This window comes from Nuphar pumila, chromosome 12 (assembly GCF_984573655.1).
Source record: "Nuphar pumila chromosome 12, dmNupPumi1.hap1.1, whole genome shotgun sequence".
Lineage (NCBI taxonomy): Eukaryota > Viridiplantae > Streptophyta > Magnoliopsida > Nymphaeales > Nymphaeaceae > Nuphar > Nuphar pumila.
The window spans coordinates 101043660-101115748 of record NC_143260.1 but is presented as its reverse complement, the minus strand read 5'-3'; the positions used below and the strand labels follow the sequence as shown (position 1 = coordinate 101115748).

Sequence of the window (72089 nt, the reverse complement as noted above, 5' to 3'; positions counted from 1 at the left end):
GGGCAACATGATAATTTTGTTGATAACCCGATTGATATAGTAATACATATTGAAAACATTTTCTTGTAGTATGACCTAGTTTATTGCATGCTTGACAGGCAACCTTGTTTAATCAATTTTCATTACCTCTAAAATTTTGTTCACCTCTAGAATGATTGTAGTTTTGAGAATGCTCGCTATTTCTTCCTCTATAACCTCCACAATTGCCACCATTATTCCTGTCTCTATATAGCCACCACGCCAATTCTGGTTTTGATTTTAATTTTGGCATCTAATAAAATTAGGCAACCTTGTTTGATCGATTTTCATTATCACCAAAATTTTGTTTACCTCGAAAATGATTGTAGTTTTGAGAATGCCCACTATTTCTTCTTCTATAACCATCATGGTTGCCACCATTATTTCTACCTCTATAGCCACCATGCCAATTCTGGTTTTGGTTTTTATTTTGGTCTGTAGTAAGATTAGCTACGAGAATGGTCAAATATGTGTCTGGTTCATTCTGATACCATAACAAAGAACATGCTCACACGATACACAAACTCACACACACTATCAAGGCCAAATTTAACCGTGGTTTGATTAAACAACCTACGTCCACGACATTCATTCTATTCAGACGTGAATAGGGACTATTCTCTTCTTCTCATTAGAAAGGTTACAAGGAGGATCATTCTTAGTACATTTGAAAATTTTCAGAATTGCCTTAGAATTAGAGATCAACATCTTGGCTAGAGATCTCTCCTTCTTAGCCTTATCTTTAAGATTTGGAAATGAGGATCTTAATAATAATTTGGACTTTGTTTTCTGCATAGAATTTCTAAATGTGTTGACACCTATGTTTGTTGGTTTTTCTTTCGTATTAGCATTATTGTGAGAGTTCATTTGAGAAGGAGTCTTAATGGATGACCGTTCCAGATTCAATGCTCTAACAATATCAAGGCATGACAAGCTCGAGCTCATGACCATCCAGATCTAAATAAGCCAAGCTTGAGCCGGTTCATTTACTCGAAGTAAGATTCACACTCTAGACCTAGAGAACTGAGCTCAAGCTAGTAGTTTGCTTTTATTAAAAAAAAAGAAAAAAGAAAAAAGAAAAAAGAAAAAAGAAAAAAGAAAAAAGAAAACAGAAAAAAGAAAAAAGTTCATTTCAAAGCTGGAAGCAATAGGATTTAAAACTTTAATCCTATTGATTGCAAGCCAAACACTTTCAACCATTTGTTCTAGTGTACTATGCAATGTAAAATATATCTAAATATATTTGTTACTACTTATAAACAAGGCTATAGTGAAGCTGAAATGAACAGTTGTCTAGGGGTGTCAACAGGTCAGGTTTACCCGAACCTGATCCGTACCAAACCCTATAAGCTCTGGGTATGGTGACAAATAAGAAGACCCGATTAAGACCCGGGTCTGGATCAGGGTATAGTTTGTGAAATTTTATATTAGACCCGGGCCCGACTTGAGTTTCGATTAAGACCCATAAATTTTTAATTTAAAAATGATAAAAAATATTATTTTACTGGGTCTGGTTTATGTAGTTCTTATCGGGTCCGGGTATCGTTTCTCTTATTGTAGACCCGATTAGACTTGGGTCCGGACACAATTCAATACCCAAAAATCTGGTCAAAGTCTGATTCCACCTGGGTTCAAACCAAACCCGACCTGTTGAAACCCCTATTCGCGATAGGCTCACTGAGCATAATGTACGAGTTTGAATGAGCTTTTACAAGCCGAGCATGAGCCAAGCCATGGGTGGCTCATCTCATTTCCCAGCCCTAATCATATTATTTAATCTATTAAAGGGCTGCCTTTTCTTATCCTCCTTCCATGGAAAAGTGATCACACACCTTGAATTGATTTATGTACTTTTTTTATGATTTAGTGGAAGATAATTGATTAGGGTTTAGCTTAGAAAGGAATGAATCAGGTATGGGTTCATAATGCATGTTGGAAGTGGGTCACATGATTAGGCTGAGAGTGCAATTACTTAAGTCGGTTGGCTTGGCATCATGGACTACACATTCCATGTGATAATCTTATGCTGATGACCCATTAGTGGTAGATATGTAGGGTGAGGAATTGACACGCATAAAGAGTATAAGACAAGGGAAGAACAGCTCGATATTTGCAATTATCAAAGGTGGCCCTCTGATATCTCAGGTAGATGCCATTGTTTGAGAGCACTTGCTACTCACCAAAGAAGTAAAGCTTTCAGAACTTTTTCGAGAGAGAGAGAGAGAGAGAGAGAGAGAGAGAGAGAGAGAGAGAGAGAGAGAGAGAGAGAGAGAGAGAGAGACTGGATGATTTCTATGGTTATCCTTAATGAAGATCTTGGAATACAAACATGAAGATCTAATTGGTCTAGGCTATTATGTGCATCAACAATCTTAGAAATCCGAAATATGACAAAATATAGAATTGGATTGTGGGTTGGGGCTAACTAGATTTTGTTGTATTCTTTCATGTCTTCAACAACTTTGTGTTTGTTTCAAATCCATTAAGATTTTAAACGTATAAAAATGGACCTTTACTTTTCCTTTTTCCTTTTAATAAATGGGGAAAGCCACGTCACTCACTCGCTATCTAATTGGTGCAAAAATTCTAGGTATTCCTTGCCTACCAGGGATCATACCAAGCTTTCACTTGCACCAAGGGATGCACACCATCCATGCGTTTTGAACTCATGACAAGCTTTCAACTTGGTGACATTCACAAGTTGCCTCTACCAGATGAGCAAATCCCTTGTGGGAAAAACAAATCTTTTCTTTTTCTTTTTCTTCTTATTTTCTCATCATATTTAAGGGTGGGGATAAAGTTCTTTATAATTAGTGACGGTTTTCCAAGGCATGATTTCACTTTTTCCACTTTAGTGTATTTTCTTCCCTTCTAGACAGTCAAGTTTTCATATTGTTCTACTTTTCACACTTTCTACTACATTTTGAACAACAATGCCTCGCAATTCTTTTCTTCTGACTAGGAGCTGATGTACAATATACGGAATTCCAAAGGATATTAGTGCCTTGTTTTCACAATGTGAATGGTTGCAATCGAGGAAGAGGCTTTATGATTTAATGGGAGGGCCCAAAATCAAGATCTTTTTATTTTCTTTTTCAAAACATCAAGCTTTTCAAGATCTCATTTGCACAACCAATTTTTGTTTATATTTTTAAAGACATTTTAAGCACCATAGCGTGACCACCCATGTCTCCAAAGCAATTATTGTGGGAGATTGTGTTTCCCTGCTTCCTGTGTCACCTTTTTTTTTTTTCAAAGGCAGACCCCTACCAGTTATACAACTATACCATTGGGTTTTGAACCTGCAACGTCCCAACATAAGGTCTATTTTTTACCCGTCCAGGATCAGGTGCCATCACGTGACACACTTTGATTGTGCCTCTGCACCTGGCTGCCGTCCATCTGTTTTTGGGCCTCGCAATGACAGGCTGTCAGCCAAAGACAGAGGGCACCAGGTGCAGCGGCACATTCAAACTAGGGATGGCAGCGGGACGGGGGATAAGGTTTCCACCCCCGCCCCGCCTCAAGATTTTATCCTCCACCCCCGCCTCCATCCCCGGCGGGGATGGATTTTATCCTCCACACCCGCCTTCATCCCCGTTTCATGTCCTCCATCCCCGGTTCAAACGGGGATGAGGCGGGGCGGGGATATTGCGGGGAAAAGTGGTCGGGGTGGGGATGAGGCGGGGAGGGGAAAAGTGCACGTCCATCCCCACCTCCACCTCCGGATGGGAATGGATTTTAACCTTCGTCCACGCCTCCATCCCCGTTTCATACCCTTCATCCCCGGTCCAAATGGGGCGAGGCGGGGCCCCGCTTTCCCCCAGTCCACTGCCATCCCTAATTCAAACGTGTGCTATGTGATAGGCATCTGATCCTGGCTCACTTTTACCTATCATGTTTTTACTACCAAACAATGGATGTAGTCAATGAGCTGAAGCCTTCATCCATGACTGTGACTATAGGCGGAGCCAGAAATCCAAATTAGGGTGGACAAAAATGTGTTGTATATATATATATATATATAGAGAGAGAGAGAGAGAGAGAGAGAGAGAGAGAGAGAGAGAGAGAGAGGCACAACATTAGGGTCAGGGTAGGCAAACAGTATCTGGCTCTGCCAATCTGAACAAATGACATACTGCAGGAAAATCAATAATTTTGGCTTTTTAGAAAGTTGAATCCCTAATCTTTTGACACCAGGAGTTCTAATTTCTACTAATAAACTGAGAGATTGAAAAAAAAAAACCATAAAAAAGTTAACCCTGTCAAAATAATAAGTATAAATACACATAAAAGTAATGTAGCTAACCTCAGTATCTATGTTGCGAAGAGAAAAGATACGGGTACCGGTCACAAGACCGAGTTGGACATGGGTGTCCAAAGTTTAATTAAAAATAGGATATGGTGACATGGCTTTATTTAAAAATTTTAATTAATGAAAATATTTTTCAACATACAAAAAATGCATTTAAATAAAATAATATTAAAAAGTAATAAAATGGTAGTAAAATATTAAATTAATGTTGGTATGTGTCATAGTTGTATCAATTTGTCATAGCGTTGACTTGTGACACCATGAGACACGCGTGTCACTGTGACATAGCTTAATATCATCCCACTGACAAATTCAGGATTTATAAGAAAGCCCCCCCCCCCCCCCCCCATTTTTTGAGAATTTACAACCAATCACACTGCTCTTCGAACCACAAAATGAATTCAAAAAATTGCCTACGTATATAATGCCATGAAGCTATTTTCAAACAAAAAAAGGATCCCATCCTTTGAGAGAGTGTGGGTTCCATCCTATCCATCCAGCTGGACGGCTAGTTTCGGTCCCTCGAGGTGAAAATGTTAACCAATCCCAGCCATCGATTTAATAGCTGGATGAAAACCCATTCAATGTCAAATGATGAGATCGATCCTTACTCATTTTTCAATAAACTCTTCGTGAATTGATGGAGAGGCATGGTTGACATGATACTATGCATGTCATCATCGTTATACCTTATCTTGGCATCAACTTTATAAGTCATATTTTTCCAAGTTATCTAGGGACATAACTTCAATTACTTTACAATCCTAAGTCATTAATGACCGGGTAGCATCATGTCAACGTGTCATGATACATCTCGTGTAATGTGTCCAAACCATCTTAATCGATATCATGAAATTCCATTTTGCGTGTATTATTGAATATTTTAATATAGTCAGAGGTGTGCCCAATTCATATGCATTTTTGGGCATGCCTCATTCTATTCTATGTGGTTTTGAACGTGCCCATTAATGTGATTGTATCCAAACCATATATATATATATATATATATATATATATATATATATATATATATATATATATATATATATATATATATATATATATATATATATATATATATATATTGACATGCTATTATGCATGCCATCATCGTTATAGCTTATCTTGGGATAAACTTTATAAGTCATATTTTTCCAACTTATCTAGGGACATAACTTGAATTACTTTACAATCTTTCGACTACTCCCTAAGTCATTAATGACCGGGTTCTTTTCTTACTTTCCTTCACTTGTAATATTTTAATCGATATCATGAAATTATGAAATTCCATTTTGCGTGTGTTATTGAATATTTTAATATAATCAGAGGTGTGCCCAATTCATAAGCATTTTTCGGCACGCCTCATTCCATGTGGTTTTGCACGTGCCCATTAATGTGATTGATGGAGATGCATGAACTAAGGATCTAGTCATAAAAATCTTAATAAAACCATCTTTTTCACTCTCTCATATATATATATATATATATATATATATATAAAGGTAGGTGGGAAATGATTAGTGCTAAATGAGTTTTTCGGGGATTTTTTCTTTTATGTTCTCATGTGATCTATGTGCTAAATGAGTTTCGGGCATGTTTTTTCTTATAGTGAACTCAATTAGACCCAATTCTGAACCCGATACCGTACCCAAAAATCTGGTCCAAGTTTGGTTCCACTGGGTCCCAACCAAACCCAACATGTTGACACCTCTAGTTATGGGTCCAAAGGCGCCAAGTTTGCGTGTTTGCTGTGTAATATTTCATGAGTACTCTTTATGATGGTTTTTTTAAATATCTAAACAAAGAAACTGCCTTCCGGATCAAAGACCTAACCGCACTGGCTCGGCTTGTCGTAATTGCAATTAAAAACAACAACAACAACAACAACTACACTTTTATCCCAAAACAATTGGGGTCGACGATATGAACCAAAAAAGAAAATCATTCTGGGTCTTCCACATGAATCCTTCTCCTCCAATCATTTCTATCAAATGCCATGTCCTCGGTGAGGTTCAAAGCATTCATATCCTTTCCTATCACCTCCATCCATGTCTTCCTAGGCCTACCCCGACCTCTTTTAACTAATATATTTTCCCATTTCTCTATCCTTCTAACTGGAGCATCATTAGGCCTTCACCGAATATGTCCAAACCACCGTAAACGATTCTCTCTCATCTTATTTTCAATGAGTGCAACGCCTACCTTCTTTCGTATCTCTTCGTTCCGAATCTTATCTTTTATTGTATTTTCACACATCCATCTCAGCATACGCATCTCAGCTACACTCATTTTTTGAATATGATGTCTCTTGGCAGCCCAACATTCTGAACCATATAGTAAAGCGGGCCTAATAGTCGTCCTATAAAACTTTCCCTTCAACCGCAATGGCATTCTACGATCGCACAACACTCCAGTTGCACTTTTCCATTTCATCCACCCAACCTTTATCCTATGATTTACATCTCCATCAATTTCTCCATATTTTTGAATGATAGATCCCAAATATTTGAAACAATCATGCACCGGTATTTCTTGCTCACCAAGCTTCACTACACTCCCATCACTACTTCGTTGCTTACTAAACCGACATTCTATATATTCTGTCTTACTCTTACTCAACTTAAAATCTCTTGCTTCCAATGTCGATTCTGTTCTCCAATCAATATGCAAGTAGGGTTCCCCATTTATTATTATTATTTTTTTTCTATGGTAGATTCTTGCAAAATCAAAAGAATCAGAGATACTTACTCTGACTTCCCGAGAATCAATTCATGTACTAACCAAACTTGACTGTTGAATTATCATCTCAAAAAATGTCCAACATGCTAAAATGGCATTGCATTTGCATCTCAAATGCTGTCTTGTAAAATAGCAAATCAATCCAATCACCCTCTCCCAAAGTTTCATAGTATGACTCATGAGTTTTATACCATGATAGTTTGTGCAATCTTGTATATCACCCTTATTCTTATATAGAGGCACCAAAGTACTCTTCCTTCACTCATTAGGCATCTTATTTGTCCGCCAAATCTTGTTAAAAATATTTGCCAATCATTCTAAAACTTTCTCTCCCAAGCACCAAGCCTCGATAGGTATACCATCTGGGCCAACTGCCCTTCTTGATTTCATTTTCTTCAAAGCCTCTGCAATTTCTTTCTTTTGAATCTTGCGCATGAAGTCACGATTCATCTCATGAAAAGGAATGGAGAAGGCATCTTGTCGTAATTACAATTACTGCGAATATTTTTTTTTTTACTTTGATGGCGACAAACATTCCTCAGGTATCGAACTTACAAAATCCTTCAATTTAAACACTTAAAGCGGACCCACCTAATCAGGTGCAATGAGCCCTTGTGGGCTAGATTTTTTGTAGTTGGTCCAAGTGGAATGCAATGTGGGTCCCATAAACGGGCCATAGGATATCGAGAAAAGGGCTGGCCTCGGATTCCAATCAAGGAAACGTGATTTGGATCTTAATAAAGCTCATATATATATATATATATATATATATATATCCTTTTTTGTCTTTTCTCCCCCTATATGACAATATCGTATGCAGCTAGAATGAGAGTTCTAAATCATATTTACAGTATCTAATGGAATCTGGACAAAGATCACATTGAAAATCATACTTAGTCATTTCATGACCCAAATCCTGCATTTTGACTGTATCTACCTGAAATGAACCAAAATCCTGCAGTTTCACTGTTCTGACTGACATAGTCCTACTCCTTCCACCTGAGAATCATATGAGAGAGAGAGAGAGAGAGAGAGAGAGAGAGAGAGAGAGAGAGAGAGAGAGAGAGAGAGAGAGAGGAAACAGGTCAAACTCAGATAGTTTGGGTCTGAGACGTTTTTAGTTGGTTATTTGGTAGGATTTACATTGTGTTCATATCCAGAACCAGGCCCACTTCCAACCTGGAATTCTCCATTATGAACAATTGGATCCAAAAGTTTTGTCCGGAGGCACCCCAGTACTTGGTTCTTCCTAACCAACTTGGGAATGGACTGGAACGGAGGCATCCTAGCTATTTTCAAACAAAAAAGGATCCCATCCTTTGAGAGAGTGTGGGTTCCATCCTATCCATCCAGCTGGACGGCTAGTTTCGGTCCCTCGAGGTGAAAATGTTAACCAATCCCAGCCATCGATTGAATAGCTAGGATGAAAACCCATTCAATGTCAAATGATAGGATCGATCCTTACTCATTTTTCAATAAACTCTTCTTGAATTGATGGAAAGGCATGGTTGACATGCTACTATGCATGTCATCATCGTTATACCTTATCTTGGGATCAACTTTATAAGTCATATTTTTCCAACTTATCTAGGGACATAACTTCAATTACTTTACAATCTTTCGACTACTCCCTAAGTCATTAATGACCGGGTTCTTTTCTTACTTTCCTTCACTTGTAATATTTTAATCGATATCATGAAATTGTGAAATTCCATTTTGCGTGTGTTATTGAATATTTTAATATAGTCAGAGGTGTTCCCAATTCATATGCATTTTTGGGCATGCCTCATTCTATGTGGTTTTGAACGTGCCCATTAATGTGATTGTGTCCAAACCATCTCACTCATATATATATATATCGATTAAAATATATATATATATATATATATATATATATATATATATATATATAGATAGATAGATAGATAGATAGATAGATGGTTGACATGCTATTATGCATGCCATCATCGTTATAACTTATCTTGGGATCAACTTTATAAGTCATATTTTTCCAACTTATCTAGGGACATAACTTCAATTACTTTACAATCTTTTGACTACTCCCTAAGTCATTAATGACCGGGTTCTTTTCTTACTTTCCTTCACTTGTAATATTTTAATCGATATCATGAAATTATGAAATTCCATTTTGCGTGTGTTATTGAATATTTTAATATAATCAGAGGTGTGCCCAATTCATAAGCATTTTTCGGCACGCCTCATTCCATGTGGTTTTGAACGTGCCCATTAATGTGATTGATGGAGATGCATGAACTAAGGATCTAGTCATAAAAATCTTAATAAAACCATCTTTTTCACTTTCATATATATATATATGGGTAGGTGGGAAATGATAAGGGCTAAATGAGTTTTTCAGGGATTTTTTCTTTTATGTTCTCATGTGTACTTGATTTTATAGGGATTAGCTGTTGAAGTGTTCGATTCGGATACATGGATGAGCTTTTATAAAGTTTGAAAAATCAATGATCCAAAATCTTTGTAAAATTTTGAGGCTCCAAATATCATTTTTTTTCATCGAAAACACATGATCCAGGTGTGAATTTCTCATAAATCGACCATGCCCAACACATTTATGGGGTCAGAATTGCGGAAAAATACAGAAAGAGCAGAAAAGCCTATTTAGCAAGTATCAATTTGGCACCTACCCATCTCTCTCTCTCTCTCTCTCTCTATATATATATATATATATATATATATATATATTGACTGTGCAACCACTACTGAATTAATAATAAGGTTGTTAAAAAACAAACCCTCTAAAAAGCTCTTTATTCTTTGTTGAGCAGTTTAGGTCGCAAGACAAAAACTACAAGAACACTCTATAATGCTAAGTTGAATTACTATATCCAAAACGGTAAGGAAACTTCGTTGCAGTTTGTTGGAGTCCAAAAACAAGTTGGAGGCCAATTAGCAAATAGTAATAAGGGATAAGTGACTTCTAAGAAATGATCATGAGTTGGGCCTTTTTTGTCTTTTGCTTTTTTAGATTGATGGCATTCAAATGCCCACTGGTTTGGTTTTATTTTTGATATTTACACAAAAAAACCACCCTCAAGTTTAAAGACCTAGTAGCGACGGGCTGTACCTGCCATACCTACAGTTAGGGGTGGCAAAATCTGACCCGATCCGCCAACCCGCTTCTTAGCTGGGTTAGGGTTTGGCTTAAATGGGTTCATGTCATAAACGGGTTGACCTGCCTAACCCATTTATTAAACGGGTCATGTTTGTGTTAGGGGTATGCAACCCGCCAACCCGTTTGACCCGTTTAATAAACGGGTTAGGCGAGTGGGTCAACCCATTTACAAGAACCCACAACCCATATATATATATATATTAACTTATCTAACCCTAACTCCTAACTTTACACTTTAGTCACCCACCTAACTCCTTTCTACCCGGCCACAATCCAGAGCCTGAGACCTCTCCTCTCCAGTGGTAGTGTGCGCCTGTTCGATTATCGTGTCTATGTTATTGGGTCAATCCATTTAATAAACGGGTCACCGTGTAGTGTAATCGTGTCATGTCTACCCGACCCGTTTATTAAACGGGTTAACCATGTCATGTCAGGTTACCCGTTTAATAAATGGGTCGCGTTCGTGTTTGCCACATCCGACCCGTTTATTAAACGGGTCGTGTTCATGTTGAGGTATTTTGACCCACCAACCCGACCCGATTGCCACCCCTACCTACGGTCGCTGTCCTGGCAGTGTAAAACTCTAAAACTTGCTAGGCTTCAGCTTGAGAAAGGGATGACACTCATGAGATTTGAACCTAGACTGCCTGCCTATAGCCCCATCCCACTACGCCAAACCCCTTTTGGGGTTGGTTTGTTATTAGTGACTAAACTTAAAATAGAATCAAATCGCCATTTATTGTTTCAAACTGTACTAACACAAAAAGAAAACCAACCACCGGCGAGTTATTGGAATGAACTTGCATTCAATAAAAAAATCATGAATTATGAAAAAAAATTTCTAGTGAAGAATCATGATGTAAAATGTTTTATTTTGTTTAATAAAATAATGTGCATTATCAGTCATTGTTGGCCATTAATAACTGAACTGGCCCATTGTTTTTTGAATTAAACAAAAATATTCTTTCTAAGTATATTGTTAAAGAGGGTATTAACAACCCACCGAAAGAGCTTAAGTGTTCTCTTTCTCAACCTATATATATATATATATATTCATATTTCCTTAGTTTCTAGAGCTGTTTTAACTTTTTCCTCACGATTATTTTCCGTGGTTCAAAGAATGAAGAAAATTCTAATAATTTTACCCCATTTTTATTGACATGCAGTTACATAGCCTTTTAACATTGTTTGGTCCCTGGATAGGGATAACGTGTCTGATTTCCCAATGAAATCATGTAACTCACATTTAGGTAGGGGTGGCAATCGTGTCGGGTTGGCGGGTCTGCATACCTCAACCCGAACCCGACCCGTTTATTAAACGGGTCGGTTGTGGCAAACACGAACCCGACCCGTTTAATAAACGGGTAACTCGACACGACCCACCAACCCATTTAATAAATGAGTTGGGTTGGGTAAACAGGTTCTCAGGTTGGCGGGTCGGCGGGTTGACGGGTCGGGTTGGCAGACGGGTTGGCGGGTTGGCAGGTTGACCCACCCGCCTAACCCGTTTATTAAACGGGTCAGCCGGGTTGGCGGGTTGGCATACCCCCAACCTGAACCCGACCTGTTTAATAAACGGGTTACGCGGGTTGACCCGTTTATTAAACGGGTTGGCTTAAGCCCAACCCGAACCCGCCTAAGAGGTGGGTTGGCGGGTCGTGTCAGGTTTTGCCACCCCTACATTTAGGTCATTAGGTGGCAATCTTGTAATTTTCTTAAGAGAGGTTGAAGAACCACCGTATGAAAATTTTACAAACACATGACTAACTTTTGATCTATTTACAAACACACCTATCTTTTAAAATACTACAGATACACACCTAACTTTTTGAGAATTGTTGTGTTAACTGAGAGTGTATTTGCAATATTTCAAAAGATAGGTGTGTTTGTAAATAGGCTAGAAGTTAGGCGTGTTTTTTATAAATTTTTCTTTATTGTTTGGACGTCCTTGGGTGTCAACGGGCCTGGTTTACCCGGACTCGACCCCAACTAAGCCCTATAATGTCGGGGTATGGTGATAAATAAGAAGACCTGATTAAGACTCGGGTTCGGATCCAAAGGTCTGATTAATACATGGACCTGGGTATAATTTGTGAAATTTTATACCAGACCCAGCCCGAGTTTCAATTAAGACCCTTAATTTTTCAATGTAAAAATAATAAAAAATATGGTTTTAAGGGGTATGGTCCGGGTTTGGTTCGTGTAGTTCTTATCGGTTTCGAGTATGTTTTCTCTTATAGTGAACTCGATTAGACCCAATTCTGGACCCGATACGGTACCCAAAAGTCTGTTCCAAGTATGGTTCCACTGGGTCCCTACCAAACTCGACATGTTGACACCCCTGGTTATGGGTCCAAAGGAGCCAAGTTTGGGTGTTTGTTGTGTAAAATTTCATGAGTAGTCTTTATGATGGTTTTTTAAAATATCTAAACAAAGAAACTGCCTTCAGGATCCTAATAAAGCTCATATATATATATATATATATATATATATATATATATATATATATATATATATATATATTTCTCCTTTTTGTCTTTTCTCCCCCCTATGTGACAATATCGTATAAAGCTAGAATGAGAGTTCTAAATCCTGCAGTTTCACTGTTCTGACTGACATACTCCTGCTCCTTCAACCTGAGAGAGAGAGAGAGAGAGAGAGAGAGAGAGAGAGAGAGAGAGAGAGAGAGAGAGAGAGAGAGAGAGAGAGGTCAAACTCAGATATTTTAGTTGGTTATTTGGTAGGATTTATATTGTATTCATATCCAGAACCAGGCCCACTTCCAACATGGAATTCTCCATTATGAACTGTTGGATCCAAACTTTTGTCGGGAGGCACCCCAGTACTTGGTTCTTCCTAACCAACGAAATGGAATGGAATAGACCATTCAAAAGGTTACAGTTGCAAGTTTTTTGTTTAGTGAGTATCTTAGTGTTTTTCAATTGGTTGTTTATTAGGGAACATAACTTTAGAAGGGATTATTTCAGGAAAAGTATTTTTTTTCATTAAATAAAATAAATTCTTAATTTAATACATGATTTTTACGAAAATAAATAGCAATGATTACATTTATAGTGTGATTTTTTTTTGTTTATTAACCAGGGTTAGGTAATGGTGTAGCGACAACGGAAGCTCTGATACCAAAATGATGTAAAATCGATGTATGAGTCAATTCACGATCCGAGATCCAAATAGATATCCATGCGCAGAAGCTAAGTCTATAACATGTGAGTCTGAATAGGACTCAAACACTCTTGATTCAAATCAGTAGCACTCTGTTTCGACAGGTGGGTTAAACACGAGAAACTTGCACAACATACACACCTTTTCAATGGATATAATATCATAGAATTTGGATTTGTGATATTCGCGTTACGACCAGTTCTATGAGACAGATGGATAGGACACCCAAAACAAATCGGTGACCAATCCGGCAACTTTGATAGGATTTTCGGCCTCTCTATCAACTGAGTTTGGAAAAATGCAAAACAACAAAGTTATTCAGAATTCTCTAACATTTCCAAAAACCTATGTTTGCAACTTTTGAATTTATACTCAGAAAGATATAAGCCAAATACATTGATATATTCTCTCTGTTAACTGTACGAGTTTCAGTTTGGGGATTTCTAGCATATATAAATAAACCAAATTTTTTGATGCAGCAAAAAATTGAATCAGTAAATGTGTAAAACATGAAAGTTGTTTCTTTCAGTGTTAACTTTCCAAAACATCACTCAGATCACTAAAAAAGCAAGCAATGAGCAAGATATGATTCAAATACAGAAACCTATGAGAACTACAAATAACAAAGTCAAACTTAGACTATATGCAACAAAATAACTTTGTCAGGGATTTTTGATGCTCAACAAAAATGAATCAGGCAAAAAGCTAAATAAAAAACTTAAAGAGTCGAACATTAGCTTTCCAACAAGCTATGACTAATAAATTTTTATACAACAGATAAGGAGATATGATGAAAACACGGAGCAGTAGCAGACAAGGCACAAGTCTTGTCAAGATGTTAAAAACTTTTTGAGAATCTTCACAACCAAACAATGATGATTCAAGAGAAATAGTAAACAAAAAAAGTTGTAGGGTATGATCTTATCTTTCCAACAAGTTAAAGATCACTCGATTTGAACCAGTATCTAGGAAGATAAGGTCCAAATATTGAAACTACGTCAGACAAACCTAAGTGAAGAAACAAGTTTTTTTTGCAGAAACATGATTCAATCAAACTAACAAGTATTCACCCAAAATGAGATTTAGAGTAATCAGAAACATGCAAACAATATTACTTTTACTTTATAAATAATCTCATAAACTCCAACAAGCAGTCTAGCATATGATGACAACAAAAATGCAAATGACATAACATAAAAAAATAACAAGGTTTCAAAATTTGTTATCTTGTGCAGTCAAACAAGATTGAAGAAGATAATAGATTCAACAACCTTCCACCAAAGCAAGCAACACCACCACCACATGGATGCTCTCTGGATAGAACCTCAGATTGGTGCACAACCCTTTCCTCACAAAAAATGATGATTTTTCTTTCTTTGATTCAAAAGCAAGTAAGCATAAGAACAACGAAGTCATAAGATACTCAAATTGATGGAGATAGCACCACCGTTTTGATCAAGCACTCCAATAATGTTTTCCCAACAAACACACCACAACAAAGAGGAATCGACTACCACGAAGAGAGCGGGACCTTAAATCCTTCAACGTTCGAATCCACCAAGGCATCTACCATTCACAAGTTACCCCCAAACTCAAATCTCATAATATTTTTTTTTAGCAACAAAGGAGAAGACCCCTTTGCCCCCCCCGCTTGGCCTCTTAAACTCCAAGAATGGAGTGTCATAAAGTGAGGAGGGTGCCATACCAATGAAGCCTCCATTCCAAAATTGGACTTCACTATATTTGGCTGAAGCATTGAATCAAGTCTTCAACAACTCTTTTTTGACTTGGAGTCAAAGATGAAATTTTGAATTATGGTCAAGGATGTCTACTCTAAGTGGCGCCACCCATGGGGTTCAAAAGGGATTTGGATCTTGGGCAAGATTTAAACAATGTTTAAAGATCTAGATCCACAAGCACATTGCATAAAAAATTTAAATGCACAATAAAAAAGAAAAACTACCCTTTTTTTGCATACACCCTATAGTGCTACAAAAGAAATCCCACAAGGCACTAGAACTATCCGGATCCATAGAATTTGATACTTAAAAAAAATATTTAATATGATTCCTTAAATTGACAAAATGAAATCAAAAAATAAAAATACAATCGCTGAGAAGATAAATGCAAAATATCTCAGAAATTGAAACACGACATTCAAAATAGATTTGGGTTCTTGGAGATCCAATTGGACTTAAATAGTCCTGCACGATTGGATCTGCAACGGATCACATCCTGGATCGAGTCTGGTGAGTTGAATTTGGATCCAACTTGTCTTCAATGTTCGAATCTTCAGGATGCTCTGCATCAGGTAAGGAGATCTACCATTAGACATAAAATGGGTTGGATCTGGGATGACAATTTTTGGCTATTCCTGATCTTACGTGATCTTACTCCCCCATGTATTTAGTTGTTTCCAATGTATGTCAGATTTAGATTGGATGTGGCCAATACCATATTTCTACTAATCGGTTGTTGCCTAGATAGATTCAGACTCAGACAATAAAAAGTTCTCACCAAGTATGTTTTTGTACAAGTAATGAAATTTGAATATTCATCAAATCTACATATTCTTTGGAATCAGTAACAAAAAACCAAAACCATCTCAACATCTGACTATAATAAAAAATGGTTTTGGCATACCAAATCTGACTAAACAAAATCAGATTCAATCAGATATCAGATAAAATATGATCCATTGACATCCTTATCTGCAATCGAATTGTTCGCATCCCTACTCACTATGCTGAAAAGTCAGACCGAGCTATGGTTGTGACACCTAATGGCATAAAACCTAGAAACTGCCCCATTGTCGATTAAGGAACTTGTTGCTTCAACCTTTCAGCAGGATCCATATGCCCTTCCAAACCTTTCAGCAAAAGACACACCAGTTACAACTTGAAATTTAGAAGATGGTGCAGATCCAAACTTCAAGATTGACACGTCATTTTCTTCAGGCATTAAGGGCTGTCTAGGTTTAGGTGAGACCCAAGAGAGTGAAGTAGCAGCTGATGTATCCTCCTCACATGTGAAATGGTCAATGGACATGTGTTCATAGTAGGAGGAATGAGAGTCTAACATATGTTTGCATCAGAACCAAGGAAGGCCACCCGACAAGACTCATGAGACATCATTCACTTTCAGAGGCTTACCGATCTTTCTTGAAATTAATTAGTTAGAGTTTTAATTGCTTATCTTTCTTAATTGTTTAAAATTTTCAATTAATATATGAGTCCTAAAAGAAATGGGCCTATAGGAGTCTCTCTCATATTGAGTTTTTTATTCTTGATATGGCTCTTTATGAAATTACAATTAGTTTAATATTAGACTTCTGTCTTTCACTTTATAAATAGAGGGCTGGGGTTTTCTTTTTATGCATAAAATAGAATAGATTAATTTTTGGTATCTCTCTCTCTGTGTCTCTTCTCCTTAACGTTTTTATCTCTCCCCCTCTTCCCTTTCTCTTCCCTCACTTTTCTCCCTCTCTTATATGTGATTTATGTGAGGTGTCTTGTAACGCCCCAACTTTTATAGTAAAAATTTTTGGAGTAAATTTTTTTTTTGAAATAGCGGAAGTGCAAAAAATATAAGTCGGGCGCATTACAGGGTAAAACAGAGAAGTACTAAACATACCATTCATTAATTGAAACATTAATGTCATTAATTACATCTCATAACAGAAATGTAAATCTACTAATCAGAGTTCAAACAGAAAACACTGAAAAACTGAGATCTCTTGGCTTTATCCAAATGCGACGCCACGATGCTCCCTTTATGCATTGCCTGAAAAACATTTAAAGCAGAAGGGTCAGACTCCCCTGTCTGCGTAAGAAGCATTATATTTATATGTGGTGCTCAGTGACCTGTGTACAAATATGTGCAAGTACTGCAGATATAACTAGCATGAAAGTTTATAACATTCTAAAAAGATGATTATGCTTTCTAATTCATGATACAATGCAAAGGATGACTGAACTAGAGGTATATTTATCCACATTTGTACAAGCTGTAGATTCCACAAGTTTTACTAAAGTCAAATCAACAGTATATAATTCTTCAGAGATAAGTTTCTAGTCAACTTAAATTATTTAATTGTTATCTTACTCTTACCCTGTGGGTACGCACAGGCATAGACCTCGTAGCGGACCGAGACCATACGGGGGTCTATTATTTAATAACCCGTATGACTAGCCGTACGGATATCCAAAGGGGACGGTCAGTGACCGAGAGAGAACTCCTCAGTGGCTAGAACAAAAATTAGGATGCACCCTGTACTTCTGCAGAAGACTTGGATCTACCACCTAGGACATACTGGTAGTCCTGGTCCCCTAACTTCGTGGACTGGGGACCGGATGAGACGCCTAGCTCTCACAAGAACAAGAATGTCCACGAAGCTTGTACCACCTACCCTCTCCAAGGTAGACCATGGGTCCAGTAACATACACCATCTTTCAGGTGTACCCAGAGCCCTGGGAAACCAGTAACATATACCATTTTTAGGTATACCCAGTATCCCGGGAAACCAGTAACATATACCATCTTTCAGGTATACCCAGAATCCCATATTTAATTTATATGTGTATAAATTTTCATTCTTGTTTGTTTGGATCCAGCAACATACATCTTCTTTCAGATGTACCTAGAACCCTAGGAAACCAGTAACATATACCATCTTTCAGGTATACCCAGAATCCCATATTTAATGTGTATTTATTCTTATATGCAAGTCTTTGCACCACAGGGGACTTTAAAAACCCCAATTCATACTCAGGTTGATCTTAGTATATGCACCTTACCCATCGAATGCCTCAAAGGCACCAACCACAATTTCTCATAATTCTGGTTCAACTTTGTGTCGAGTACTCAAACATTCGGCATTTTCAGTTTTGTTTATGAGCTCGAGTGTACGTTTCATACCCCCACTGGTTATGCCGCAACCTTGCATTATCCAACTTTATCATGTGTGTTCCATGTATTGGACATAATCCTAAAGTTCATATGTGAATCACATATTTAGTTTACCATCGAAACTATTTCCTTCATAGATATTTCAATTGCATTCCACTTAAAAAGTCTTTAGAAAAACTTTTCTAAAAGAACCCTTCATGAAAATCATTTTAGAAAAACTCTTTACTCAATTTTTCATGTTTATGAGTCAACCAATAGGCTCACCGGTCGACCAACATTTTTGGCTTCAAATCTTCTAAGAAAAATGTTATTTTTTTGTAAAATTAGTCGACTGAAAAATTTATCAGTCGACCGAACAGAATGTCTGTTTTCTGGAAAAGTTTAGCAGCAGTCGACTGAAGGGTTTATCAGTCGACTGATCATAAAATTAGTCGACCGAAAGTTTTATCAGTCGACCTGACAGAATGTCCGTTTTCTGGAAAAATTTAGCAACAGTCGACTGAAGGGTTTATCAGTCGACTGATCAGAATGTCTAATTTTTTGAAATTTTAGCATCAGTCGACTGAAGGTTTTATCAGTCGACTAATCAGAATGTCTGTTTTCTGGAAAATTTTAGCATCGGTCGACTGAAGGTTTTATCAGTTGACTGATCAAAATATCTGTTTTCTGGAAAAATTTTAGCATCAGTCGACTGAACAGAATGTCTGTTTTCTAGAAAATTTTAGCATCAGTCGACTAAAGGTTTTATCAGTCGACTGAACAGAATGTCTGTTTTCTGGAAAATTTTTAGCATAAGTCGACTGAAGGTTTTATCAGTCGACTGAACAGAGTGTCTGTTTCCTGGAAATTTTAGCAGCAGTCGACTGAAGGTTTTATCAGTCGACTGAACATATTATCAGTCGACTAACTATTATTCCAGTCGACTAATTTTGTCATTTTTCTGTAACTTTTTAAAAGGGCGTATCTTTTTATTTTCCAAACATTTTGATCATTCTAAATGGACTGTTTTGCCACCCCTTTCATCCTCAATGTATGGAATCTTTCAACTATAAATATGAGTGCATTCCACACTCAAAAACATCGAATCCAATCGAATTACCCAATAGGAATGATATATCTTTATTTTACCATGATGTGAAATAGCAATCACGTATACATAACTTCAGACTTGATTAAAACCATTAAATCTACAAAGTAGGAAAGGTGTATTGAACAAGAAAATACAATCAAACAATAATTTCATGAATAATAATCCAAGATACTTAAGGTTCCACGCCATTTGCCTACTTTATTTTTGTTTCGATCTTGAATCTGTCATGGCTAACACCCACACCAAAAATATATGCATCTTCCTACATAGATTTGAACTGTAGGTTTTGATATGAGTACTACATATTACCAGGCACACACATAGGAACAAAATGCCTTTACAAAGAACACCACAGTGCCCCAACGTTGGCCAAGGGTGAGAACCATTGGCTGAACCACTACATATTGACCTATTGGCGAGTAGGTGTTTCAACTCATGCCACCTGGGTCTCAAGGCCCTAAACATACCTACATATAGGTGGTGCTTGTCACGTAAACTCCATGATATTGCAACATAGATGTGCAACAAGGCATCAACCACTTATATACAAATAGCAATGCTCCTTACCTCTTTGGAGTCTCACGACGGCAAGGCTGCAACCCCTTCTCTTCGTTAGAGCAGCACCCCACGTCGATAATGGATGTTCACGCGTTCAGCAAGGGAGGTCCACACAGTCCAACAATGGAGGTCGACCACCACCGTGAGAGAGAGAGAGAGAGAGAGAGAGAGAGAGAGAGAGAGAGAGAGAGAGAGAGAGAGAGAGAGAGAGAGAGAGAAACGTCTAATGTAACTCCTTACAAAAAATCTCTCATTTAACTCCTCTATTTAGGGAGAAGTTACCAAATTTTCAAAGGATTAAATCTTCACCCAAATCTCACGTTTTTGGTGGGTGATGTCTATTTCCAACAATGCCCCCTCCTCTCCTTGGCATGATTTCCTCTAACTTCCCTCACTATTTGCTTTATGGGTATCCCTCTTCCATGTCACCTGGGATTCTCCTCAATCCTTGGTAGAGCTAGATGAAAAAGCCAAAAATTTAGGCTTAACTTAATCCCACGTTTTTACCCTTTTCACCAAGGTAGAAATCATCACTTTCTTGTAAAAAAAAATAATTTGTGCACAGGGGGTTTTGAACTTGGGTGGTGGTATCACACACCGTGTGTCCTACCACAACACCACACCATCACTTGGTGTTTACTTTTGCAGAAAATTCTCTTTATGTCACAATGGGACATTTTTTTTCTTGTTGATAGATTTCTTTCGTTTTCACATGGATTTTTCACCCGTTTGGTCTAAACTTGCACTCGCTTACTCTAATTGTGTTTCGGATCTTACGCTATCATCCTGAAACCATCGGGTTTCCTTACTTGGCCTCGTGAACCGGGTCAGATCATTGGATCTCGTCAAGGTCCGGATCCAAGTACCCTTTCCAGTATTCATTATTGGGTTCGCTCGACTGGCCCGCAAGCCTCAAAATCACATTGAATATCTCATAAACCATATTATCTCATGTAAACACACATTTTTATTTCATTGAAAATTCTCTAAAATTCATGGGTTTTACATGTCTTCTTTATGTTGGTCTTTGATCCATTCCAAGGACCCAAATACTTTTTGTACCCTTATCTTACAGTAGCGCGCCTCCTTACTCGCAGAAGCTAACGTTGGAGATTTGCCAGCCATGATTTTGCCGATCAATTATCCTCTCAACTTCATCTTATGTATCTTGAACCTCTATCATACCCTAGAATCAGTCCTTAACATTCTCTAATGCCGCCTAAGTCGTGTAGACCAAGACTACACTCGAAGGAGCAGTATAGTCCGTTCTGCAAGCTGTTTTGCCTTTTCTGAACTCCCTCATATACCTTGATCACACTTGAATGTGTAGACCTATTTTGGACCTCCTTAAACTTGTTACACAATATTTGAAATTGATCTCAACCTTAGTTAAGACTCTACCCATGTTCAGGACCTGAAACACCAAAACTACACTCTCTCTCGATTCGACAAAATGTGTAGTTTTGTCTGTTTAAGCATCCTAACCAACCAATGACCTATTTTAGTGATCTTCAACCTCTATTAGCATATCCTAACCCTGACACACATATTTAGGTGTCCAACAATCCCTTGGTTTAGTCCATGCTAGATTTAAATCAAAATCCTTTCTTGATTAGCCTCTATAGTCATTTTTAACCTACTCTATTTTTCCTATTGCCTTAGTTCTTTTCTCATAACCACCTGAACCCTATACCACAATTACTCTTAGGCCTCTACCTCATCATGTCTAGTAGGGGTCAATACCCTTGACACGTTCATCCTAGTTTTGAAAGTCTAAGAAGCGTAAGCATGATCTTCTTGCTTTCGTTGAGCTCATACTAGAGTACCCGTCTCTTGTTAGACTAGGGCTCCATTTTGGTCTAAGCTCCAAAAAGATTAAACTAGATCTTGAGAAGGGTGTAACAAAGTGGTATAAAAAAGAAGATCTATTTGACAATCATGGATCACGAGACTCATGATCAAATTTTGATGGGACTAAAAGAATTGCAACATGAACTTGCATTCATACGAAAAGGGATGTGTTCACATTATGATCAAAGCATAAAATTCAAGAAAAATCTCAAGAATAAGTGTAGGTCCATGTGCAACTCATATGCACTAGAAACATAGTATCAGAAAGTGTGCATAGTAACTGCATGCACAACAGGGGATCAAAACCTCTGCTATATAGAGATGATTATGCATGCTCAGTTGCACAAGATCCCCATGAAGCACATTCCCTCGATCGATCTTTTGGGTTGTAAAAATTCACATATTATGAAAGGAAAATGATAGTAGTTCAAGCCGAGGAAGAGCAAACACGAAACCATCACGATGAGAATCATCCCTATTTTAAAATACAACCCAATGACACTTACTCGATCTTGGCTTAATTGATCAAAAAACAAAACAATGGTGAGCATGAGGGACATCCACATGAGATAAAAGACCCAAAATTGGTTCCTGCACTGAGCAAGGAGCCATGTAATGGATCAGACAACCATAATGTGTTGTCGCCAGGCAGAGTCAAGCCATCTACGGTGGGCTTGGAGTAGCAAGCAGAACTGTTTATAGACCCACGAAGTTGTCCTTATCTTGAGCTTGTTTTCTTGCAACAAACTCTCAAACTCCTTTGCTTGGACTCAGCTAAATTTGAGAGTTGGGTAGTGGTTAGGAAATAATGAACAAGCTACTGTGGAGTCACTATAATGCATGGGGTTGATAAAAGTCTCATGTTTAATTTGGGTGGAACTACCAATTAGTTGGATTGTGGCCTCTCTCACTTTTGGGGTAAAGTGGTGCAGAGTATGATGGTCTGTTACAACCCAAATTTTAGAAGATGGTGCAAATCAAAGCTTAAGGATTCACACACCCTTTCCTACAAGTATTAAGAGTCGTCTAGGCCTAGGTAAGCCAAAAAGAGTGATGTGACAATTGATATATCATCCTCACATGAGGAAAAGTCAATAGACATGCGTTCATACAAGGAAGAATGAAAGCGTGACACAGGTCTGCATCAAAATCAAAGAGGGCCACTTAATGGGACACATATAGAAGGCATGGACTGGGAGACCGTCATCGGACATCCCTTACTTCCAAAGGCTTCCTGATCCTTCTTAAAATTAATTAATCATTAATTAGTTAGAGTCTTAATTATTTACCTTTTTTAATTGTTTAAGAGTTTTAATTAATATAAAAGTCTTGATAGAGATGAGTCTATAGAAGCCTCGCTCTTATTAAGTTTCTTATTCTTGGTAGGACTCTTTATGAAGTTACAATTAGTTTAGGATTGGAGTCCAAGCCTCCACTCTATAAATAAAAGGCTAGAGTTCTCCTTTATGCATGAAATATAATTGATTGGTTTTTGACAACTCTCTCTAAGCATTCCTTTCCTCCGATGTTTTTTTCTCTCCTTCTTTCTACCCCCCCTCATGTTTCTCCCTCTTTTTTATGTGATTTACGTAAGACCAAACTTTCCTAGGTTAGTCCTTCAACAATTCCAAGGGCCCAAGCCCTTCTTGTACCCTTGTTTTACAACGAAGCATTCCTTACCTACAAAGCTAACATTGGAGCTTCGTCAGTCATGATTTTGCTGATCAGTCATCCTCCTAGCTTTGTTTCAGATATTTATACACTCTCTAGACCTCTATCATACCCTATGATTAGTTCCTAACCTTTCTTAAAGTCGCCTAAACCATCTAAATCAAGATTGTACCCAAAGAAACAACGTGGTCTTGTTATACGAGTTATTTTACCTTTTTTGATCTTCTGTATATACTCTCATCACAACTGAACATGTAGACCCCTTTAGGACCTCTTTAGACCTGTTACAAAACACTTGAAACTGATCACAACCTTAGTTAAGACTCAATCCATGTTTGGGACCCAAAAAATTGCACTTTATCGATTTGACATAATATTTAATTTTACCCATTTGATCATCCTAGCCAACCAATGACCTATTTTAGTGATCTCTAACCTTCAGTATCATATCCTAACTTTGACACACGTCCTTATGTGTTCAACAAACCCTTGGTTCAGTTCATGCCAGATTTGAACCAAAATTCTTTTTCGATTAGCCTTTAGAGTCATTTTTAGTCTACATAATTTTTCTATTTTCTTAGGTCATTTCTCATAACTACTTAAACCTTACACCACAGTTACCCTTAAACCTTTACCCCATATTGTCTAGCTAAGGTTGATATCCTCGGCACGTCCATCCCAACCTCAAAAGTCTAAGAACTACATATACGATCCTCTCGCTTCCATCAGACTCAGACTAGAGTACATGTTTATTGTTAGCCTGAGACTCTATTTTGGTCCAAGCTTCAAATCGATTAAACTAGATCTTGGGGAGGATGTAACCAAGTTATCAAACTCATGGCATACAACTTGAATGTCTTAAGGTGACCTGTCTAAACTAGGTGTGTAAAGCCCTTTTGTGCTAACATTTGAAAATTAAACCATTTCATCTTATAACTTGGTTAGGATGGATCAATTAGTTGTACATAACCAATTCCAACATTGAGTTCAATAGAACCGACTGTGCCATGTGAAAGTTGAAGATGAATGCAATGCTCGTGAATGATGATTTTGTCGTAGCAATCAAAGGTATTGCAAAAAAACCAATAGAGATGATGTTCATTTTAATAAGAAAAATCAAATAGCAATAGTAGATTTACTTATTGCACTTGATGATTCGATGTTGCTCAATGTGTTCGATCAAACTACTACTAAGGGTTTGCGGGACAAATTGAGAAACATCTATCAAAGAAAGTCTATGTCCAACAAGATTTTTCTCCATTGCCAAATCTATAACTTGAGGATGAAAGAGAGCTCCTCGTTGACTTGATTAGTCATTTGATCACCATAGAGGCTAAGATCGGAGAAGATGGAAATGTTGCATTGTTGTGTGATCAATGCCTAATTCATGGGATGGATTGATTATGAATATCGAAAATACTAAGGATCTCAACATGGATTTAGTTATATCCACATTGCTTCATTGCTTGCTGAAGAAAGTCACTGTAAATCAAGTACAAATTCATTTGCTTATGCGATGGTGGCAAGAGATAGATATATGGAACAAAATAGTGTGAGCGACCAATTCATGTCCAAATCGAATGATCACAAAAGCGCAAGGTGTTTGAAGAGTCAAAGGAAAGATCATATGAGTAGAGATTGTAAAACCCAAAAGAGAAGCTTGCCAAATCAAGAAAATCTCAATCCTAGTTCTAAAGATGCAAAATCAAGTTTGAAAGATTTTCAAGAAAATATAGCAGAGGAGAATGCTTCATCTAAAGATGAGTACCTCTTCATCATCATCGGTGATAGCCTAGAGCATGAGTGGATTATGGATTTTTGGTGCATCCTTCCATATGATTCAATGCATAGACTACTTCTACACATATCCACCATGCAACAAAAGCACCGTTTAGATGAAAAATCATAACTTGTATAAACTTATTGAAATTAGAGATGTCAGAATTAGGGATGGAGGCGGGGATGGGGCGGGGTGGGGAAAAGGGTACGTCCATCCCCGAACGGGGATAGATTTTATTAACCTTCGTCCCCGCCTCCATCCCCGTTTCATACCCTTCATCCCCAGTCCAAACGGGGCGAGGCGGGGCACCCGCTTTCCCCCGGTCCACTGCCATCCCTAGTCAGAATCAAGATGTTCAATAGCATTATAAGAATTCTTTAATGTGAGACATGTTTTCATGTTTACCGAAAAGTTTGTTGTATTTAGGAAAGCTTGAGGGAGGTGATTTTAGATTTTTTAGAGAAAGGAGCCAATTAAATATTGTCAAAGGAGCATTCATGGTTGCAAAAGGAGAGCTACATGGCAATCTGTATAGGTTGATAGATGATACTTTGATCAGTGACACTATTGTTGACAACACAGTGATGACATGACACAAACATTTGAATCACATGAGCGACTAAGGACTAAAGGTACTTCTTGATCAAAATTTTGATAAAGAAATTTATATGGGTAAACCTGAAGGCTTCCTCTTGTATTCTCTTTGACATAGTAAAAAAGTTCTCATTGTTGTCCCACGGACGTAGGCATGCATGCTGAACCACGTTAAACCTCGGTGTGTTTTCTTTGCCTTGTGTGATCGATCTCGATGTGCGTGTTTGTATTTATTTTCAACATTGTATCCAATTAATTATTAGATGGTTTCTACCCAATCTCTTCCCCTTGTTTTCTTTCTCCACAATCTTTTTCTTCCTTGTGTTTTCAATCGAACAACCTAATCACTCCACCAACCACATAACCAGGACAGCCATTTTTCCTAAGAAAAGAAACAAACAAGAACTAGGGCAGCCATTTCACACCTCTGCCAGGTAATTTTCTTACTTTATGCTTATTGATAATGGGCATCCTTTATTCGATTCATAAATGATTTCTTCTCTTCCCTCCTTCCTCGTGCAAAGAATTCATTTTTATTAATTTCATATTCAATTATTAACTACCTGCTAAGTAGATTACCACAAAATTATCCTTATTAAAAAAGCTGACTAAATAAACCAAGTCAACTATAGTGATGGTAAAGAAGGTCCTTTGGGCTATAATAAAAACCCCTTTCATATGGCACAATACTTATTCTTACTTTTTGGCATTGTCATGTGCAGTAATAAGCATAATTTAATTAGAATAGTTTACATAAAACTGCCTAGCATCTCGGCTATTTATAAAAAGCTGCTTCAAATTTTGGTTATTACATTTAACTGCTCACTGTATTCTGCTACATGCCACATGCCCCCACCTGACTTATTTTTATGTCATCTTAATTATGGTATTTTGTTAAACAAATCAATAATATTGAGACACCTTATCAAGCGAAGATCAACTAACCCTTTTTTTTTTTTTTATTAGGCCAAGAAAAAACTCCTCATCATCGACTACATATTGGCAGACACCTTATTGACAAAATCCTTGAGGTCCTCCCTACTTCATCTTGAGTATACCCACCTTCGATCTTACAGCAATCGACGCATAAAACTTCAAGGCTAGGAGCCCTGCCCCGAAGTCTATGCTACGCATTGGCTTGTGCATAAGGGCGGGGCGGGGGCCCGTTTCCCCTTAGTCTCTATAGTCATCCCTTAAAGGATTGGGGACGGGGACGGGGACGGGGAAAAGCTTAAGTTCATCCCCGCATGGGGATAGATTTTAACCTTCATTCCCGCCTCCATTCCCGTTTCATGCCCTTCATCCCCGGTCCAAACAAGGCAAGGCGGGGGAGGAGCCCCGTTGTCCCCCGGTCCACCGCCATCCCTAGTGGCAGCTAGGTCTGCCAGCATTGGCTTAAAAAGCTTTTTTTACCTCACTCACACGAAAAACAACCCTAAGGAGCTGTATCACAAGGACACGGGTATCAATCAACTTATGACACGAGTTTGAGATGTGAGTTCACAGATTTTTTTTGAAAAACAAGTCACAAAGATGCACATAGGTTGTCACCAGGTCGGGTTTGACCTGAACACGATCTGAACCAAAGCCTATAGAGTCTTGGTTTGATGATAAAAGGATGATGTCCAATTAGTAACCGGGCAGGGCCGGCTGGCCTCTTTAATATTTGAGGCCACCGCCTAGGGCCTCCCTTTTCCTTTCAAAATTTGCCATAAAATAATAAAAAATGAGAGAAAATGAAATAAAAATATTGAGTGCTCTAAATTTTGTAATGTTTTAATATTTAAAAAATAAAATAAAATGCATGGCTGTGAAAGGATCCTCCCCCAAGCAACCGAAAGTCCAAGTTGGACAAAACTACTTTCTTTCCATTTTTTTTTTATAAAAAAAATTGCACGGTCTTCAAGTTCATTGCCTCAAATTATTTAATGAAACAATATTTGTTTAGGCGTTAGCGTGCAAGTTTGTAGTCTTATGTTGCCAACCAGAGCAGATTTGACATCTTCACCGTTCATTGCATCATCCTACGACTTTATGCAATTTGTGGACGATGAGGATGTCAAATCACTTTCCTTAAAGTGATTTGGCATATCACTGATCTACTCTCATTGCCAAAGGTTTGGATTGAATCTCAAACCGACCCTGTCTGTTTAGCATTTACCCGGTAAAGAAAGCCATATCTTAATCTGACTACCAATAGGACCGATTAATTTCATTTCAATATTCTTGCATCAAAAAATGCAATCCATTATTTACTTGTAGTTGTGTATCCAAGTAGGGTATATACGTTAGTAGGATCAAGATTGGGATGCAAACAGTTTCGGATCCTATTTTTAATGGGCCTCCTATATATGAACCCAATTAGTAAATACGAAGGATATTAAGAATTTAAGAAAAAAAAAGTAGAACCCTTTTTAATAAATAATAAATTTTTTATGCACAATGAAAACAAAAAATTAGGGCTTCATTTGGAGTCTTTGCCTATAGCCTCAACTTCTCTTGAGCCACCCTTGTAACCGAGTCGGACACAAAGGTTCAGATTAGTATACGGATCTGGGTATAGTTTTTGAAATCTCATACCTGACCCGAGTTTTGATTAAGATCCATGTTTTTATCAATATAAAAAATAAAAAATATTATTTTACCAAGTATGTGCCGGTCTGGTTGGTGTAATCTTTATAGGACCCGCGCGCATATGGTTTTTCTTATAGCAAACCTCATAGGGCACGGAAACAGTACCTCAAAGTAAGATCTGGGTTTGGACTCACCTGAGTCGGAACCAGATCCAACCCGTCCGCACACCTAAATACACATCTTTTTAGTTTTTTTTCACTAATAAAAATCTTTCTTATTACTCAATTTGATGATATTGAAGTAGTGTATATACCTACATATTGTTGTCATGTTAACGTGTCATCGTGTCTGGCTTGTGACACCAGGGATACAGAGCATGTCCTTATGACATATCCAAGGAGGTGTAAATAAGAAGGGGATTCCTGGTGTGAGTGTGGAACATTCCTTCTAGCCCCAAAAGATGGTGTGTGTGTGTGTGTGGGTGGGGTGGGGGGGGGGGGGGGGGGTGGAAAAACCTGACACGACCCGCCAACCCGACCTGCCAACATGGGTTCGGGTTGGGCTTAAGCCAACCCGTTTAATAAACGGGTCGACCCACCTAACCCGTTTATTAAACGCGTTGGGTTCGGGTTGGGGGTATGCTAACCGGCCAACCCGGCTGACCCGTTTAATAAACGGGTTAGGCGGGCGGGTCAACCCGCCAACCTGACCCACGAACCTGAGAACCCGTTTACCTGAGCCAACCCATTTATTAAATGGGTTGGCGGGTCGTGTCGTGTTACCCGTTTATTAAACGGGCTGGGTTCGTGTTTGCCACAACCGACCCGTTTAATAAACGGGTCGGGTTTGGGTTGAGGTATGCTGACCCGCCAACCCGTCGGGTCGACCCGCCAACCCGTCGGGTCGACCCGCCAACCCGACAAGATTGCCACCCCTAGAGTGTGTGTGTGGGGGGAGGGAGAGGGGGGTGTCTTGTCAAAGGGAATAAGCAGGCAAAGTGTAATTATTAAAATTGGAAGCAATGGTTGGGATGAGGTTAACTCAAAGGAGGTGAAAGAATAAATAAAAGAAGGGTGCTAAGAAAAATAGAACACATACCCCTTTTTTAAAGGAGGAAAGATAGGCCCTTGTGTCAAACTTTCAGCCAATAGTGCTTCTCACACATTATTAAACTTTAGGTTTTTGTGCTCCTTAAATTGTGGGTAGTTTTTCAAAGATTGGGTATTCTAAATTAGTTAGAAGATACTCATAAATTATGAGTCAAATACCTTGTGTTTGACTCTCTCCCTCTCTCTCTCTCTAGGATGCAAACAGTTGGGTTCGGGTCAGATGTTGCTAATATTAGATCCAACTACATGACATGGGAGGCTTACAATTCAAAATCTTTGAGACCATCTTTTTGTTGTGAAGTGGGAGTGACAGACCTCAAGAGTTTTACCCGATGTTGTCACTATGAAATCGTTTGGCCAATGATTTAGCTGTATATTGGCCGATACCGAGATACTCGTGCATAGTTTTGTATGGGCCAGATTGCAACACTTGTTAAAACTATTAAAATAATATTAAATAATTAATTTATTGTATTTTTTATATTTATTAAAAATAACTGATTCATGGGTATGGGTGATGTATATTGATTTTCTGCCGATATGCAATGATATTGACAACATTGTTTTTACCAACCGAAGTTTTTTATTAATTTTCTTCTTCTTTGGGGTTTAGGGTTTTAGCCCTACCCGTTATACAACCTTACCATTGGGATTCTAACTAGCAACGTCCCAACAACACAAGGTGACTTGCACTAACAAGAAAAATATGAGTGACATAAGAGAGAGATGGGCCATAGGTAGGGCTGCAAAACAAAATTGAGCTGCTTGTGACTTGGCTCATAAAGAGCTCATTTGAACTCGTAAAACAGGTTTGACAAGCTGAACATGAAAAATAAGCACTTGGCCCGGCTCGACTTGTATAAACTATTAAAAAATACATTATATATATAAATATTTTAAATATATATATTTTTGTAATTCAATTTCTTCTAGCTCTAAAATCTATATTTTCATTTTCTTTTTTCATAATTTTAATACTTCCATGTATAAACCAATATATACTCTTTCTATAAAGATGCTAGCTCTAGCGACTCGTTTAGCACGAGCCAAGCTTGAAGACTTCAAGCTCGACTGGTTCAACTGGTTTACCAGTCCTACTCACGGGGTCCACCAGCCATCGGCAGTTACACTCTCCACACACATTTTCAACTTTTTTTTTTTTTAAGTTTTTATTAAAAACTTCATTCTGAAAAAAAAAGTTTTTAATAAAACCTTAAGAAAAAAACCGAAAAAAAAAAGAGAGAAGAAAAGTGAAAAAGAGGGAAGAATAAAAACCGAGCCCGGTTGGTGTATTAGGTGGGTGCGCAAGTCCGTCGAGGTGGGCCCCACGTACGGTTAAAGTCCGGCGCGAAACGTGGGCCGATGAATACGGAAAACCCAGTAGGCCCCACCACCCTCCTCGTTAGTTAAGTCCCTCCCCGAGTGCCCGTCCGCCGTCGATCCTCCAAACGTCGTCGAATCTCGGCCGCCTGTAACGGCACATCTTGCGATCGAAGCAAAGCGGTTTCTTCGGCCCCGCCCACCTTCCTTACATGACACCGCCCTTAAAAGTCAACGAATTTACGAACTTGTCCTACGGTTCCTGTATATGGCAACACGGTAAAGAAGGCGTTAGATAAGGCTATTTCAGTCAAGATCTCGATTCACTTTCTTGCATGAGGTTTGATTCCCACTTAATTACGAATTTGCCACGTTTTTTCTTATTTCCCATTCTATCCCTCCTCCTGAGCCCATAAGTACTCCCCTTCCGTTCCACCCTACCGCCCCAAACTCCCTCACTCCCCTTCCCTCAACCAAACCCTAACCGAGCGTTTTTCACGTTAAAAACACGATATTTAAAATGATGACCCTTCTCGCCTCCCTCTTCCTCCTCCTCCTCTCCACCTCCGTCGAGGCCAGGATCCCCGGCGTCTACACCGGCGGCCAGTGGCAGAACGCCCACGCCACCTTCTACGGTGGCAGCGACGCTTCCGGCACCATGGGTAATCCACTCCCCCGTTAAAAAAAAGAAACTCCTTCCTTTATAAACCCGTTAACAACTTGCTAAAAACGCGTTATTTTCGTTGTGCATGGCTCAGGCGGGGCGTGCGGCTTCGGCAACCTCTATAGCCAGGGCTACGGCGTAGAGACGGCGGCGCTCAGCACTGCGCTGTTCAACGACGGGCTGAGCTGCGGCGCCTGCTTCGAGATCAAGTGCGCCGACGACCCGCAGTGGTGCCACTCCGGCAGCCCGTCGATCTTTATCACGGCTACCAACTTCTGCCCGCCGAACTACGCGCTCCCGAGCGACAACGGCGGGTGGTGCAACCCTCCCCGACCCCACTTCGACCTCGCCATGCCCATGTTCCTCAAGATCGCGGAGTACCACGCCGGCATTGTCCCCGTCGCATACCGGAGGTTCGATTTCCCGACATCTCCCGTCTCTTCGTTTTCATAATGTCCGTCTTTCACGGGTTGTCATGCTCGGTCCCCTGTTGTGGTTTCTTTGAGTTCTTGGTTTGATTTGTCGCCGGAATTCCCAGTGTTGTTTTGGGTTTTTGCTGGAAAAGTTGCCGGAATGCGACGTGGGTTTTTGGGTACTGTGTGGTTGGATTGGGGAGCTCGCGGTCCCCTGTTTTGTTCCCAGAGTTTTTGCCGGATTCTGGGAGTTGGGTTTTTGGTGTAATGTGGCCTGGATTTGGGATATCGCCTTCCTGTTTTGTTCTCGGAGATGTTGCCGGAATTTGAGAGATGGATTTTTGTTTTATTGTGGGTTTGGTTGGGTTGGGCACTCGCTGTACCCTGTTTGTTGCTGGAGATTTGGACGGCCTTTGAGAGGTGGGTTTTTGGTGTAATGTTTGTGAGAGTCGATACTTCATGTTGGATCCTACGGTTTGGTGTGAAAGAGTGCTGTGATAACGAGCTTTGAGAAAGAACGCTCCCCTGTTTCGACGTCGCCGGAGTAAGAGGTGGGGTTTCGGTTTCCGGTAAGATTCTCTTCGGAAAATGAAGCAGGGTTCTTTGTTTTGATGGTTCTTGGGATGAGTTTTTGTTACTTTTTCTTCTATGTTGGAGTTTGTTTATATTTTTTGTAGTAATCTTCTTTCTCGATGGTGTTGGCCGGATTTTTCGCCGGAATATGACCGTCGAGGAGTCTATTTTAGTGCTTCACGAAGTGTGTTGTGTGCGTGCAGATATTGTATGTACGTACGGGAATGTCTTTGCTTTTTCTATGGAGTTTTGTTTTCTAACGATGTGAATCTTTTTTTAACATATTTTAATATTTTTTGTCATAAGAATATATTTTAATATTTCCCTTGAGGTTTCTAAAGTCTTCGAGCTTCCAACTGAACTTTTATTACAATGCCGATTTTCTGCCGATAAATCCGCGAAATTATGATCTACTTTATGTAACCACACATCTCGAGGAATGTCAAGATGGGTGTCTGTCAAACAGGTCGCTGCATGCCCACCATGCAACGATGCTGCATATAATGTAAATACAATCGGCAAGGTCTATGGTGCAGATGTGCTTACGAAATCAATGAGTGGTCAGTGTGGTTGTTTTGTTAAGATTGGGCTTTTAAATCATGTTTTTTTAGAGGTGATTAATTTTTTAAATCATGCAAACCTAGTGCATTTACAACCAACGATTTTTGAATAAGCAACAAAAAACTTGGACATTCCTTAGAATCAGGTGATTGAAAGTCGATCCCCAATAACTGGATCATGTAGATCACATCTATAGGATTAGATCCACTGGAAAAGCTCATGAATAATAAGAGATTTTCACATTTCAACTTTCACCTAACCCAAAGTTCTGTAAAATCACTCCTCACTCTGACTCTTAGGTATGGGTTCCTAGCAAATTGATCATGCATATAACACATTTACATGGTGAGAACCGCAAAAAAAAAAAAAGCAAAACCTATTTATTATATTTTATTTGGCACTGATGTATTACCCTATATATTGAGTAATGGGTAGGTGCTAAACCGTGTGCTAAATAGGTTTTTTTGGGTTTTTTTTCATTGTATTTTTAAATTCTAACTGTACAGATATGATGTATGCACTTGATTTTGTAGGAATCAGCTCTTCAAGGCTTTGATTTCAACACATGGGTGAGTTTTTTATAAAGTTTGAAAAATCAAAGGTCCAAAATCTTTGTAAAATTTTTAGGCCCAAGACATCATTTTTTCTTCCAAAACACATGATTCAGGTGTGGATTCTTAGTAAATCGATCATGCCCAACACATTTATAGGGCTGGAACCGCATAAAAAGCACGGGAGAAGCCTGGAAAACCATTTAGCACCAAATGGGTTTAGCTCTAATCGATTACTCTCTCTTAGACTCTCTCTCTCTCTCTCTCTCTATATATATATATATATATTTCTCAACTGCAACTATTACTTTATCTTCTTTTAAGAATTTTTACGTGCATTGTGCTAATTTTTTACTGTTGCTGCTGATCTTATTACAATATTATATGGACTGTTTATATAAACTGCATCCTGCACAAAGACCTGGTTTTTCTGGCTTACCCTACATGCCTATGATCGTTGTTTAGGCTGCTTAAAAACCGTCTTGTTTGTTTATGTAATTGTTCATGGTCATTTATTTGTTTGATGACTGTGGTGGTGGTGGATGATAACTGTCAGGGTGCCGTGCCGGAAGACGGGAGGGATCAGGTTCACCATCAACGGGTTCCGCTACTTCAACCTGGTGCTGATAACCAACGTGGCCGGGGCAGGGGACGTCATCAGGGTCAGCGTGAAGGGCTCCAACAGTGGGTGGATGCCCATGAGCCGGAACTGGGGCCAGAACTGGCAGTCCAATGCAGTCCTTGTGGGGCAGTCCCTCTCCTTTAGGGTCACCGGCAGCGACCGCAGGACCTCCACCTCCTGGAACATCGTCCCAGCCAATTGGCAGTTCGGCCAGACCTTCGTCGGCAAGAACTTCAGGGTCTGACCAGTTTAGGGCCCTTACCCGGGTTCCCCTCTTTTTAGGGAGAGAAAAATATGCCTAGAGAGAGAGAGAGAGAAAGAGGGGCTGGTAAGGAAAAAGAAAAAGAAAAAAAATGGTACCTTCTTTTTTATATGGTGCTTGATATTCTAGTGTTTTTTAGACAAGAAAAATAGTGAAAGTGAAAGTGAAAGGATTGGATTTTGTTAGAGAGGGGGAATGGTTTCAGTGGAAAGTGTTTGTGATAGTAGTGTTGAAGTCAAGTGAAGCTGAAGTGGCTGCGAAATCACGTAGCCCGCAGCACTCACCGGCGAAGTTTTCTTTAAGGGATTGTGTCTTATAGAATAGTGTTTTATGCTCTATTATGATGGTGATGATTATATATGTCAAGTATATATATATATATATATATATATATATATATACTATGGTGATTAATCGAACATTTGGTGCATGTTAGCTTGGTGACATTTGGTGTTTCTGTTGATCTTTTTTTGCCTTCGTTTTATGGTTGTGTCTTCGTTCTCATGTGCGAGCTCATTATTGAGAATGCTCACGACTTAGCATGAGCCTCATTGTCTCAGACTATACCGTGTTTGACTTGCTTAACCTAGTTTAATTAATTATAGGCCAAACTTCACATGGCAAAGAATTGGGACCTCGTTTGCTGAGGAAATGATCAGATGGGATAGGGTCGGAGTGTGCTGTGATGGTGTTTAGACCCTCTTGATGCTGTTGATCTCAAGATGAACGGCATCCAAAACTTGTATGAATGGGATGCCTGTCACTTGGATGAGCTCCACACTTTTTCCGATGTCATAATGGTTTAAAATGAATGGCACGCAATGGGCTTGTTCATTGTTTTGATGGATGGTGTTCGTTTCTAAGATGAACATTCAAGGAACCTCTGATGGTGTTCCTCGGAAAAGTTTGAATGCAACATTTCGGGCACTTTTGTGAGCGATTCTTTGATTTCCTTGGCTTCCTGAGATTGCAAATCACAATCACGAGGCTTTATCAAATTCAATGAAACATGAGAAAGTGTAAGTTGTGATTGTTAGTGTCACTAAAAATGCTTCTTGCTTGAATCCTGCAAGAGTTTCTCACAAGGCTGACCTTGGCTACCAACAATCACAGATTTTGGATTCTCAATTTTTGTTGTTCATGGCACCTGTAACCAAAGCAAATGTGCCTGAATGTTTCCCTTTAAGTTTTTTTTTTTTTTAAATTTTTAGAAAATTTTCAACCAACCAAGTGATGTGCCCCTCTGAAAAGTTTTGAAATTTTTAAATATTAGAAACCAAACTTTTTTGCCACCCCTTTTACGCAATTTTTTTTTGAAAAATTTCAACCCAGTAATGCCCCCAATTTGAAAAGTTTTGAAAATTTTAAATACTAGAAACCAAAATTCTTTTGCCCCCATTAAGCAAAATCCTGAATCCGCCACTGGGCGCGACGATTCAGGGCCGATACCGATACCTGTAACATTGATGACGGATGTTTGAATCCTGTTTTGGATTTATAACTGTTGCAGTCTGATCTTCCTCTCTTTGTGTGGCAGTTTAGGGAGCTTGCTTTACCGTAACAAGGGGTTTCACTCCAACGCGGTAGATTGTATATTCTCTTTCTTTTTTGGTCTTTTTCTGTTGTAGGCGATTGGACAGGTTGAACACGCTTTTCATTCAAGTTGCCCAACTCTTTTCCCGCGTTAGATTCTTTTGAGAATTGACAAAACTCTCACCTTCTCTGCTTTATTATTGGTATTCTTCCCGCCTTACCAGCAACCCTATGGGGAATAAAAGATTGGGTAGTAGCGTAGGAAAGGCTTGCATTCTAGAAAGGTACAAGTGAGTTGGGCCATAACTCAATGGTACAACATACTTAAAACAACACTAATTGACTAAGTATTTGTTGAGTCTGTGTCAAGCTAATCCAGCTCAAGTAATCAAAAAGTACTTGGGTTATATACACAGAGAAACCATCCCCAGGATCCGAGCCCTAGTCGCGCTGGCTTTGCCTGTCATACTTACTGTCATTGTCTTGGCAGCGTAAAACTCTGTGGGCTTAACCCTTGTCTCCAGAGAGAGCCTTGCTAGGCTTAGACATTAAGCAATAGATGTTGCAAGAGTTTTAGACTTTACATCTTTTTAGTGACTCATGGCCCAAAAGCCAAACTCTCCCAACTTGGCAAATTGTAACCTACAAAATACAAAACTTACAAAATGAAACATGCTATTTGATTTTTATGAATTTCTAGTATTTTTTCAATGTGATTTATATGATAGTTTTTATAGGAATCAATTCTTGAAATATTTGATTCCGATGCATGAATAGGTTTTTATAAGGTTTCAAAAATCAACAACCTACAATTTTCATAAATTTTCGAGGCTCCAAATACCATTTTTTTCATCCAAAATGCCTGATCCAAGTTTTGATTTCTACTAATCAATCATGTTGAACACATATATGGGGTCAGAATTTTAAAAAAATACCAGAAATCCACTATTATATTTCATTTAGTAGGTTTTGTATTTTTAAGGTAGCCCCTAAACAGTACCCTAACAACATCCTTTGGTTTTATTTTTAAGATAGTGATGTAGTCCACCATGACAAGTGGGCCACACTTTTTCAATTTTCACCAATTGGGTAATCTTCTTGGAATTAGGTTCTTTGTGGCATATTCGTGAATATCAATATTTGCCACAACCCCAGTTGACTTCCTTGGACCTAAACCCTAACCCTAACCCTAACCCTAACCCTAACCCTAGGGCAACTGTTTACAAAAAGGCCTAAATTTAGCAAAGGAAAGTGGGGTGGAATCCTTATAAAGAAAGAAGCAAGCAAAACAGTGTTTGTTCGTTATGGATGATGGGTACCATGAGACGGGTCGCACTCAACTGCCCTCTTGCTCAAGTAACAAAACGTTAACGCCTCTTAAATGACCCTCAAAAAACGTAAAGAGGAGCAATTAAGGCTGCAACAGGAGGGGATGTTGTCCACTTCCCCCCCCCCCTTGCCACATTCCTGCTTTCAAAATTCCATAAATCATGCCTTAACTCTGAGAGAGAGAGAGAGAGAGAGAGAGAGAGAGAGAGAGAGAGAAGGGTAGGTCTGCTCTGTTTAGTTGTGCACACTGAGTGGATCAATATTAGACACTATTTTCCAGCAATTTGACAATAAGGATGTGTCTGGCATATATATACTGTCTCTCTCTCATATATATATATATATATATATGCTCTCTCTCCTATATATACAAGAGAGAGAGAGAGAGAGAGAGAGAGAGAGAGAGAGAGAGAGAGAGAGGTGTGCTCTGTTTAGTAGTGCACACACTGAGTGCATCAATAGTAGACACTATTTTCGGCAATTTGACAATAGGAATGTGTCTGGAATATACAAGAGAGAGAGAGAGAGAGAGAGAGAGAGAGAGAGAGAGAGAGAGGTGTGCTCTGTTTAGTAGTGCACACACTGAGTGCATCAATATTAGACACTATTTTCGGCAATTTGACAATAAGAATGTGTCTGGAATATACAAGAGAGAGAGAGAGAGAGGTGTGCTCTGTTTAGTAGTGCACACACTGAGTGCATCAATATTAGACACTATTTTCGGCAATTTGACAATAAGAATGTGTCTGGAATATACAAGAGAGAGAGAGAGAGAGAGAGAGAGAGAGAGAGAGGTGTGCTCTGTTTAGTAGTGCACACACTGAGTGCATCAATATTAGACACTATTTTCGGCAATTTGACAATAAGAATGTGTCTGGAATATACAAGAGAGAGAGAGAGAGAGAGAGAGAGAGAGAGAGAGAGAGAGGTGTGCTCTGTTTAGTGGTGCACACACTGAGTGCATCAATATTAGACACTATTTTCGGCAATTTGACAATAAGAATGTGTCTGGCATATTCTATTTAGTAAGAACCGGTTCCAACGAAAAAAATAAATAAATATAATTTTATGTTGTCGAGTAAAAAATTATATAAAACCTTTGCTTTTTCAGCCCTTAAAACACCATCTTAAGTGTCTTAAGTGAGATGATTAAAAAAGCCGGTCTCTACTATTTTGACTATGTAAATCGCACTTGTACGGTTAAAATTTCAAAATATATACAATAGTGAAAAAATGAAGTTCCCTTGTGCTCATGAATAAATTCATCAATACCCCCCTCTCTCTCTCTCTCTTTTGTGCAATCCAAAATTTCACGCGGTTTGGACAAAATTTTGTTCAAAGATAGTAGGGGGAAGAATGAGGGAAATACCGCGTAGAAATCCCGTGGGATGGCAGCTTTTGTCGCTTACCCCCAAGTGACTGACAGCCTTGTGGTGGTGGTGGTGGTGGTGGTGGTTAGGGGCAATGTTGTCAGTATCGGTGGGTATCGGCAAAAAATCGATACCATACTAACCTGAATCGGCTATTTTTTAATAAATGTAAAAAATGGGTAAAATTGTTTTTTTAATATTTTTAATATTATTTTAATGGTTTTAATGTGTCACGTTCTGATTGACATGAAATATTTTTTTAATTAATTTTTAGTCGATTCAGAAAGATTCACTTCAGAATCGGTATCTGCCGATTCACCTGAATCGTTGGCTGAACCATTTTAGCGATACTGACAACATTGGTTAGGGGTGTCAATCTGGTCGAGTTGGTTTGGACCCAGGTGGAATCAGACCCAAATCTGATTTGGGATGATGGTACCGGCTGGGTACCACAGTCTAATCAGATCTCCCATAAAGCCATACATGGATCTTATAAGGATTACATGAACTAGACTCGGACCATACCTGATAAAATAATGTTTTCTCTTATCATTTTACATTGAAAATTTGCGGATCTTAATTGGAACTCAGGTCGGACCCGGATCTGGTATGAAATTTCACAAACTATGCCAGGCTCCATATATTAATCGGACCCTTCAGGTCCAACCTAGATTCTAATGGGGCCTTCTTATTTATCACCAAACCCTGACCCTATAGGGTTTGTTACAGGTCAGGTTCGGGTCAAACCTGGGAATGTATAAATGGGTCGGACTCAAGTCAGATCTAGGTATTACCAAGTCTGGTTTAATTGGATTCGGGTGGGATGTCGGGTTACATCCAACCTGTTGACATCCTTAGCATTATAACGTGATATTTTTGAAAATTTCACAAATATGAAGGGATTTTCGAGAATCACGTGATTTTATTGAGAGATTTACAAAAACCAATTCAACCTTAAAAAAATGTAATATATTCAAAATATCACTTAATTTGAAAGTATCATGTTTTTATCCTGCTGTTATTAATGTGATGTTTATATTTTTAATATTTTCTATATTTTTCATATTCACTTGTTTATTTTCAAATTTAAACAGACTTTTTCCCGGGACCTTTTCTAAAAAAAAAAACAATTTTTTTTAAAATTATCAAATCCCAATAACGAGATCTGTGACTGTGGTATAGTTACCCTGACCCGTGACCAAAGAAGACTGCTTGATGGTATATATACACTCCATTTCATGTTTGAATTATTCCATGGTCCAAATGTTTGAAACATTTCTGTCTCTTAATTCCCATACCCTTTGAATTATTTGCTTGGATAGTCTACAAAATTTGATTGCTCTCTCTCTCTCTCTCTGTGTGTGTGTGTTCAAATTGGCTAGGAAACAGAAATATACAGAAATGACTTTTAACTTCAATGGTACACAATAAAATTTAATTAAATAACAATAATGATGAGGACGATATCTTGCACTGCTCTCAAAACAGTATATGCTAGTGATTATAAACTATAGAGAGAAAAACCTAACTCGGGTACTTGCTTTCAAAATTTGAACAGTATTTTTTTTTGTGGTAGTTCATGGTAAATCAACGTAGCCTTAGGTCATAAGTTCCAAATCCATAGGTGGCATCCCTTGCTGCAAGAAGGGAGCTGGGTGTAGGGGTTTTACCAAACAGAAGCCAATGTGCAGTTGGTGATTTTTGGTGTGTGTGTGTGTGTGTGGTTGATTTTAGTACAACAAATATGATACAATAGTGGCATTGAGAAATGAGATGCGATCCATTTGAAGTTTAGGAAACATGAGCAGTAACAGCATTAAGACGTAGGACAACTGTTGACTGGGACTCTCTTGGCTGGCTCAAGTATGAGCCAACTAGTTCACATGGCTCAGAGTTGAACTTGGTCGTGAGTCTGCTCGGCTGGGTCGAGTCGAAACATGTAATGCTTGACAGTAGAAAATAGTGATAGGGTCAGTGCTAATCGTAGGTCATTTTGTTGTAACCCAGCTTAGACAAGTCGAAACACGATCTAAGATGTCGTATAACAGGGCTCTCTTATGAAGACTCATGGCCATATAGGACATCGCGAAACACGGCTCATTGGTAAGACTTGGCTCATTGATAATACATCACAAAATTAAGTGAAAAAATGGAACAGTACTGCACTGAGTTGGTTGGAGTTTGATCAAGTAACATGATTTTAACATGCCATTTTTTATGCAGCAGCATTGCATGCTTGGCATGAGGCTCCACTGCTGCTGACCACCCATCTCAACATTTCTCGAGATAGACAATGCATCCATCTCAAGAAATGCTAAGATAGATGGTTGTCAGGCAGGTAGCTGCATGCCCACCTTGCAGCGATGCTGCATATAATGTCAAGTCTTTCAACATGTATTGTTGACAAATGGACACAACATTCTTATGCATTTTTCATTGATACAAGGAGCACATTAAAAAAGGGGTAAATATTGGCTACTAATGAAGGTATGAAACTAATGAGTAGAAATCACTTTTTTCTTCAAATATTTTTAATTTTTTGTAGATAAAATGTTACATATGTGATCTACATGGTTTGTTTAGCAGGAATTGTTTTGAATCATGTGATTATGACAAGTAATTAGGTTTTTAAATGGGTCCAAAAATCAACTGCCCACAATGTGCCAAAATTTCATAACTCAAAAGATCATATTTTTACGCAATAAAAAGCACCATCCAAGTTCTAATCCTTAGCAGACATCTATATATATGGATAGATTAAGTTGATACAACTTGCACCTATGATTTCTAGCTCATTAGTAGCAAATATTTTTCCTTAAAAAAGTTTTCAAATTTGTACACCATACTAGCGTCGCGGATCATACCCGTCTCTTTGCGACGTAGCTCCACAGACACAAGGGGTACATTAAAGAAGTTTTCAACCTTGTGTGTCGTACTAGTGTCACGTGTCCGCCATGCCGGATCGTGCTCGTGTCTTTGTGGCATAGCTCCACAGGCAGTTTGGATGTGTCCATGAAGGGTCCAACACAGTCAGGCGAGCCAAGGGCAGTCAGCAAGTGTCAGACTTGGTTACCACTTTAACAAAACATTCAGGCCTACATTGACAGGCCCATCTAGTAAAGAATTCAGGCATTAGAACTGCAATATCAGATTCATAGACAAAAAGTCCATCTCTGTTCAATTGTCTCCAAAAGGGTAAGTGGGCATGGCAGAGTCTGATCCAATGCTACTTTTACATATGATTTGGCTTTGAGGGATGCCCTATGAGGTTCTGCATTGGAGGTTCAGTTTATTTATACCTTGCACACCACTGTACCCAATCAGCACCAAGTCCATTTGTAGACCCATTTTGCCTCCATTTGCTGGAGGAATGAGTATCAACCAAGGAAAAGAGGGTAGGTGGGTACCCAATTCTTGCCTTTTCCCAACTTGGTCACAGCCTCATAATAGGGATTTTGACCCAATGCTTTCATATGTTCCCCCATTCTCTTCCTCCAATAGGACCAATACCCTGCTCCTGAACTTTAACTTGCAGCTGATTGAAATGTTGTCAGTATCGTTGCGAATCGGCAGATTCAGATCGTATCGGTGAAAAAATCGGTTTGCAACTGACCCAATTTAGATTTTCAAATAAATAAAAAATTTGCTAAAAATAGTTTTTTATTATTTGCAATATTTTGATATTATTTTAATAATTTTTGACACATCATCTGCTGGTTAAAAGTTAGCCAATTCAAGGCTGATTCACCTTGATTCAGTTCAGAATTGGTATCGGTCGATTCATCTGAAACCGTTTCGATCCCGCGTTTCTGACAACATTGGTTGATTGGGGAGAATTCCCCTGGCTCCACAGCCTTGACCCAATGTGCCTTATCGGGTCCCCTGCCCAATCCAACCCTTTGTATCCTGAATGCACCACTCAAGCTACAGACTAGCAACACTAGTGCCTACATGCACCACCAATGCCTACTAGCAAAAGTAAGAATGTTTCTCTCTCTCTCTCTCTCTCTCAATTCCTTAAAAAAATAAAATTCCTTCAAAAAATTCAGAATCGGTTTCTGAGCTGAATCACTTTTCAAAAATGATTCAGAAAATTGTCCTGAAACCGACTGGATTGAATAGTTTTTCTTTAAAAAACTTATTTTTTTCGGAAAATTCCAAAGAACATAAAAAATCTAGAAAAATAAAAAATTCAGGAAAAATTATCTAAAAAGGAAAAAGTAGATAAATGATATCTCTCTCTGTCTAGGTTTCGATTTTAGAAACATATTGCTCTCTCTCTCTCTAGACTGGGGTTTGTTGGATCTAGGTGCATGATTGGCAGGGACAAAAGCTCGCCTGGCGTGCACATTGTGTTGCTCAATTATCTAACGGCTGGCGACATGATTGCTTTGTTCACAAGCCCAAGATATCAATGTTATCATAAAAGGCCTTAATCAAAAGTACCAACATAAACGTACCATGTGGTGTTTTGTCGCACACATTTACCCAGAAGCTTCGGGTAAAATGGGATATTTGATTGTTGACAGTGCCCAATATCCTATATTATCCTACTTTTGTTAGACAAGCAGCTAAAAGTTGCAAAAGTGCGAGAAAAGGTACTTAAGTCTTTGCAAATGCACTGGACTCCGATGCTAAGTGATGCTGACACAGGAAAACGAGCCCCACGTGCTTACATACGTTACACTTATTCAGACTCGAGAACACGCACCTGCATGTGTTTCGGGGGAAACATATATAACCTGCTTCGCTATATTAGTGTAAGCAGAGAGCCCCAGCTGACCTCTTTGATATTTTGAAGCCACAGCTTAGAACCTCAAAATGAAAAAAAATATATAAGGCTTATATTTGACAAGCTGAGGGTCTCCAATGAAACATGGCAAATGCTGAATGCCCAACTAAAAAAAATATTAAGAAATATGGGACTCTAATGAAATATGCCTAAGGCCTCAACTTCTCTTGAACTGCCCCTGAGGGTAGGTTGGCATGTAATGATGATGGGTTACCATTTATCTAGTAGATGAACGACATCCAAGGGACCCAAACTTTGTGTCGTGTCTCATGATTCATGAATTGCCTGAGGTGGGTAAAAGAATTGAACAACTCGAGCATGAAGTGTTCAAGCTTGGGTCATTCTTGTGGCAAGCAAAGCCGAGTTCAAGCTTATAATGAGTTTGAGTTAAACAAGGGTATTCGAGCTAACTTGTTTATAGAAAAATTACATTGGTTTAGAGTTGAAAGAAATAAGATTACAAAAAAATACATATAAAATATGTCTAAAATATACTTTTTAATACCTGATGAGCTTATGCGAGTCTAGCCGAGTTGAGTACATATTGTTCACATTCAACTTGCCAAGCCTATTTTATGAGTTTGAACGAGCTCTTTATAAGCCAAACATGAGTCGAGCCATGAGAGAGCTGTGTTTGTTTCCCTGCCCTAATTGCCACGCATGTGATTGGCCAATCACATCCATGTGTGCCCTATGCAATGCTGTCATGTGATCGGCTAGTGTCACCTAAACACACTTAGGTGATTGCGCTGAGCTGTTTATTCAAGATGTTCTTCATGTCATTCATCTAGAGCATGAGCACCTTATTAAAATCCAACACACAATTCTCGGATATGGACTTAATAAGGTGCCCATGGGCAATGAGCCGGATTGCCTGTGGACCTGCCTGCCATGGGTTGGACATGGGCTTGTAAATTTGACCCAAGCTCAGCCTAAACCGGGCTTCTGGCCAAACCCTACCTGGTAGGAAGCGGGTCGACACAAGCCAACCCGACCCAAAATGGCCCACATGCCTAATGGACTGCTTCGGGCCAAGTAGTTGCCAACGGGCCCGCTTGAACTGGGCTAGGCCCACTCTACAGCCTAATCATCCCGGCACATCAGCAGTTCAAGCTGGCCTGTTTCCCACCCCTAACCATTGGTAGGGGAAACTCATGAATGTCTCCAAGTTAAAGCGGGTATCATGAGTTTGAAAAACTATAGTACCCGTTCTTTGAGGTCAGATGGAAGCTATGTCTGGTAGGCAAGGGAGACCGAGGCTTTTTTCGCCAATGAGCTTGCGACAACATCACTTCCTCGATAGGGTTTTAAGTCTTGAAGTTTACCTTGATTACCAGTCATGTGAGCCAATGCCCTAGTGTCGGCAAACCAATCTAAATCCTGAGTATCTGCAATGGTCAAGGCTGCCATGGTCGACTGAGTTGTCTCGAGCGGACACGTTTCTGAGATGGTGTAGCTTCATCACTGGTAAGAGGAACTTCAATAGCTTCATCCGGCGATTTGATCTCTCCCGTAATAAAACCCTGAAGGTCTTGGCTCTCAATGAGAGCAAGAATCTGAGTCTTTCAAAGTAAAAAATTTTCTGGGTTTAGTTTTAATGACACAAAAATGGACACGTTGATGGAAGACGGGTAAAGGTAGGGAGAAATGGCAGAGCTGCTTGATGCCTGGCAAAACGTAGAGAAGGAATATGATCTTCAATACGCTGGCTCTCATACCATAAAGAAAAGAAGAAGCAGAATATACGTGGTTCGGTTCGTATGAACCTACATCCACGACTCAACACACAAACTGTATATTTCATTATACCAAAGGCATATATATACATTCTGTGTGATAATTTGTACTCATCTATATCTTAACAACAGATTTTGACAGCTCAACCTTTCCCTTAATATACGACTTCTTTCCTTTATCTCTTTCCTTTATTTTACGATTCTGTTGAACAACCTTCTTAACATGATAAAATCCAAGACTATCGTGTTTACAGAAATAACCGACCTTATCATTATCATAATGAGCATAATTGCACGCCTTTCTTTCATCATCAACTGGCCGTAGGGTCATACAGTTCAATTGTCTGTTATCAGTTGAAAGATCAGATACTCAAAAAACTCATAGAATAGTTATACATGTCTTACCAGTGAATTCATCAACTTTGAATCTTCACATCAATAATATTTACCACATTGTCTGTATCAGCCAAAGTTGTAAGTATCGTATTGTTACATGTATCGGGCTCATCGAAACACTATATCGTATCGTAAATTTTTAATAAAGAATTTCTAAAAAAATCCAAAAAATCAAGAAAAATAAAAAAATAGCAAAAAAAAATCATATCACATGAAACAATGATGAATGACATAAAATACAATAATAAAATCACATATGAAGCATTTATGTCTCTAGAAGCCCCATAATACATCATCAAACATCAACTAAAACAAAATCATAGATAATATTGCATGCATATCTCACAAGAACAACGCAAAATATTAAATATCTTGAAATTAAGAATATAGACTCATACTTTCATATTACATAAACAAAAATATTATGATAATAATTGCACTCAATTTTCAATTGGTTTCTACTCATTACTTGAGTGCGTCATTGTCATGCCAGATCATCTTATGCTATCTTTGTTGGAGTGTGAAACTTGATTTCTACCTTGATATAAATTTTTAATCTTCGCAGATCCAATTTCGCGATAAAATTTTTTGAGAGTAGCTTTATGATTTTACTCATAATAAAGATTTTTTATTTTAACTGAAGATCTCGAATCTCAAGAAGCCTTTTAAACCTAAAACAAAAAATTCTGTTTTGAGTCATTTTTAAGTGCGTCACTGACGCATATCGTACGATATGCTTTGTATCATATGATACTACAAGATACAAAAGTATATCATATGATATACCTGATATGGGTATAATACACACTCGCATCATGATACGAGTGTGTATCATGTCATAAACCTCAAAAGTAACAAACAATATCGTACGATCCGGCATGATTCAAGCAACCTTGGTATTAGCATCTAATAGATGGCTAGAGCTAGATTGATATGTTACTTGTGAAGCCTAGCACACATTCAGAAAATCATGAGTAATAACTTCCATTATATTGTCAGTAGTTAACAGAAAGAATTTGGAAAAAGCAAGTAACATTAAAGCTGGATTTTATACGGTAGTCCCATGTGAGCTGACTGAATTGAACAGGATGAACAAACCTCTCATTTGTGTGTCTTTCACATAGGGAAAAACTACTTGTCATCAATATGTTGTCACAATGTAAGTACCACCATAAAAGCGTGCATCTATATATATATATATAAATATATATATATATATATATATATATATATATATATATATATATATATATATATATATATATATATATATATATCCTAGAGTAATGGGTTTGTGGTAAATGAAATATACTAAATGAAATGTACTAAATGAGTTTTTCAGTTTTTTTTTTTAAATTCTGACCATGCATATGTGATTTATGTACTTGATTTTATAGGGATCGGCTCTTGAAGTGTTCAATTCTGACACATGGGTAGGTTTTCATAAGGTTCAAAAAATCAATGGTCTAAAATCTTTGTCAAATTTTGAGGCTCCTAATATCATTGTTTTTCATCAAAAACACATGATCAAGATACAAAAGTGACCCGGTTCTCGATGAAAGTGATGGATCGATATCAAGAAGATAACAGAAGATTGAGATCGGTTTATGTAAACGGCCTACTTCAAAAGGAGTTTCTACTCACGCTTCACAGTATCTGGTGAGTAATCCCTCCTCCTATATATAGAGAAGGGTTTCTGGGAGTTTACCTCCCTTTGGGTAGCCGTTTACCCCAGCAACTGATATCTGTTTCACGTGGAGCTTATCCAGAATGAGGAAATCATTTTGGATAAGGCCTTGATTCAGGGCAGTTTCATCTGTCAAAGGAAGATTGGGCTCTCCTCTCTCTTTAACGGGTGAAAGGTCTCCGTGAAATATGGCCACGATTACTAACATATTTCACTTGACTATGTGAAACAAAAAAACTAGATGCAGGATTTGGCCTCCCACTATTGAAGTATTTTCCTTGCATCAATATCCTGGAATGAGTTATATATTTGAGTTTCTCATCCAACATAAGTCTATATTAGACATATATTAATTTTATACAGGATACATGTTTTGAAAACATTTTCTCTGATATACCCTTTGTTAAAGGATCAACAATCATATCAAATGTAGGTATGTAGTGGTCTTCTGAATAGTATTTTGGTTGACTGGATGAGTGTCATGAGGTTATGGGCTCAGAGTGTGGTAGAGATACATAAGATAGTTGATGCATTACCAGAGGTTTTCAGACGATGTCGAAAACTGACAACAAAGTTGGCACAATAAAATAGGTCACATCGCAAAATATCTGTGATCGTCGATCTGAGAATATCGTTGGAAAGATCTTGATGTGTAGTACACCAAAGATTTTGGTCAATTCTACTGGAATTGACCAAAGTCTTTGCCAAAAGTTTCAACTGCACCACTATGGGTACGTTTGACATGTTTTTTAGTGGGCAGGTATATATTTATATAATGACGAACGAGGCTTTAAGGTGCGTTTGATTGCACATTCTGCATATCGCAGCAGACGTGCAAAACACTGCATTCAAGGAATGGTGAAACACTATTCCACCCCTCCTAGAATGGGGGGAGGTGGGAATAGAACTGTGGTAACACATTTAAAAAAGAAAGAAACAATAAGGCAATTATGTTGCGAGATGACGATGAAAAATGGTGACAAAGTCGACCAAAAAACCAGATATCTGTAACTACCTGCTAAAACCTGAACTTACATGTGATCAAATGCACCACTTCGTGGGGTCTTCGGAATAGTATTTCGATTGACTGGATGAGTGCCATGAGGTTCTGGCATGGTAGGGATGCAAAAGATAGTTGATGCATCACCAGAGGTTTTCAGACAATATCGAAAACTAACAACAAAGTTGGCAAAAAACTAGATCTTTGCAACTATGTAGGGCTCCGACATGATAAAATAGGTCGCATCGCAAAATATCTTCGATCACCAATCCGAGAACATCGTTGGAAAGATCTTGATGTGTAGTAGGTCAAAAAATACTTAATTTGCCTGAATTTTGCTGAAATTGACCAAAATCTTTGCCAAAAGTTGCAATTGCACCACTAGTGGGTATGTTTGACATGTTTTTTATGGGCAAGTTTTCATTCATATGTATATATATATATATATATATATATATATATATCTATATATATATATATATATATATATATATATATAGTGTGTGTGTGTGTGTGTGTACTTGAGTAATGATGGACGAGGCTTTAAGGTGCGTTTGATTGCACATTCTGCATATCGCAGCAGACGTGTGCATTCAAGGAACAATGAAACACTGTTCCACCCTCCTAGAACGGGGGAGGGGGGAATGGAACGGTGGTAACATGCTTTAAAAAAAATCAGAATAAGGCCATTATGTTGCCACTATCATCTAAAGAAAAGAAGAGGAAGAATATATGTGGTTCAGTTCGTATGAACCTACATCCACGGCTCAACACACACAAACTGTATATTTCATTATACCAAAGGCATATATATACATTTTGTGTGATAATATTTACTCATCTATATCTTAACAACAGATTTAGACAGCTCAACCTTTCCCTTAATATACGACTTCTTTCCTTTATCTCTTTCCTTTATTTTACGTCTTTGCTGAATAACCTTCTTAACATGATAAGATCCAAGACTATCATGTTTACAGAAATAACCGACCTTATCATTGTCATAATGAGCATAACTGCACGCCTTTCTTTCATGCTCCCTCAAATTGAGCCGATTAGATTCATGGTGGCCGAGTTTGCTTCGAATCATATGAAATTCCCTTTTTCCAAGAGCCTTAGTGAATAAGTCTGCAAGTTGTGCTTCAGATCTGACAAATCGAACAACAAGCTGCCCTTCAGTGACCTTTTCACGAACATAATGAAAATCTATATCAATATGTTTAGATCGTTGATGATGAACCGGGTTGGCTGTCATATGGATAGCACTGATATTGTCACAAAAGAGAAGAGGCACTTTAATAATTCAGACCTTCACATTTTGTAAAATAAATTGAATCCATGTTAACTCTGCAGCGGCTGAGGCCATTGCACGATATTCTGCTTCCGCACTTGATCTGACCACTGTCCTTTGTTTCTTAGCACTCCATGAAACACAATTAGCACCCAAAAAAGTGCAAAAACCGAAAGTGGACCTTCTAGTGGTTTGACATCCTGCCCAATCGGAATTTGAGAAAGCATAGATATCCAACGAACTTTGAGATACAATATGAAGCCCAAGATTTATTGCTCCTTTCAAGTAACGAAGGATCCTTTTGACTAATTAAAAATACCAATCAAAAGGGTTATGCATAAATTGACTGACATAATTGACTGCAAAGGAGATTTCTGGCTTTGTAAGGGTTAAATATTGTAAAGAACCAACAAATTTTCGGTATAGGGTAGCATTTTCAAAAACTTTTCCTCCTTCTTTGTTCTGAATTTTGGCACTCATGGGCGTGTTACATGGTTTACAATCTAGCATGTCCACCCTCTCAAGGATATCAGTGGCATACTTAGATTGAGTTAACATAAGGCCATTACTTTGCCAATTGACTTCAATCCCAAGAAAATAATGCAATCTTCCAAGATCATTTTCCAAAAATTCCTTTTATAAATCTTTAATAAAATTTTCAAGCAAAACTAAGGCACTCCCAGTAAGAACCATGTCATCAACATAAACAAGAAGAACAATGATATTTGTCTCATGGTTATGAACAAGCATGGATGGATCAACGACACTCCCTTGAAAACCATAGTCAAGAAGAAAACTGCTAAGACGAGCAAACCAAGTTCGTGAAGCTTGTTTCAACCCACAGAGGGCCCTTGAAAGCTTGCAAACGTACTCAGGATGAATAGCATCCTCATAACCAATGGGTTGCTTCATATAAACTTCTTCATGTAATGGCCCGTGAAGAAAGGCATTTTTAACGTCAAGTTGACATATTTCCCACTTGCGAACCGTAGCAACTGTAAGAACAATACGAATGCTACTAGGTTTTATCATAGGGGAAAAGGTGTCATGAAAATCAACACCTTCAATTTAAGAGAATCCTCTAGCTACAAGACGAGCCTTGAGTTTATCGAGAGTGCCATCAGAATTTAACTTAGTCTTAAAAACCCACTTTGATCCAACAATGTTCATATTGTGACATGGTTCAACAAGTTCCCAAGTATTGTTAGACCATAATGCCGTCATTTCTTCATCCATAGCGCATTTCCATTCAGGATGAGAAAGAGCTTCATGAATAGACTTAGGCTCTTTAGGAATATGCTGAAAGACATCATGAAGGTTAGCATACTTGGGATTGGGTTTCGATATACCTGCCATGGCCCTTGTTACCATGGTTCGTGACTGAATGGGTTCTTCAGTGTGAACATCAGCTTCTTGAGATACATCTCTTGGTTCTTCACTGAGGCCATTTTCGGCTTGCCTTGCTCTATTCGGATCAATGTCTGAACTGAAGGCTGACACCAATGGATCTGAGACGTTAGATTGACTAAGAAAAAGGTTGCTTCCCATATCCTCAGATGTTGGAGATCCTTCATTAATTGCAGTCAATGATGACGGCTTGTCTTGTTCAACAAAGGTATTCTGAGTAGAGGCCAAAAATGGAGAACTTGAATCCTTAGGACATCTTTCTTCCCGTTTAACAATTTGTTGTTCACCATTCCAGTCATTTTCATAAGCACAAAAATCAGACTCAATAAAAGGATTGGAATACAAAGGCGAAGGGTCTCAATAAGGCAAAGTTTGCTCATCAAAAGCCACATGTCTGGAAATGTATCTTTTGCCCGTTGGAGGATAGAAACATGCATATCCTTTATAGAATGAACTACATCCCAAGAAAACACAAGGCAACGATCTAGGCTCAAATTTATTTTTTGCATAGTCCCGTAAGTAGGGAAAACAACGACATCCAAAGGTGCGAAGAAAGGAGTAATCTGGTTGTTGACCATTGATCTTGAAATAGGGAGATTTCATGTTCAACGAAGAAGATGGCAATCTATTAATAAGGAAAACAACTGAAGGCTTCAAACCAAAAACGTTTTGGAACATTGGTGTGAAACATCATTGTCAGGCCTAATTCAACAGTATTTCTATGTTTTCGTTCAGCAAGACCATTTTGAGCTTGGGTGTAAGGACAAAAAAATTGTTGTTTAACCCCCGACGAAGCAAGAAGCTTAGCAAATCTTTCACTAATGAACTTGCAGACTCCATCTGACTGGAAAACTTTAATTTTCTTTTCATATTGTCTTTCAACATAAGTTTGAAAATGTATGAAACTTTCAAAGAAGTATGACTTTCTCTTTAACGGATAGAACCATGAAAACCAGCTTAGATCATCGACAAAAACAACATAATATTTATATCCCAAGTGAGAGGTGACAGGTGCTGGTCCCCATAAATCACAATGAATCTTTTAAAAAATGTCCATGCTTATATGATCATGATCAACAAAAGGAAGTCTACAAGATTTGCCGAGTTGACAAATACCACAAACTAAACTATCATTTTTAACAGAGAGTGAAATAAGTTTATTCTTTTCAAGATCCTGAACTATACCAATATGAGGATGTCCAAGCCTTTGATGCCACACCTCTTCTGAAACTCGTTGAAACCGGTTAGAAAAGAAACTAAAATGTCCACTTCCAATAGAGTATAAGCCTCCTTTCTTAGTCCCTTTAGCTATTATCCGTTCTGTGGTCCTGTCCTTTATAAAACACCCAAGAGCAGAAAATTCAAAATCATAAGGTAAATCTTCAGTGAGTTGACTAACAAAAATTAAATCTTTCTTAAGATCGGGAGCGTAAAGCACATTAGAAAGAGGGATATGCTGATCCTTAAATCTAACAACAACTTTTCCAATATGAGAAATGCTCAAAATCTTACCATCTCAAATCATCACAGCATCACTTCCTCGATAGGGTTTTAAGTCTTGAAGTTTACCTTGATTACCAGTCATGTGAGCCGATGCCTCAGTGTCGGCAAACCAATCTAAATCCTGAGTATCTGCAATGGTCAAGGCTGCCATGGCCGACTGAGTTGTCTCGGGCGGACACGTTTCTGAGATGGTGTAGCTTCATCACTGGTAAGAGGAACTTCAATAGCTTCATCCGACGATTTGATCTCTCCCGTAATAAAACCCTGAAGGTCTTGGGTCTCAATTAGAGCAAGAATCTGAGTCTTCTAAAGTAAAAAATTTTCTGGGTTTAGTTTCAATGACACAAAAATGGACACGTTGATGGAAGACGGGTAAGGGTAGGGAGAAATGGCAGAGCTGCTTGATGCCTGGCAAAACGTAGAGAAGAAATATGATCTTCAATACGCTGGCTCTCATACCATAAAGAAAAGAAGAAGCAGAATATACGTGGTTCGGTTCGTATGAACCTACATCCACGACTCAACACACAAATTGTATATTTCATTATACCAAAGGCATATATATACATTCTGTGTGATAATCTGTACTCATCTATATCTTAACAACAAAGTTTGACAGCTCAACCTTTCCCTTAATATACGACTTCTTTCCTTTATTTTACGATTCTGTTGAACAACCATCTTAACATGATAAAATTCAAGACTATCGTGTTTACAGAAATAACCGACCTTATCATTATCATAATGAGCATAATTGCACGCCTTTCTTTCATCATCAACTGGCCGCAGGGTCATACAGTTCAATTGTCTGTTATCAGTTGAAAGATCAGATACTCAAAAAACTCATAGAATAGTTATACATGTCTTACCAGTGAATTCATCAACTTTGAATCTTCACATCAATAATATTTACCACATTGTCTGTATCAGCCAAAGTTGTAAGTATCGTATTGTTACATGTATCGGGCTCATTGAAACACTATATCGTATCGTAAATTTTTAATAAAGAATTTCTAAAAAAATCCAAAAAATCAAGAAAAATAAAAAAATAGCATAAAAAAAATCATACATCATGAAACAATGATGAATGACATAAAATACAATAATAAAATCACATATGAAGCATTTATGTCTCTAGAAGCCCCATAATACATCATCAAACATCAACTAAAACAAAATCATAGATAATAGTGCATGCATATCTCACAAGAACAACGCAAAATATTAAATATCTTGAAATTAAGAATATAGACTCATACTTTCATATTACATAAACAAAAATATTATGATAATAATTGCACTCGATTTTCAATTGGTTTCTACTCATTACTTGAGTGCGTCATTGTTATGCCAGATCATCTTATGCTATCTTTGTTGGAGTGTGAAACTTGATTTCTACCTTGATATAAATTTTTAATCTTCGCAGATCCAATTTCGCGATAAAATTTTTTGAGAGTAGCTTTATGATTTTACTCATAATAAAGATTTTTTATTTTAACTGAAGATCTCGAATCTCAAGAAGCCTTTTAAACCTAAAACAAAAAATTGTGTTTTGAGTCATTTTTAAGTGCATGAGACGCATATCGTACGATATGCTTTGTATCGTACGACACGACAAGATACAAAAGTATATCATATGATATACCTGATATGGGTATAATACACACTCGCATCATGATACGAGTGTGTATCATGTCATAAACCTCAAAAGTAACAAACAATATCGTACGATCCGGCATGATTCAAGCAACCTTGGTATTAGCATCTAATAGATGGCTAGAGCTAGATTGACATGTTACTTGTGAAGCCTAGCACACATTCAGAAAATCATGAGTAATAACTTCCATTATAAGGTCAGTAGTTAACAGAAAGAAATTTGGAAAAAGCAAGTAACATTAAAGCTGGATTTTATACGGTAGTCCCATGTGAGCTGACTGAATTGAACAGGATGAACAAACCTCTCATTTGTGTGTCTTTCACATAGGGAAAAACTACTTGTCATCAATATGTTGTCACAATGTAAGTACCACCATAAAAGCGTGCATCTATATATATATATATATATATATCCTAGAGTAATTGGTCCGTGCTAAATGAAATATACTAAATGAAATGTACTAAATGAGTTTTTCATTTTTTTTTTTTTAAATTCTGACCATGCATATGTGATCTATGTACTTGATTTTATAGGGATCGGCTCTTGAAGTGTTCAATTCTGACACATGGGTAGGTTTTCATAAGGTTCAAAAAATCAATGGTCTAAAATCTTTGTCAAATTTTGAGGCTCCTAATATCATTGTTTTTCATCAAAAACACATGATCCAGGTGTGGATTCCACATAAATCGACCAAACCCAACACATTTATGGGGCTGGAACTGTGAAAAAAAACACCTGAAGAGCAGAAAAACCCATTTAGCATATTCCATTTAGCAAGGACCCATTTCTCTATAATCCTATACCGTATGAATGATAAGCCTATGGTAAATGTGAAATAAATAAAAAAATCAGAATACTTATTTAATTTATTTCATGAAATGAAATGAAAAAATAAGATAACAACAAATAGAACAGTAGAAGAGATGAAAAAATGAGAAGAAGCCACTAATCGAAGATATATGCAGCAAAATCTATCTCCAAGCTATTTGACTCAGTTGATCAAAGGCAAGAATTCACTCAAATATGCTAGATCTATGATCGGCAAACACAAGGATAAAAATTCCAAAAATAAAAGAAAACAAATATGGAAATTAGAAATGAAAGATATAGACTAAAAAATTCAATGTAATTCACCAAAACACTATCAAAACTCTGAAAACCATGCATCAAAAGGGGAAACAATGAAAACATACTCAGGATGATCGGCTGGTAACACACCACACAAATAGATGCTTCTGTAACCAGATGAAATTGGGAAATTCTCGATCCAAAATTGGAAAACTCGTGACTCAGACTCGGATTGATCGACTCAGTGACTCGGATGAGTTAAGACTATAATTTTCAGTGATTAAACAAATGAGACATGAAAATAATCAAACGTAAGGCTGCATAATCACTAAATTTAGCACATGATATCAATGATTAAGCTATACTAGCATATACAACTCTACATAATTGTTAACATTTACGATTTAACAATATTTAATTCTTTATAACAAGTACCTTTACATGAGCATTGTGCAAAATCATGATATATATGCATGTCAAAAAACACATAACGGCCATCCAGATGGGAGATCCTGAATAGGAAACCCATCTGGGGGCCGATCCGGGTCAACTCAGGCAATTCCTGAGTGACTCGCTGGGTTTGCCAACTATGATTCGATCAGTTTTTGTTCTCGATAGGTCAGGAAATGAAGCATGCAAACACCCCCTTAAAAGAACGTGATATTTTCAAATTGACGAGAGAAACCAAAATTCTAAAAATGCATGCCCAATTTATGTATAAAATGCAGACCAAATTATATACAGGTGAGTAGGGATGCAAATTGCAGAAGATAACCAAATCCGGTTAGGATTCAGAAAAAAGACGGATCTGAATCCTGTCAGATCCGTCTAGAAATTGGTTAAACTCATTTAGTTGAATCCTTGTTGAAACCCCCGGTGTGTTTTGCCCTTTTTGAAGAAAGAATATTAGTTTCTAGTACCCATTTTCAGTAGATCCAGTACACACCCGGACACACTACTTTATTTTGAGAGCCTAGTCTGATCCGGACCTAGAACTAGACCCTCCTAGCAAAATTCTGAAGCAGCATCGGGTCAAGAATGATCCAACCCATACCCGTTTGCTATGTGTCGAAAATGAGATGAGCAGCTCGCCGTTCAGTTCGTCGGTTCGGCTCGGAAATTGAGCTCAAAAAATCGAGCTATGAGCCATCTCGTTTAAGTAAACTTCTTTTAAAAAAAAAAAAAACTTGGGTTATGTTCTTTCAAAAAAAAAAAAACTTAGCTTCTGTTGTTTTTCTTTCAAGTCTACACTAGACCTTGCTAGTTATGAAGAGTATCCGTCCAAGACCTCAACCCTTATTGGGAGGGTCAAGTATACAATTTGAACTGTAGCTAGTGTTGCTCAATGCAGCTCTAGATGGAGATATATAAGTATTATCAAGGGGCTGTGTGCGTGGAGATAAGTGCTATATTATGCTCATGGTGAGGGCCAGGTCTGCGTCCGTTGAGGTAAAGCAATTAACCAAGGTATAGTCGTTGAGCATGTTCGCTAATGAATCGCAAAAGGGCCCCTATATATAAAGAGTAATGGGTCCTTGTTAAACCCATTTGGTGCTAAACCTAATGTTAAATGGGTTTTTCAGTTTCTTCAGTGCTTTTTATGTAGTTTCGGCCCTATAATTGTGTTGGGTACTAAGAATCCACTCCGGGATCATGTGTTTTCAATGAAAAAAATGATGTTTGGAGCCTCAAAAATTTACATAGATTTTGGACTATTGATTTTTCAAACTTTATAAAAAATGACCCATGTGTTTGGAATCAAACGCTTATCCCTATAAAATCAAGTACATAGATCACATCTGTACGGTCAGAATTTAAAAACAAAATGGAAAAAGCCCCAAAAATCTATTTAGCACGTGGTTTAGCACCAACCCATTCGCTTCACCTCTCCGACCGGCGAAATCACTCGGGTAGTAGCACCGACTGCATCTGTGTGTGTAAAAGGAGCAGATTGAGCGAGCTGACGACGGACTTCCGGCCCGACCGACGACATTCGGGCGACAACAAAGGCCGACGGTGCTAAGGTACCTCTCTCTCTCTCTCTCTCTGTGTGTGTGTGTATGTGTGTGGTCGTGGATTGCAGCACCTGTGGCAGGGATTTTGGGAGAGATTGCTGCAGAAAAAGGGCTACCGCGTAGAACTGTCGACCATCGCTGCTCCTGGAGTCGCCTTGTGGGGTTTCTTTCTGTCCCCATTCTCGCAGGAGATGCCTATTGGGGTTCTCTCTTGGAGTCGCCGTCCAGTATCTCTCAGTCTTCATCTTTGCTTTCGGCTTCGCCGTTGCTGCTGAGAGGAGTCACAACGTCAGTCAACTTATCTACATGTCTTTCTCGCCATGTTTCTTCTGGGGTATCTGTTTCAACCAGCCTTTGCATGTCAACCAGTGGGCCCTTCTCTCCATTCATGATGCTTTAAATGACTCATTGTCTCATACAGATTGTGTCTTCTATGACTTTCTAGCTCACACAAGGTCTACGCACGACGACCATGGATGTGTTCTCTATGCAACTCACATCCCTTGACGACCACAATGAGAGGAACATGGTAGATAGAGAGGGGAGTTCAAGCCATAGGCTCTTTTTTTTTCTTCTTTCTTTTTTTCAAAACAACAAAACTTTCTCTCTTTTGGTTAGGGTTTCTCTTTTAGAGAGAAAGCACACAACATTTTTTCAAAGCCCTAAATGTGCCACCTAATAGGTCCAGTGGGAGATAGGTCCACAGCCCATTGGACCAATAGCGGTTGCCTCCCCTGGGTCCAATGAAAAATGACTCAACTCATTTGAGCCCAATAGTTGAAAATCCAGGCTCAATCAACCACCTCTTCTTTGGGCCAATGAGCCTTCTTGGATCTAGAAATTTGAATTTAAAGATCCAGACCCCATTATAGAAAATTTAAACCCAAATAAAGAGAATCTAAGTCTAATTAAAAAATTAGAATAACCCAAAATACAACATACATCCTCCAATAGCCCTAAAGAAATTCTAATGGGCTATATATCAGACCTAGATCCGTATCTGATTATTTAATCGGATTCAAAAAATCCTAAAAATAAAAAGGCGAACTCTTTGCATATCTTGATCCAAATCACTGAAGAAAACATCTAAAAACCCAAAAGAACACCGAGTTCCACTATATTACCGCCACCTATACGTACCACTAAAACTATCAATCAAGATTGAAACCTTCGAGCAAATCAACGTCACTAGAGACGAAGAAGGCAAACTCACCATTGTGTTGGCTTGGGGGAACATATCCAAATTCACCAAATGGATCCTACCATAACAAATCACCAACTTCTTCACCTCTCTGAGCAACGCCTCCATCAAGGAGATGAGGAAGATCCGTCAAAAGAGGATATCTTCGAGCTCTGGAACATCTTATGAATCTTCATCTCCAGAAGCACGATTTGATGAGAGACAAGATCAAACACAGGAAGAAACCAGAGAAAAAGCGAGCTTTCTTCTCATTTGAAAAGAGATTGAATCAACAACGAATTCTAAAGGACCAATAGAATCGACTTCGACATTCGTGGAACTCGATCCCAAAGGAGATAGGGATGCCAAGGGGACGAAGAGCAAAGAGGAAAAAAAGGAGGATCAGAAGAGAGAAAGGAAAGAAAGCAAAAAGAAATAGGTCAGTGCCAAAATGGAGAGGGAGTTGCAAGAAAAAACAAACTAGTTTTAGCGGAAGTTTGAACTGTCGTTGTAGGTGTCCAACTACTGTCACTATAGATTCAACAATGGCAATTTCCCACCTTGAATCGTTGTAATCCTTTGTTTCCTTAATTTGTTGTAGTGCTACGAAGCTGTAGGTACAAGTGGATGTGTGTGTATATATATATATATATATAAAAGGTGGGCTGACCACCTTGCTAACTCGGCTTTCAAAGGATTTTTTTTTTTGTTTTCCTTAAATGTAACCATATATATGTGTTTCACATGCTTGATTTCATAAGAATCGACTCTTAGATCATCCGATTCTGATATGCATGTAGGTTTTCATAAGGTTTAAAAAATTGACGGTTCAAGTTTTTTTTAATATTCAAGGCTTAAAAAATCATGTTTTCATTGAGAAAATGTGATCCAAGTGTAGTTTCCTAGTAAATCGATTGTGTCAAACACATTTGTATGGTCAGATTTAAGTAATACATGAGAAAAACACTTTTAACACTGTGGTTAGCTAGATAAGAGGTTAGTATCTCTCTCTCTCTCTCTCTCTCTCTCTCTCTCTCTATATATATATATATATATATATATATATATATATATATATATATATATATATATATATAGGAAAACACGTATCATCGAATGCCCAAACCTCGCAAGGTCGGGCATGGGTTGCACGTCCAATTCTGCATTTGTTTGCTTTATGTTTTTATTTTTTATTTTTTGGTCTTTAGCGGCAGTTCCACCCACCGTTAAAGACATTTTTGATAAAAAACAGCATTTTTTTCGCCATAGATCTGCGGTGGATAGCCATCCAACCATGATTAGGTCTACTATATATATATATATATATGAGAGAGAGAAATGCGTAGGTGCTTGATCCCTTATGTTCTTGATGAAACTTGATCATGTTGATCATCAATCATACACGTGATTGACGGTCAGTGTGCAAAAAACAGTAAAAAAGATGCAAAATGCGCAAAAAAACCTTTAGGATATTTTTTTATTTTTTGCGACAGTTTTTAGTGCCGCTAAAGTCTCAAAGGAACTGAAAGCACCACTGAATGTTGTTTTTGCGTGTTTTTTGCACAAAAAATGCTGAATGTCCATCACACGCGTGATAGACGCTCATCATGATCAAGTACATATGGATCAAGCACCTACCACTAACTATATATATACCGATTGAGACCCAATTAAGGCCGAATCGGGCCTGAAACAGCAAATTCTACCACAAGACTGACTCGGCGCCTGCATCGAACTGAGAAGGACACTTCGATTAAAATAGGCCACTCAAATTCTAGAAAAAATCTAATATGGAAGATCTAGTCTGACAAGTTTCGGTTGTCACCTTGCTCTAGGAAAAGTAAAACAAGGTTTGATAGCGCAGACCATGTTCAGGACGAACTCCTAAACGCCATATGTCCTCTCAGCCTCCTTCCAAATCACCCGCACCCCTATTTTGCACTCCAACAACCGATCACCAGTTCAACTACCTCTCTCTCCCTCTAAAAGAAATTAACTAACTTCCAAATATGGGTGGAAAAGGAGCGCAACCTTACAGCCCAGCAGCAACACCTGCACCCAGCTCGATCTTCATCCCTTGTCCTCGCCGGTTGGAGGTATAAAAGGAAGATCCATGACCAATTGGAGAGATACCCAAGTACCACCGAAAACAGCAGCACCACCACCACCACCACCAACATCTCCAGCCGCAGCGGCCGAGGGATGGAGGGAAAGATGAATTGCGAGCCACAGAACAAGACAGAAATCGGTTTCATCACCAGCAATGGGGTGTTCTCAGGGGACAATCCCTTGCTTTTCAGCGTTCCCATCCTGTGCATCCATATCGCTGTGGCCTCCTTCACTAGCCTCTTCTTTCAGATGCTGCTCAGGCCGTTCAAGCAGGCTCGGTTCATCTCTTATCTCATCGTATGGCCTCTATCTCTCTCTCTCTCTCTTCAAGGGGGCGTGGCTTTTGGGGTGGGCCGGGCTTGTAAACGAGCCGAACGAGCTGAGCTTGGGCTCCGCTCGGTGTACCCTAGCTCGAGTTTGGCTAGTGAGCTCATCATGAGCTGAGCCAAGTCCGAACTGGCTCCTTTTTTTTAATCATGCATAATACATATATAATATGCATATTATGCATATAATATATATAATAAATATATAATATAAATAATATATAGATATATAATATGCAAAAAGACCCTATACGATGTCCGTGCTCAGCTCATTTACCTAAATGAGCTGGCTCATGGCTCGGCTCACTGAGCTCAATTTCTGAGCCAAGCTGAGCCCAATGTTGAGTTGCTCGTCTCGTTTTCCAGCCCTAACTAGTGGTGGGCATCAGCCCAGCCCGGCCCGGTCAACGACCGACCCATTTACTAACAGGCCGGATTTTGGCCCGGTTCTTAACAGGCTCAGATTTGAAGAGAAGCTCATGGCCCAGGCCAATGTGAACCGGGCCAGCCCTGGCCCAATCTTAAAATGAATAAATGCATGACCTAAATTATGGGTTAACGAGAGAATAACAAGTTTGCATGCAACTAATTAGGTAAACAATAATAGTTATCCAATTTACTATGCAATAGTTAATTTTTAAAAAAATTATATTATTAAAAAATTTATTAAATAACTCAGCTCCATCAGACTGGCCCGGTAGCTCGTGAGCCAGCCCGAGCCCAGCCTGTCTCGCTCCACATATATAACGGGCCCACATATATTACGGGCCGGGTTTCAGCCCAGTACCTAACGGGCCTGAGCCAAAAATCATGGCCCAAATCCGGCCCATGGCGGGCCTGGTTGGCAGCTTGGCCCATGGGGCTGCCGGGCCAGTTGCCCACATCTAGCCATATACCCAAATCAAACATGAAACAAATATTCACCTATTATTTCTTCCGTTTTGTGGGTCCTATTTGGGATAACTCATTCATGGATAAACAACAACCGTTTATTTACGTGTAAAATGCATCATATATATATATATATATATAGGGATTATCTAACATTAAATTATTCGTATTTAAAATTCGCTACATTCAATAATTAAAATACATTTAGAATTACTGGTACTTTTGAAATTATTGGTCACTTTTTTGACAAAACAGGTCTTCTGATTTGGAGAAAAAAATTAAACACCTTTTTCAAAAAAGTAAGAAAGTGTAATATAAAAAATTGAATTTGAATTGTGCAAGCAATTTAGTTTTTTGACCTCAAAAGATGATAATGTACTTTTATAAATACCATTTCTTGTAAGTGTATTTTAGTCTTTTCAATCAGTTGGATCCTGCAAATGTTAAATATAATAACTATAACTATATATATTCTCCCCTAACCACCAAAACTGCATAAACAATGCTGGCTTTTTATGTTTCAAGACATGTTAATTTGTTAAATCGGACCTCACAGGTGTGTTTAGGATGATTATGTATTCTAAAAAATTATCAATGATTTTTTGAAGAAAAAGTATTGGATCACTAAAAACAGAGTTTTTAAATTTATAAAAATTCTGAATCATCAATTTTTTAAGCTTTAATAAAAACCTGCTTATATTTCATAATATGAAATCCAAATGCCCATTCCTACTAAATAGACTATTTAAATTATACCTATAAGGTTAAATTCAAAACAAAAAGGATTAAATAGTTGAAATTAAGGTTGTTCACACACACATACACATGCGCGCATCTTTGCTTAATTGAAACCGGCCAATAGATTTATGATTGCTTGTTTATTAAAGATTATGTTTAGGACTGAATCAATAAAACAAAAAATTAAAATTCTTGTATCTTGTCTGTCAAGTAAATTGCATAGAATGCATTGGTGAGTTCATATTAATACATATGCTTGTTTGGGCCATTTAGGATGTTTGAGGGATGTCTCTCTCTCTCTCTCTCTCTCTCTCTCTCTCTCTCTCTCTCTCTCTACATATCTATATATGCAAAGAGAGAAAGAAAGAGAAATCATAAATTAAAAAATTTAAAAAAATATACAAACTGATTATTCAAACAAAAAAAAGTATCACTTCTTTCAATGATTCTTAAGTATTCTTACTCTAACAGGCTGGGGTGATCTTGGGTCCAACTGTGTTCGGCCGAATCGCACCAGCTGCTCAGAGTTTTCTCTTCACTGTGAACAGCAAAACGACATCTAACACTCTCGTTTACGTTGGGGTCTGCTACTGGTTCTTCATGATGGGGCTGCAAATTAACATCAAGCCCATGATGAAGAGCATGCCCAAGAAGGCAATGTGGATTGGAGCGGCAGCCGTGGCCACCCCGTTGGTGATAGCATACCCCACCTGCCTCATCATCAATGGAATGCTGCCCTCCAGTCTGCAGTCCCAGATTCACCCCTTGTTCATCGCCATCTACTTCTTCCAGACCGCCGTCACCGTGACGGCCAGCAACATCATTGATCACAAGCTCCTTGACACCGAGTTCGGCATCATCGCCTTGACATCTGCAATCTTCACCAGGATCATCTTGTTACTGCCCCTGTTCCTCATTTGTATTGCTGCTCCATCAATTAATGGACCAAATTTTCCATACTGGGAGTTGCTTTCTGGTAAGCATCTTCTCTATCATCTGCTTTACTTTGCCAAGCACTTTGTGGGAGTGAAGCCTGAGCATAAAAACAACTGGATATCAAACCCCAGCCGATCTGAAAAAACTGACAGTAATTAACCTGCTGCACGGCCTAATAAAGTCGTCAATCTTGTTCTATAGGATCTGTAACCTACACAGACCGATCCGTAGGTTTTTACTGGCTTGTTTTAGAGCCATAGACCCTTGATTATCCTAGGATCTTGGTGGCATTAAAGAATACCTCGGTTCAGAGAACCAAAATATTCAAACACAGCCTTCAGAGAGAGGGGAAGGGTCAGGTGATTTGACAAAACATAGTTTTTTTGTGTGTTTTGAGATGACCACCTTCAATCACCAGAATACCGATCCCATCATTTAAAATATGATAGGTTCCATCATATTCAAATGATGAGATTCGTGTTGTGCAAGAAATGTGGCCCACCAAATGTACTGAGATCATCTTTTTCCAAAAAAAAAAATGGTGATGATTAAAGGCAAGGGGGTTGTGGCTTGAAAACACAAAAAGTTGTGTTGTGTTAAATCACCTATGATCCGTCGTTCTTCAAAGATGCACACGGCAGAATACATAAATTGGATACTCGAGGTAATTAAATGCACCCTCAGGGTACATTTTGTTCGATTACATAAGATTGAATCTCATTTGCACAGTGCTCAAAAGCCACCAAACGTAAAAAAAATAAGTTAAACTCATTTGTGTGATTCATTTTCTCATGAGGTGTCATGAGAATTTGAAAATCAATATCTTTTGAACAATATTTTTACTTTTCAAAAACACAACCAAACTTACCCTAAGTGATCTTCCATGCACTGCCTTATAAGTAGGAACATGACGCACTTGTTAATTGTATCTTCCATGCACTGCCTTCATGCTTGTTTTCCATGTGCACTCTCTTGCTTAAACTAATGAGCATTATACTGCTCTTGCCATTGCCAATGTTTCAATCCAGCTGTGCTATTCACGCTATTCGTCTACACCGTCGTCCGTCCGTTAATTGATTTGATCATCCAGCGAACTCCGCACGAAGAAGACGTAAAGGAGATCCATGTTTGCATGATACTGGCCTGGGGTTTATTGTCTGGCGCCATTACAGATGCGCTTATTGGGCAGCCATCCATGGGTGCTGTTTTTGCAGGGGTATTGATACCAGAGGGTGCCCTTTCAAGAGTTATCATAAATAAGCTTGAGGATTTCAACACAATGCTGCTTATGCCACTCTTCTTTCTCATGGTTGGGAATGTGGACCTTGCTACCATGTTTAGCAACCCCAGGGGTTGGGCACTGCTGGTCATTATGTTGATCAATCACATCGGAAAGACGGTTCTCGTTGCTGGAGTAGCGCGTTTCCAAGGCTTTCAGCCTCGGGAAAGCTTCTTGATTGGTCTCTTGATGTGCAGCAGGGGAGTTATAGACATTCTTATGTTGGACTGGAGCACAACAGGAGGGGTGATTACATACACTTGCCGCATTTCTTTTGTTTGTTTTTTTAAGCTTTGATCGTAAAACCTTTAATTTTTCCTCTTCTTTGCACAAGTGATCCATTTTCAACTGAAACCATCACCACGCCCACTAGACTTTATCCCATGAGCATCTTATCTCATTTAAAGAGACACTAAAAAAGAAGATATTTTTTTCTTCCTTTCATTGACAAGCTCAAAAGCACGATTGTTCACTATTTTCTCTCACATAAAACAATCATAAACTTTTATCTACCACGATTCCTAAGCAGTAAAAGAAAGATCGTATCTTCAAGCTTTGGCCTTTTTCCCTCGTTCAAAATCGTGCACGAGACCTCCATCTCGCGCAACACCTGTGATATAAGAAAGAAGAACTCATCTTCAATCTTTAGTCCTTTTCTTGATCAGTGTATCGATGATGAACTTTATGCCAACTAGCATGGTGCATGTAGGTAATGGTTGTAATTTTATAGCATGGGCAGAAGATTTTTCTTTTTGTGGCTAGGACAAGAGAAAGGAATTGAAGCCTTCCTCTCAATTACTGAGACCACAAATTCTCAGGCCTCCAGTTTGTAAAACCCTTGATGTCCCGCCTGCCCATTAGGGATTAAACACAGCTTTGACCTTGTTGGAACCGGCGGGACTTGTGGGTCTTGAACAGTGACCATTCCATGTTAGGTGACAAACCATAGTTGCCCCTAACCAGGAAGGTGGAGTCCTCTAGGCATGGCGTAACATCTTTGATGTTGGATAATGAATGAATGAAGTGCATTTTACCCATTGAATTTTGCATGGTTCATTCTATTGATTTTTTGTTTTAATCATTTGAATTTTCAGCTTAACGGAGCGCTTGATGGAGACTACAGTGTTATCTTCACCTTCATCACTCTGACCAACTTCATGATTGGTCCAATCATCAGCATGGTCTACAAGCCCACCATGTCCCTCCACCACATGAACTGCAGAGATATCGAGAGCCACAGTCTGGACCTCCCACTGCATATCATGGCATGCCTCCATGACCACCACATCATCCCCAACCTACTGAGCCTAATTGAAGCCACGCACACCACCCCCAAGTCCCCCATCCACTTCTGCGTCCTGCATTTAGTCCACAGCACCACGCGTGACTCGGCCATGATGGGTGCGGGCCTACGCGGTGCCGGGTTCCTCGAAGGCAAGGAAGAAGACCGGGTCAATGCGGCCTTCAAGAACCACCGATGGGGCAGACAGATCATGTTCCAGCTCCGAACCAAGCTGTCTCCATACTCCACCATGCACAAAGACATATGCATGATGGCTGAGCGCGAGCATGCTGCGCTCCTGATCATCCCCTTCCACAAGCAACGGGTGTTTGGGGCGGAAACAGAAGCCAGTAATTCTACGTTCAGGAACATCAACCTCAATGTGCTATCCAACGCACCATGCTCGGTGGGGATCATAGTGGACCGAGGCGTAGTCGGGAGCCGGACCAATGTCTTCCGCAGCATAGTGGCACTGTTCTTCGGTGGAGCTGATGACAGGGAAGCTCTTGCTTATGCAACCCGGATAGCAGACCACGATCAGATCAGCCTAACCGTCGTCCGGTTCATGCTCTCTATGCCCGCCGGGCCTACATCACCGCTACCAGCTACCGAGCTAGGGTACCAGATATATGAGAACACGGAGCAGAGGGAGGACGACGATTTCATTGACATATTCAGAGCCAGGGCTGCTGGGATGGACTCGATTGTGTACATGGAGAAGTTGGTGAGTACTGGGCCTGATACTGTGAAGGTGATGCATGATCTGGATCGGACGCATGCCCATGACCTCTTCATAGTGGGGAGGCGCCAGAGCGCCGCAAGCTCGGAGATGACATCCGGGATGGAAGACTGGAGCGAGTGCCCGGAACTGGGTGTGATCGGCGACTTGTTGGCGTCGTCGGACTTCACTGTGCCGTGTGTGCTGGTGATGCAGCAGCATGTATGGAGGGATGATATTGAAGAGGGTGATGATGATAATAATGACGGCTCTGGTAGGAACAGCTCAGATGAACCCACCAAGCAGACCTATAAGTACGTGGTGCAGGGTGCAGGTAAGGCTGCTTCTCCACATGGTGGCAGAGTGAACATAATATCTAGGGATGTGAGAGATGATTTTGACGAGTATGGTTGGAATGGGAACATACGTTTTGGTGGTTTCTAAGGCATTGGGGAGCAATGCTACGCGCTGGAGCCCGGAGGTGTTCATTTTGGACCCTTAGATGTCTCCTGCTTGGTTTGTATTGCCGCATTTATTTCTCTTCTTGTAACCATTATAAAACCAGATAAGATAACTGCAGAAGGAATTTGAACCATGAAATGGTAGAATTCTCAACGTTCAATATTATAACTTTGGTATATTTTGAGTAAGAAAGGTCATAGCCTACAAGCAAGCAGGGGCTGAGCCAAGGATTTAAACTAGGGTGAGCACAAATGCGAGAGAAGATCCAGGGCGGGCTTTACGTGCCCCAACTATGTGATGCAGCCAATCACATGACATCATTGCATGGGGCTCACATCATCAGATTGCAGGCCCCACATTGAATGCTGTCATGTGATTGGATGTGTAAGATAGTTGGGTCACTTAAGCCCTCCTTGGATCCCCTCTCCACAAATGCATGTAAAAAAAAAAAAAACTTCATGACAATATTCTATACTAACAAGTGCAAAGAAAATTGAAGAACAACAGTGAAATATTCATAATTAGGAACCTTGGTTAAAACTAACAACATATTTTCAGTAATAAAGAAAATTAATGAAGAACTGCATAGTACCATAAAACATTCATGTATACTTCAAAATTTTGTTTTATTTGATATAAAGACAAAGTACATCTCATGAATGATGCGGTGTGACCAAACTCAAGTTTTGCTCTTGAAATGCATTCACTGAGGTGTGAGAAAGGAACACAAATATCCTTCAAATAAATAGTCAATTTATTAATTAATTTTCCAAAAAATCTACAAAGAATATCATAAATATTTTATAAGTAGTTAAAAAAAGTTTAACCCATTCAAAACAAAGTGGAACATCATAAAATCAATAAATGAAAGCACTAATCGAATGAACAAAAGATAAACTAATAGAAAACTGAAATATATTAATGTTTAAAAAAAATCAAATAGTTACTCTAACACATACTTTTTACAATTGACATCAATTTTTCATATTTTGAAAGTCATTTATAATTGATTCATTATTAATAGTATCAAATATATCTTTCTAGATGAGTAAAAAACCCCTAAAATTCTAAGTTTTAACCAAAATCAAGTATTTATTCTTCATGTTTAATGTTATTTAAAAAGGAAAAAAATATTACCCTAAAAGCATAATAAAAAATTCATGTCATTTAAACAAATACAAAACATAAACCTTAATTCTTACATCATCATTTATGCATTTATGATAATCAAGCATGTAGAATCATGTTTAATGTTAATTAAAAATATAAAAATACCCAAATTAAATATTCATCTTATTTAAAAATAAAATTAAAAACTAAATGTTATTAAGAAAAAACACAACTCTAAACATTCATGCTATTTAGCAAAAAACTAAACAAAACTTCAAACCTAGAAAACATCATTCATAATTTTTATACTTGAAATAAAAAATGACAAAACCCCCCAATTTTTTAACTAAAATCAAGCATGTAGATCATGTCTAATGTTGATTAAAAAATATATAAATAACTAATTAATATCTACCTAATTAAAAACCTAAATGCTAAGCCTTAAACTCTAGTTATTGAAACACAACTATTTAAGAAAAAATAAATTAAAAACCTAAATCCTAATCCTAACAAACACCATTCATAATTTCATATGTTAATTGAAAAAAATCATAATAAAAAACCTAATTCAATACTAATTGAAAATTTACCAAAAACCCTAACGGCCTATGTGTGCGCTTGTGCATGGGTGGATGGTGATGAGCCAATGGTGGATGACCAATTGGAGGATGTTGCCCTGTTCTGTTGGCTGTAGGGTCCGAGTGAGGAGGGGCCACTACACTGCACACGCCAGACGGCCACAACAAGATAGAGGGAGAGTAGCGTTGGGAAGAAAGATGGTTAGAGAGAGAGAGTGGGGCTTGGGCCTTCGGGGTTGGGTCGTCGCTCGTCGAGGAGGGGCGCACGACACTTGTGCTCACCCAACCCATTACCCCATTGGGGTTTTTTGGGTCAGAGTGGGCACATGCCCACCCTACCCATAACATGACTTTGCCTCTTTGCCTAAAGTATCACTTTTTTTTGGTATTCTTAGTTGCTTTGTTGGATTAAACATGAACCTCCTATATGGATCTAGATTTCGCATTTTTGATGGACCTATATTGGAACTAAATTGTGCATGGATGACCCCATTTGTATGTGACAGTTAAAAAATGAGGCAATATTGTTGATGGTTCCAGTCCAATTGAGTTGGATCTTGGAAGACCTAAATCTGGACCTAGACTATTTTCTTTTTTGGATAATCTAAGGTAAAAAAACCTTCCATCACCAACTTGAGGTCTACCCTTCCCACCGGGAGTACACCTAGTGTTGACCTTGCGGCAAGGGGCCCTATCTGTCGGTTCAAACTTGTGGCATCCTATGAACTTGGTGACATTCACAAAAGCTTAAAAACCCTTAAAAAAAAAGACATTCACAAGTCTCCCCTACCAAATGAGCGAAAACCTTGGACCTCGACATTCAAGACAACCACTCCTCTTCTAGAATCATCTTTCTAGAGAACACTATTGCATACTTTTAACTTGTAAACCATTCCAAAAAATAAATTTGTAGGTGTGATTGTGTTTTTTTCTTTTTTCTGAGTCTTGGTGGTTCTTGCCACTGAGCTCACCTTTTTTATCGAACTGCATGCGAGATACAAGCTTCTATAATACTGTTGTTCCAAAACTAAATATTAAAGCTTCCTAGTTCGGTTGATCCTTCTTTAACAGAGAAGAAAAAGTACACGACCTTGAAGAATAACCCCCATAATTATCCTAATTTTGAATCTATTTAATGTAAAACCCTTGTTTTTTAAAAGACATCTAGGGATCCTTACTTGTATGGTGTAAAGCAAGCAACCTGAGCTTGGTTTGAATGTCTAAATGTTTATCTTGTTTGGTTGGAATTTATTGAATCTTGAGCAAATAGTTCTTTGTTTATTAAACACTATAGGAAAAATACGATTCTTGTGCTTATGTATGTCAATGATATTATAATAACAGTGAGCTCTATCAATAAAGTTCAAAAGTTAATTGGTAATTTGGTAAAAAAAATTCATTAAAGACCTCAGGTCATTACGATATTTTTTGGGTGTATAAGTTGTTCCTACTCATAATGGCATAATTCTATCTCAACATAAATATATTAGACATTTTGAATAGGGTAGGTATATAGCAACTAAACCTATGGTGATGCCTTTAGTTGTAAACATGTCTCTCTCAAAATACATGAGAAAATATTTTGAAAATGCTACTCATTATTAGAGTATTGTCAGTGCTTTGCAATATATTACGTTCACACGGCCAGACATAGCATATTCAGTTAACAAAACTTGTCATTTTATGCATAAGCCAACTCTTGATCATTGAAGTCATGTCAAATGAATTTTAAGGTATCTCAAGAGAACAATTATGTATGGATTGCAAATGTAAAGGTCAGACTTGGTTCAATTTATTGGGTATGCAAATACAAATTGGGTTGGATGCCCAAATGACAGAAGGTAAACCAATGGTTATCTCATATTTCTTGGGTCAAACTTATTATCCTAAAATTCTTTCAAACAACATATGATGGCTAAATCCAATATATAAGCAGACTATAAAACATTGGCCAACATTGCTTTGGAAATCATTTGCTTAAGCTCTTTGTTGAAAGAACTTAAGGTCCCACAACACAGTACACCTATTATTTGGTGTGACAATTTGGGTGCAACCTATCTGGCTGATAACCCAGTATTTCATGCTCATACAAAGCACATAGAAATCAACTTCCATTTTGTTCAAGAAAAACTCAGAAGGAATGAGTTAAAAGTTCAGTTTCTATCCTCTAAGGAGTAGCTGACAAACATTTTGACAAAACCTTTTCAAGGACAACAATTCAACTTTATCGTGTCCAAGCTCAATCTGGTTGAGTGAGAGTTGAGCTTGAGGGGGAGTGCTGATGAGGGCCATGGTAGTCTCTCAGATGAAGAAGAATTCTCAATGGGATGTCCAAGAGGTCTACATGAAGAGGGAATCCAAGAGAAAATGTATCCAGCCAGTTGTCTAAGAGTCTTATGAGCTTATGTTCTTTGAGTCCCAACATAAGATGTAATTTAGCTTGAGTCTCTCCAAAGAAAGAGATTCCTATTAGGCTTATAACATGATTATATAAGGAGCCACTCTCTCTTTTTGAAAAAATGTTGAGAAAGAGAGAGTAGTTCACCATGGATGTAGGTTTACCCCAAACCGAACCACATAAAATTGTAAGGCATGTGGTGTGTGTATGTGTGTGTGCGTGGGTTTGTGAGTTTCTGAGTTTAACATATATATTAAATTATAGAAAGAAGAGCCAATGAAGCAGACCTGGACTTACGAGCAAAAGGTCCTTTGACACCGAACCCGCCTTAAGCATGGATAATGGATGCCCTTTGCACGAGGAGTTAGCATTGTTTAATGGGGGATTGCACTTATTCCTCTGCTCACTTTCGTACTACTTATCTTGTCAGTAAGGTGCGTCTGTGAGCTTGTCTTTAGCTTACTCTCCGCCTGGGCTCCAATTCTTGATCTAAGAAAGACTCACTACCGATGCTTCTCCCCCACGGTGTGCTACCTTTGACGTCACTGGGTCGTATTCTCACAAAGAGACAATTGGGTCAGGTGCTTTTCTCAATTTTCACACCTTTCCCCATCACATGCAAATGAGGAACCAATCAATATTCTTTATATTTAGAGAACTTTAAAAGTAATAGCTTAGATTTGCAGGAATCATTATAATAAAAATTATCCTATTTTTTTATATTAATATATAGGGTCTCTAGAATATTTCAACTAAAAATATATGAACTCCCTGTGAACTGGGTATTT

General features: G+C 38.5%; 2 protein-coding genes across 2 annotated transcripts; both read left to right on the top strand.

The window, feature by feature from the left end:
- The first annotated feature begins 31326 nt into the window (after positions 1–31326).
- Positions 31327–34953, top strand: LOC149821332 (expansin-A4-like). Its single transcript, XM_089982548.1, has 3 exons — positions 31327–31526; positions 31623–31941; positions 34183–34953. Exons 1-3 carry the CDS (start codon positions 31385–31387, stop codon positions 34490–34492), a joined length of 771 nt encoding a protein of 256 aa, XP_089838674.1. The 5' UTR covers positions 31327–31384; the 3' UTR covers positions 34493–34953.
- Positions 34954–60320: 25367 nt separating this feature from the next.
- LOC149821331 (cation/H(+) antiporter 15-like) lies at positions 60321–67328 on the top strand. Its single transcript, XM_089983260.1, has 4 exons — positions 60321–60880; positions 63010–63514; positions 64503–64999; positions 65848–67328. The coding sequence occupies exons 1-4, from the start codon at positions 60677–60679 to the stop codon at positions 67195–67197; spliced, it is 2556 nt and encodes an 851-aa protein (XP_089839386.1). The 5' UTR covers positions 60321–60676; the 3' UTR covers positions 67198–67328.
- Positions 67329–72089: the final 4761 nt, after the last annotated feature.

Coding starts and splice junctions, on each gene's coding strand:
- LOC149821332 (XM_089982548.1), top strand. CDS start 31,385: ATGATGACCCTTCTCGCCTCCCTCTTCCTCCTCCTCCTCTCCACCTCC. Junction 31,527..31,622: donor CGACGCTTCCGGCACCATGG/GTAATCCACTCC, acceptor TGCATGGCTCAG/GCGGGGCGTGCGGCTTCGGC. Junction 31,942..34,182: donor GTCCCCGTCGCATACCGGAG/GTTCGATTTCCC, acceptor GATAACTGTCAG/GGTGCCGTGCCGGAAGACGG.
- LOC149821331 (XM_089983260.1), top strand. CDS start 60,677: ATGGAGGGAAAGATGAATTGCGAGCCACAGAACAAGACAGAAATCGGT. Junction 60,881..63,009: donor GGTTCATCTCTTATCTCATC/GTATGGCCTCTA, acceptor TTACTCTAACAG/GCTGGGGTGATCTTGGGTCC. Junction 63,515..64,502: donor ATACTGGGAGTTGCTTTCTG/GTAAGCATCTTC, acceptor GTTTCAATCCAG/CTGTGCTATTCACGCTATTC.